Source organism: Hyperolius riggenbachi, chromosome 11, assembly GCF_040937935.1.
Source record: "Hyperolius riggenbachi isolate aHypRig1 chromosome 11, aHypRig1.pri, whole genome shotgun sequence".
In the NCBI taxonomy this organism is placed as follows: Eukaryota; Metazoa; Chordata; class Amphibia; order Anura; family Hyperoliidae; genus Hyperolius; species Hyperolius riggenbachi.
In genome coordinates this window covers 175,102,176-175,163,123 of record NC_090656.1, presented here as the reverse complement: position 1 = coordinate 175,163,123, position 60,948 = coordinate 175,102,176, and the positions used below count along the sequence as shown (strand labels likewise).

At 43.6% G+C, this 60,948-nt stretch overlaps 1 protein-coding gene across 2 annotated transcripts; it reads left to right on the top strand.

The window, feature by feature from the left end:
- Nucleotides 1–2,488: 2,488 nt before the first annotated feature.
- SLC38A8 (solute carrier family 38 member 8) lies at nt 2,489–55,765 on the top strand. 2 transcript variants are annotated; one of them, XM_068260162.1, is made up of 10 exons: nt 2,489–2,795; nt 12,353–12,551; nt 27,438–27,594; nt 39,036–39,137; nt 40,838–40,895; nt 44,846–44,960; nt 47,695–47,842; nt 50,948–51,147; nt 52,603–52,654; nt 55,107–55,765. In XM_068260162.1, the coding sequence occupies exons 1-10, from the start codon at nt 2,607–2,609 to the stop codon at nt 55,207–55,209; spliced, it is 1,323 nt and encodes a 440-aa protein (XP_068116263.1). In that variant the 5' UTR covers nt 2,489–2,606; the 3' UTR covers nt 55,210–55,765. The 2 variants fall into 2 exon arrangements, with proteins under 2 accessions (XP_068116263.1, XP_068116264.1); XM_068260163.1 differs by lacking the exon at nt 2,489–2,795 and adding an exon at nt 9,614–9,634.
- The last annotated feature ends 5,183 nt before the right edge of the window (nt 55,766–60,948 follow it).

Here is a 60,948-nt window from a genome sequence, read left to right as displayed (position 1 = left end):
CTAGGAATCGCTGCATACATCGCTGCATCGATTTTAAAGCCATCGATTTTAAATTCCTACTGGGTTCCAGGCCATAGGGTGTGTATACACATTCAGTTTTGATTGGCTAAGACTGGCCAATTTTACCACTTCCAAGTAGTATGAGGGCCAGTAGATTTTTGAATACTAGGCACCGATTGTGAAGGTAAGTTCTCATACTACATGTAATGCTGGAAATACACCATACAATTTTCTGTTAGATTCTTCTGTTAGATTTTTCTGTTATATTTTCTGTAATAATGCTAGGCATAGACGGTTAGTTTTTTACTTATCAATCGAGCCGCTGATGGCTCGATTGATAATATCCGACAGGTCCGATGACCCGCCGGATAGATTCCCCGCTCGATCCCCGCGGGTGGACAATAGCGGGGAATTGAGCGGCTGATAAAGAATCCCCGCGGGGACGGGCGGGAATCGATCAGCGCGCACGCGCAGACAAGCGGTGACGCGCCGGCATCGAGCTGCTGGCTCGATACCGGCGCATTCTCGAACTGTCTATGCCCAGTGCATAAGTAGATTATTTTCTGTAGAGAATGGTCATTGTCTTCTGTTTATCTCCTGCTGAGTAGAACAATGCCTAATTGCTCAGCAGATAGATAGTAAAATAGATAAATTTCCAACATGTTGAATTTTATCTATCTGGCAGGTAAATCTAACAGAAAATTGTATGGTGTATTCCCAGCATAAAGGGGCCCATATACCTAAAGCCTCATCTACACGCGTAGATGAGGCGGCGATCCGGCGGCTCGATTAGCCGCCGGATCGCCTCTTCCGCGTCCCCGCTCGCCCACGCGTGCGCCGGATTCGATACCCGCTCGGCCCCGCGCCGCGCCGCTTATCTTCCGCTCGATTCCCTGCCATTGTCCCCTTGCGGGGAACGAGCAGGGAATCGGCGGTAGCAAGATCCGACCTGTCGGAATCGATTGATAAGCCACATCCCCGCCTCATCTACGTGTGTAGATGAGGCTTAACAATTTTCCCGCCGATATACAGCAGATTCGATCACTGTGATCGAATCTGCTGTGAATTCGTTGCGCAAACGCTGACAGAACGATCAATTTCCGTCCTAAATCAATTGTTCCCGTCGATCCGTCCGTGCGGAAGATTTCGCTCGAACGTCGGCGGGTCGGGATTGCGTCGATAGCGGGAATGCCCGACGACGAAGCTAGCTACAATACATTACTTGCTCCGCCAGCGCGTGTCCCCACTCTCTCCGCGGTCACTTCTCCATGCTCCGCTCCTCCAGCTTCACTGAACTTCTTGTCCCGGCAGGAAGTTTAAACAGTAGAGCGCCCTAGTGGGATCACCACCATTGCAATACATTGGTAAAGCAACGCTGCCAAAATTGCTCTAGTGGGACTCAGGCCTAATGCAACGTACACACTGGCGACTACGGTAGTTTGAAACAGCTTATTAATGATCGTTCCGCCGGGGAAAAAAACTTTACCCAATGATCATTAATACGAATGACAAAAGAATGACATCGGGAAGATGGGAGATAGCCAACCTAACGGATCGTATCTAGCGACAATCGTTACAAAACTATATTGTGTACAGTTATCTGCCAAGAACGATCGCTACAAGGGCCAATGCGCCTGCGTTGGATTCTGCCCAGCTTCCGTACTTCCTGTGTATCGCGACCCGTAAAGATTGTTACATTACAAATTTCAAATAAACTTTTTTTTAAGTTAACTATCATATATTTTTATCTATTGTAACTCCATGTTAGTGTTTTTTTTAATTTTATATAAATATGTACGCAACATTTCCTTCTGATCGTTCTTTTCAGCGAGAACTATCGTTAAAATGTGTATGATAATCGCTGCATCCCATCGTTGCATTCAAATCGTTCAGATATTGTTTGTCTGGTAACTATCGTTCCTTGCAAACGATAGTTATCGCAAGTGTGTACATAGCATTACTCTGTACAGCACCACAGAAGATGATGAAATATTATACATTATTATTAACAACAACAAAACAACAACAATAATAATTGAAATAGTTGGCCCCTAATGCTAATTTAAAAACCCCTCTAATTAACACTTGAAATTCCCAAGTGAAGGTCAGCATATTACACTTGTCACCATTGCTTCAGACATGACTTCAGATAACTTCTAATGAGTTCACAAGTATCCATTCAATTCTGGAGGAATGCAATTTGAACAGAAAAGATATTGGCACATGGCAAATCCCTCTTTTTGTTTGCAGAGAGGTCAGGAGGAGCATCAAGGTCTAATCTCACACACACTGTTTAGTATCTCACACTGCCCTGTGAGGTAAAATCCTAACCCTGGAATGCTGCTAATTAAACTGGCAGCACTTGTATTGTTGATTAGAGACAATCCTAGATCCAGCCAGTCAGTGACTGGAAGGAGGAGACACAGGCTTCTATATGCCAAGGGGCGTGGTCTGTATTTCTGGCCTGGGAGATTAAAAAAAGTTAACTTTCTCAAGCCAAATAACAAGAGTCCAGGGAGAGGTGGAAGGACATCCTTATATGTGGTCTGCTCTACAGGTGCATTGAGTCTCTGTCCTCTGTCAGTCTTCAGCAAAGGACATTTGGCATGGAGGAACTAGCTAGAGAGAGCATCTGCTTGCTATCCAAATCTGGCACGGACTATGAAGGACCAAATCTTTCCTCAATTGGAGCCGTTTTTATTATGTTGAAATCTGCGCTAGGAGCTGGTCTCCTCAACTTCCCCTGGGCATTCAACAAAGCTGGCGGAACTCACACAGCTGTTCTGGTGGAACTGGTAAGTAGGCAGAACAATACTTGTGCCACTAGTACACTAGCACTAGGGTGCCTACACACATCCAAATTTCATTGGCCAGTGATTGGCCAATCTTACCACTTCCATGTAGCACGAAGGCTTACATGTAGCATGAGGGATTTTGAATATTATGGACAGATTTTATAAATAACTCTCATACTTTAGGCCTCGTTAACACTGAAAATCAAAATGCAATCTGCTTTCACTGTAAAAAAAAAATGCAGCATGCAAAATCAGATTGCTGCAAAATCACAGGTATTGTATAAGAGGCCACATGAAGGTGGTAAAATTAGCCAATCAAAATTGGATGTGTGTATGCACCCTACGTACACACTTTAGACTATAGTCATTTGAAACGGCTTTGAACTTTCACATAAGATCATTAAAACTAATTATGAACGACCAACATCAATAGAAAATGCGGATCTGTCAGGATGGATGTGATTGTGAACGATGTTCTCTTTTTTTTTTTTCTTTCTGAAAGTGTGTATGGATATCGTTAAATAACGATTGTTGCGTGCATGCGCAGAATTGTCACCCAACAATCTCTGATGCCACTTCTGTATGTGCACGCAATATTTATCACTGATCGATTGTTTGAACATATAGCCAGGCTGTATAAGTTGTATGAGTTCGTTCAGCTAGGAGATCGGCATTCCAATTATCTGTTGTTCCGAACTATAGTTATCTAAAGTGTGTACGTAGCTTAACTACCCAGTGACTCTATCACACTAAGGCGTTCATGTCTAAAATTGAAATTGATGACGCCAGTGTTTTTTGCACAATTTCATTTGCCCCCCAGGCGCTTACCAGTGCGCTTTGATTTTGTATAAAGCGCTTTTCTAAGCGCTTTTGCAGAGTGGTTCTGGTTGTTCACTTCCTGATGTCAGTCAGGAAGTGAACTCTTTCACCCGGAAATGAATAAATACAATGGGCTTGATTCACAAAGCGGTGCTAACAGTTAGCACGCTGGTGAAAAGCCCTTTATCACGCCTAAACTCAGTTTAGGCATGATAAGTTTAGGCGTGATAACTATAGCACCAACTGGGTTAGCACCGCATTGCACAGCTGTTTAAAAGTTTTGCGCTAGCAAAGTCTGGTGCGCGCGAAACGTCGCATAGAGTTCAATGGCGCTGCTTTGCGCGCTGGACTTTGCGCGCGATCTAAACTTATCTAAACTTATCACGCCTAAACCGAGTTTAGGCGTGATAAGGGGCTTTTCACCAGCGTGGTGCAATGGTTATAATTAGGTTATCACCGCTTTGTAAATCGAGCCCAATGTATTTATTCATGAAAGCGCTGGGGAAATCGCTATACAAAGCGCTTTTTCAAGCACTTTGTGATTTCCCTATACCTTCCATTGAGGCAAAGTGCATCAAAAATGGTACAGGCAGTGCTTTAGTGATCGGATCGGAATTGAACTGCTCAGATGTGAACACTCTCATAGGGAATCATTGCACAAGAGTTTTTAGGGCGATTTTGAAAATCGCCAGCGCTTACAAAAAGGTGAAAACGCCCTAGGTGTGAATAAGCCCTAACTGAATTCTCTGGCCTTTGCTTTCACCTAAATTTCCACTCTTTTCTCTACCCAAAGGTGGACACACACACACACACACACACACACACACACACACACACACACACACACACACACACACTTATTTTTATGTACTGTACACACACACTTATTTTTATGTACTGTACACACACACTTATTTGTATGTACTGTACACACACACACACTTATTTTTATGTACTGTACACACACACACTTATTTTTATGTACTACACACACACACACACACACACACACACACACACACACACACACACACACACACACACACACACTTATTTTTATGTACTGTACACACACACACACACACACACACACACACACTTATTTTTATGTACTGTACACACACACACACACACACTTATTTTTATGTACTGTATACACACACACACACACACACACACACACACACACTTATTTTTATGTACTGTACACACACACACACTTATTTTTATGTACTGTACACACACACACACACACACACACACACACACACTTATTTTTATGTACTGTACACACACACACACACACACACACACACTTATTTTTATGTACTGTACACACACACACACACTTATTTTTATGTACTGTACACACACACACACACACACACACACACACTTATTTTTATGTACTGTACACACACACACACACACACACACACACTTATTTTTATGTACTGTATATACACACACACACACTTATTTTTGTGTACTTTATATACACACACACACTTATTTTTATATACTGTACACACACACTTATTTTTGTGTACTTTATATACACACACACACTTATTTTTATGTACTGTATACACACACACACACACTTATTTTTGTGTACTTTATATACACACACACACTTATTTTTATATACTGTACACACACACTTATTTTTGTGTACTTTATATACACACACACACTTATTTTTATGTACTGTATACACACACACACACACACACACACTTATTTTTGTGTACTTTATATACACACACACACTTATTTTTATGTACTGTATACACACACACACACACACACACTTATTTTTGTGTACTTTATATACACACACACACTTATTTTTATATACTGTACACACACACTTATTTTTATGTATTGTATGCTCCACCGTATGCCAAATCCCAGTGCTCCAGGGTGTGCAATGCCAAGCCCCAGTGTAAAACTAGCCTACAGCTGAATACTTCCCTCACGCTGTAAGAAGATAGATCCAAGCGGTGAGCGTTCCTCGATTCATCTTCCCGACAGTAGGTATATGCGACGGCACATGACGGACGCAATCAAGAGTTCAAGCAATCGCGTTACATGGCGCGGGAGTCATTGGGGATCTCAAAGATCCTATCCCCCGTGACAGTCGTTGTTGTGGTGCATCGCCAAACATCATTTGCGTAATTGTGCGCCTGTAAAGATTGCGTTGTGGGATTGCGGAAACCTTTTTAAAAAGTTGCCAATCGTCAGAAAAGTCACATAGTGTGTAAGGGCTCTTTCACATTAGACAACGCGTTGAATAGGCTGCGGCATGTCGTGGGGATGTTGTGGTGCGGCGGTAGTAATTAATAAACGTGACGGGAAACCACCGATTCCCAAAGATGAAATGCTCCAGGGTGCATCGTACCGCAATGCATCGAAACGCAGCGTCGGGTGTGAAAGGTAAAATGATAGTCTATGGACTTTCATTTTACCTTTGTTAACGCAAAGTTTCGACTTTGCGTTGAAATGCCAAAAAAAGGGCTCTAGTGTGAAAGAGCCCTTAGAAGAAAATTAATGAAAACTCAGAAAAAATTGGTCAAGTCTGTAAATGGAAAAAATTACAATCTATCCTTCACCACTTTTCTGAAAAAATTAATCAGAAATTCCCACAATGGCCAATTGAAAAAAAAAAATGATATTTGAACACAGACACACTTTTCTAGACCATGATCATTTTTATCAGAAATTGGGATAATCAAACATTTTTATTATATAGTGTTTATGTGTGGCCACCTTGCTACCAACATGCTAAGGATAACTACTGCTCATCCTTCAATCAGTCTTTTAATACGGTTTTCCATGTCTTACAATATGTTTTTAAATACTGATGAAAAGTGCAGTTCTGCTTCTGAAAACACCATGTACCATAGAATAAATTTAAATGGGCTTTTTGAGCACTTTTCACCCAGGTTTGTGTTCAAGGTCACGTTCACAGTGGTGCAATGCACTACCTATGCGACGTTCACTGTGAGTCGGGAGCATATCGGTATAACGGGTTGCGGCATCATAACGCAGTGCATTACCGCTAAATATACACGTTGACAATAAAATTGAAGCATACATTTCATTAGTTGTATGCTTCACTGCACGTGACGCGAGCATGACATTCAGCACCGCTGTATAGATCTGTTGTGCTGCATTCTTGCTGTCACAGGAAAAGCAACGCAATGACGTGGCCTAAAACGAAACCCTTGCAGAGACACTTCCTGACCCATAAATTAACATCGTTAATGGCCATTTCCAATTCGGCTGCGGCTCACATTCTGCTGCATAGCCGCAGCCCAAATCGCTATGCCATACATGACTCTATTGATTCACCATCAAGATTTGCACTGAAATGCGATCTGGACAGAAAGTCATAGGAGAGAGACAGCGTTTCCCTGCCCCCCCCTCTCGTGGGGAAATGCTGCAGATCTGACCCAGATTTGGGCTTAGTGGAAATAGGCCCTAAGGTAAGTCTCATCTGCAAAGTTAGCGATTTTTTTTTTTTTAGCGATTTTTACATGTGCAGACTTGGGACAGCAGGAAAACGGGTGAAGGGGGGCGTACTTGTGCGCGGGCGAGCGCACTTCAGGGAGCGTATCGGGGAGCAAGGCCGTGCGTTGCGCAGCATTGCGTCAGTGTGGGCTTTGCGGGGGAGAAGGTGGTGAGGGGGGTCGCGGTAGAGCCCTGGCGCCCATTTTGAAATGGGCAGGCTTATTACTAGTGATGAAGTAAAAGCTTTGTTTGTTTTTGTTGTACAGTAAAAATCCTAGTTTAGCACATCATGGAGGCTCGGGATAGAGCAGGAGGGGTAAGGAGATAAACAGGGGATTCAACAAGTACTCAGCTGAGCTGATCCGACACTGTGGATCTCTTAGCAATGCATTGGGACTGATGTTCTCAGGCTAAATTTTTGGCATAGGCAACCTCAGGCGAGAACCATCTAGTATGTGTAAGAGGCTTCATCATATGTGAGGAAGCGTCCTGAATGCCAGGAGTGAAAGGCAAGTATAAATAAGAAAAGTCCCGACAATACAATTTTCAGTAAACGCATATTTTCGATCGGATTACTCAAATCATTTAATCATTTTGTATGAAATATGAGAAGCTGCTGGGCCTAATTAATCCTGAATGATTGTGGTATCGATTGTTCCTGCATAATTGGTATGGTTTGATTTTTTTTTTTTTCATAGATCTGATCACAAATAGTTTCACATCGAGCAAAGTTTGGACTCTTTAATGCTATCCAACGATTAAATATGTGTTTTTGTTTTTTTAAAAAAAAATCAAAATGAATTCTCATATTGAAAATGTTTGCTTAAAATTGCACTGTTAATTGTCAAACTCCGACCAAGAATTGAACTTTATCCAAATAAGTAGCTGATACCCCCTTTTACATGAGAAAACGATTCCTTTTCACAAACAGACCATCAGGGGGCGCTGTATGGCTGATATTGTGGTGAAACCCCTCCCACAAGAAACAAGAAAAGTACGTACTCTTGGCAGTTTCCTGTCTGTGAACCTTGCTGCATTGTGGGAAATAGCTGTTTACAGCTGTTTCCAACTGCCAAAAAAACATGCAGCAGCTACATTACCTGCCAACAGTAAAAATGTCACCATGTAATAAATGTCAAAATGTAAATCAGGGATTTAAAAGATTTTACAATGGGCAAACACTGACTAAATCATTTATACATAATTATTGTAAAAATGAAGCACTTTTTTTATTACATTATTTTCACTGGAGTTCCTCTAAGTTTTTTTTTGCGTGTCAACTATCATCTCTCATTTCATATCAGTGTTAAACCATTCAATTGCATACAGCCAAGAATGGCGCCGGGAAAAAATGGCACATGGAGCCGCCGCTAGTGTGTAAAACGCTATTTTGTGTTTTAATGTTAAAACATTAAATAGTGTTATGTTAAAAACGCTATTTAATGTTTTAACATTAAAATGCAAAATAGCGTTTTGAAATCTGCAGCGCCCAGAGAGCCATCCACCTATGTACAATTTTGTCCCCCAGCGTATGTCCTCTGTCCCCAGTGGTTCCCCCCCCCCCCCCATGTCCAATTTTTTTGCCATCCAATGTACCTCCTCTGCCCCGGCCTGGAGTACTACACAGGCAGATCATCTGAGCAGCTAGTGGAGGTATCTGCATGCTGGAGGCTTTCTGAAGCGATCCACCAATCAGGTGGGGGGCGCTGCCCCAGAACCACCTTGCAGGAGTATAAGTTTACAGTGACCTCGGGGGTGCTGGGGTTCTCATATGGTTACAGTCATATGTTATGCACATAGGGGTATGGATTACCACTTTTATAAGTCTGTGCAAATGTATATAAGCTACTATGAAAGGGTATTAGTGTAGCTTGGGGGTGAGGGGTTTATTTTATTTATGCTTGCTATGTATTTAGATTAATCTACGGTGGTTCGCTGTTATTTTATTGTTCTGCTCAGGCAGATATTAATAGCTGTTTCAACCTTGAGAGGGCGCTTGCACGAAGCTATAAGAGGGTGTCCAATAATGAGGGAATGAGTTGATATGGTTACGAGGATGTTGGTTAGTAGATCGATACATCCCTCGTAACGTGTGACGGGGAGGGGGAGTGTCTGGGAGATGGGCGGCGCTGACTTCATGGGAATTCCATTGGGCCTGCGCGGGTAGGGACAGAGGGATCCCGTGTTCACGCCCACACTTCTATGCGAACGGAAGTGACGTTATGGGAATTATGGGTAGTGTAGTTCCCATAGGGACACAGGGCGGAAGGGGATAAGCGAGGCGGGCTGGTTTTCTATGATGACAGCGCTGATAGGGCAATGTTCAGTGCACTATTTTACATACTACGTGTATTTAGCCTCCGGTGTGCCCTCCAATCACTAGCCCCTGATGAGTCCATATGACGAAACATGTTGGGCGGAGCTACAGGACGGCACACGGAGATGGCTGCTTTTCCAGGACGGTGGAAGTGTTTGATATGCAATTTTTACTTTGGAACATGAGTGTATTTCTACTACTTTTACTGGATATTGAAGTCTTTTATTGCGCTATGGAGGCGTTCTTTTAGTGTTTTTAAGGAGATTGCTGTCTGGCTGATAACTTCTAGCAACTGTATACTGACTATCTGCGCTTAAAGGGGAACTGAAGAGAGAGGTATATGGAGGCTATCATGTTTATTTCCTTTTAGACAATACCAGTTGCCTGGCAGCCCTGCTGATCCTCTGCCTCTAATACTATTAGCCATAGCCCCTGAACAAGCATGCAGCAGATCAGGTGTTTCAGTGGTTCAGACTTATAAGTCAGATCTGACAAGACTAGCTGCATGCTTGTTTCTGGTTTTAATCAGATACTGCAGAGAAATAGACCAGCAGGGCTGCCAGGCAACTGGTATTGATTAAAAGAAAATAAACATGACAGCCTCCATATAACTCTCTCTTCAGTTCCCCTTTAAAGCTGTTTGTGACTGAGCAGCATTCTGGTGAGTGCAATCTGTTGTGGCACGGGTGCTGGGTCACACAAAGTGTAGCTAAACCCCCGGTGAGGGGGTGGTGCAAACGTGCTATAAATGCTTCACTATAATTATTTCATCTGCTTGCATTGAGGACTACTGGAGTATAAAGACCCACAGCAGGATTACCTTAATCCTCTGGGCGATACAATTACATCGCCCAGGAGGGAGCGCAGCACTTTTTAAAAAAAAAATATATTTTTTAAATCATTTAGCGAGCCCTGGGCTCGCTACATGATAGCCGCTGTGCAGCAGCATCCCCCCACCCACTCCGATCGCCTTCGGCGATCAGAGTAAGCAGGAAATCCCCGTTCAGAACGGGATTTCCTGCTGGGCTTCCCCGGTCGCCATGGCGACGGGGCGGGATGACGTGACCGACGTCGTGACGTCAGAGGGAGTCCCGATCCACCCCTCAGCGCTGCCTGGCACTGATTGGCCAGGCTGCGCAAGGGGTCTGGGTGGGGGGGCTGCGCGGCACGGTGGGTAGCGGCGGATCGGCGGCGAGCGACGGCGATCGAAAGTTACACGCAGCTAGCAAAGTGCTAGCTGCGTGTAACAAAAAAAAATTATGCAAATCGGCCTACCAGGGCCTGAGAAATCCTCCTGCGCGACATACCCCGAGCTCAGCTCGGGATTATCGCCCAGGAGGTTAACAAGTGATCGGATGGTTAACAAGTGATCTATGCCTATTAGCTGTTTGTCAAAGAGCAGCAACAGTATCTGGTGAGCGCATTGCATATACGTTACCTGGGTGACATATAGCTAATTGCACTAGCAGGTGAAGGTGCACTGCAGTTCAAAGATACTACACTATTATTATCCCCCTTGTTTTTTCCTCTTTTTGTCTTATCTGAGGAACACTTCCTAGCAGTGTGGACTTTCCGATTGGTGGCCAACTGTCTTTTGAAGATTATCCCAACTTACCGTTAGAGCGCATACACCGTTTTGGATTATACATGGTGACTGTTGGGTGTCTGCGAACCGGTACTTCCTGCGGAGGAGCGCAATATCACTTTACGTATATATCTAATGCCTGAAGTACATTGCAAAAATCAAGCACCTTATCCCCCTAGAAGATCTGCCAACTTTTGTTCATGCCTTCATTACATCCCGACTAGACTATTGTAATGCTCTCTACACCGGCCTTACAAACAAGGACTTGTACCACCTACAGTTCATATAGAATACTGCTGCCAGACTGTTAAAGAGTAACTGTTAGCCCCCAAAGTGAAATTTAAATCTCTACAGCAATGTTGTATTTAGTATTAACCAACCAACCCCGTCACTGCCACATAACGCCAGTCCTGCACTCCCTTCATTGACTACCTATAAATTGGAGGATCCCATTCAAGATCAGCCTACTGACATTTAAATCCCTACATAATCTGGTCCCTGGATACAAGAAGGAATGTTGCAGCTGCGTAGCAATCCCTGCAATCTCAGATCCTCAGGTTCTAGTCATACCCAGAGTCCACCTTAAAACATTTGGTCCCAGAGCCTTCTGTCATGCCGCTCCTACGTTTTGGAACTCCTTACCTCAACAGATCAGGACAGCTCCATCCCTGGACGTGTTTAAATCCAGACTAAAAACCCACCTGTTCAGTTTGGCATTTGCAGAAATATAATTTTGTTGTGTTAATACTTCATCCTACTACCAACTACTGAATCTGAGAGAGCCTAAGCGCTTTGAGTCCTATGAGAGAAAAGCACTATAGAAATGTTGTTGTTGAGAGGGATATAGAGGCTGCCATATTTATTTCCTTTTAAACAATACCAGTTGTCTGGCTAGCCTCCTGATCATGTGTCTGTAATATTTTTTAGCCATAGACCCTGAACAAGCATGCAGCAGATCAGGTACTCTGACTCCAATTTTTCTGCATTAGCCATATGCTTGTTCCAGGGCTTTGTCTGACACTGCTTATGCCAAAAGATCAAATAGGCTGCCAGGAAACTGGTATTGTTTACATGGAAATAAATATGGCAGTCTCCAAATCCTTATCACCTCGGATTCCCTTTAATCGCAGAGCCCTGAAAATATGTTCACTGATTACCATATGACCCCAGTACAGAAGCAGGTACACAGTCGTGGAAAAAAAGCAGCTCTACCCATAATACATCTCTTTGCTTATTTTCCATCAGTGTTTTCAACATTGTACAATCTATTAAATGTCACATCGACTTTCGCATTTTAACTTGATTTCCTTTCCTTTTTAGGCTTCTCTAGTCTTTCTCATCAGTGGACTGGTAATTCTGGGATATGCTTCCTCCCTCAGTAACCATTCCACATATCAGGGAGTGGTGAGAGACATCTGTGGCTCAGCTATCGGGAAACTCTGTGAAATCTGCTTCGTATTCAACCTCTTCATGATATCTGTGGCATTCCTTCGGGTGGTGGAAGATCAAGTGGAGAAAGGTGAGAGGATTCTCATGTTTAATCATTTTCAAGACCATGCTGTTGGCTCTGTTTCTGCAATTCTGGATGTAATTCCTGCCAGGGATTCTAGCTGCATGGAGTTTGTATGCTCTCTATGGCCTAGTGCACACCAGAGGAGTTTTTCTGAGCGTTTTGAGTTTTTAAATCTGCTGCTAATGTTATCCTATGTGTCTGTGCACACTGGAGCAATGAGGTTTTGTAAAAAAACCCCATAGCATTACATTGGGAAGAGATTTTAAAACCTCTAGTGCCCAAACGCTAGAGGTTTCAAAATCTCTTCCCAATGTAGTGCTATGGGTTTTTTTTTTTTGCAAAACCTCATTGCTCCAGTGTGCACAGACACATAGGATAACATTAGCAGCAGATTTAAAAACTCAAAACGCTCAGAAAAACTCCTCTGGTGTGCATCAGGCCTACGTGGGGCTTTCACATTTCATCCCACAACCCAAAAACATTATTTTAGGGATGTTTGTCAATGCTGTCTGTATCTATATGATCGGAACATTATTTGGTTTTGTTGACCAAGACAGTAGTGAATAGTTGTGAGCACTCAGTAAAGCTCTACATTGTATGGTGGAACAATATAAATGCAGTCATTTAACAAAAATACGTTATTGGCAAATTGCACTAGTAGTAGTTAAGGAATAAGAATGCTTCTGTTTTGAAATAATGATGGTTGTTTGCAGGGATAGGTAATGCGGAGTACATGATTTCACCTGTCAGTACAACTATGTATGATAAAACCGTAAATGGAATAGCTTCTGCTCCTTAGTTCTTGGAGTTAATGGGAAGTACATGCAGTCTCTCAGTAACTGTTACATGGGAACGATCTTTGTACTGGCCCACTTCTTAGCAGCCTGTTCTGTTCTATAGAGAGGAGAGGATGAGTGAGAGGAGCCCTGAGGTCAGTTGTTAATGGTGCAACACAGGCGTAATTACGTAAAGGATACCAGAGCCCAAACACAGTTGAGTAAAGGGAGTAGCAGGCATGTATGTTGAGCTGTCCTGATGCTCACCGCTCCCCCCCCCCCCCCCCCATTCTCCTTCCTGCACACTCGTTTAGCAGCAAATGCTCTGTGGCCCCGTCTTCTGAACGGCTGGGAGCATTGCGGCTTTCTAGCCAGGCTGCACGCATGATATAGCGCGCAACCTCTGCCGGCACGCGGACATCAGTACTGAACCCCTGGCCGGAACCTGCTCTTACCTTGCGTGTGAAGACAGGGCCACGGGGCAATTGCTGAAAGGAAAACGGGGCGGGGGGGGAGGGGGGTTATGGGCTTTGAGCATCAAGACAGCTCACCATACATGCCGGCTCTCCAAACCCCCCCCCCCCCACACACACACACACACACACACACACCTTTTCTCAACTGTGTTTGGGCTCTGGTATCCTCTGGTAACCACTTGAGGACCGCAGTGTTAAACCCCTCCCCCCCAAAAAAACAGGCCATTTTTAAGCTGCAGGGCCGCACAACTCAGCACACAAGGGATTTCCCCCCCCCCCCCTTTTTTCTCCCCACAACAGAGCTCTCTGTTGGTGGGGTCTGATCGCTCCCCCCATGTTTATTTATTATTATTTTTTTATAAATATTTATTTTATTATTTTTATAATAAATTTTACTTACCTTGCTCCTGCCTCCGCCCCTGCCAGCCAATCAGCGGCTTCAGCCTATGACAGTGGATCACTTCCGCATAAACAGAGCGGACAGCCGTGTTACACGGCTGTCCCCAGTACGGCGCTGCCTTAGATTGCAACGCTGTACAGCCTAATTAGACGGCGGTTTCGCCATCTAACAATCTCTGAGTGGCGATCGCAACTGGGAGTCTGATGGCGGAGCAGAGCTCCGCCGCACAGCAGCACACGCGATCTCCTGCTGGCCCCATAGAGAGCCGATCACGCTAATCGGCATGGATTGGTCCTAGGGATGCCGCCACGTTCACGCCAATTCGCGTGGAGCGGTTAGCTAGTAGTTAAGGTGGCCATACATCAGGTGACTTGGCGGCCGATCAACCATATCGGGACGGCAATTAAACTCCTGGAGCTGCTCCTGCAATGTGTGTGTAAAGTGTAAATGCGCGTTTATACATTACCTGTCCTGTGTCGTGGTGCCCGTCCTTCTCCCGCCGCTCTTCTATTAGGCGCATTGCATGCTGGCACATGATGTCACGCGCCACGCCGGCAGCGTGTATGCAGCTAATAGAAGAGCTGCGGAAGACAGATGGGAATTACATCTTCTGGCATTAAATGATGCCGTTTAAACGAGATGAAGATCAAAAGTCACGCAGAAGCCCGTGTGACCACTACGCAAGTGACTCAGCTTTCCGTCCACATTTCCAATTTCTGAAAAGCAGTGAGGAGTGTGAAAATGCCAAGGAAAAAGGAGGGAATCCTCACCCTATAAACGAATATCAATTCTTAAAAGGGAAACTTAACTGAGAGGGATATGGATGTTTCCGTTTAAACAATACCAGTTGCCTGGCGACTCTGTTGATCTCTTTAGCTGCAGTATTGGCTGAATCACACACCTGAAACAAGCATGCAGCTAATCAAGTCTGACTTCAGTCAGAGCACCTGATCTGCATGCTTGTTCAGGGACTGTGGCTAAAAGTATTAGAGACCCCGCATCAGCAGGAGAGTTGGACAACTGAATCAGAATCAGAATGACTTTATTCGCCAAGTGCGATGGGCGCCGCACCCGGAATTATTTGTGGACCTAAGGCAGATTGGCAGTGCAAACAGTACAATTAACACTACACATAGTACAATTTATACAAAACATTACAACATAGCAAAAGACACATAGAACGATTGTCACTATATTATGCAAGTTCGTCCTCTAGTCTAGTGCACCCAGGTGCAGAAGGGGATTAGGAGATGGCATTGGGAGAGGATCTGAGTTTAGGAGAGTAATCGCTTGAGGGAAGAATGTGTTCCTACGCCTGGTGGTTTTGGTGTAGATAGATGGACCTATAGCAACGTCCCGAGCGGAGGGGACTGAAGAGATGGTTGCCAGGGTGGGAGGGATCCAGAGTGATTCTATTTGCCCTGGACCTCATTCTGGATGTGTGGAGAAGGTCCAAGGGTGGCAGGGACGACCCAATGATCCTCTCAGCCTCGTTGATGACTCTCTGGAGTTTGAGCCTATCCTGGTAACTGGTATTATTTTAATAGGAAAAATCCTTATCCTTCTCAGTTTAGGTTCCCTTTAAAGGACAACTGAAGTGAGTTATATGGAGGCTGCCATATTTATTTCCTTTTAGCTAGTTAAGCCTTTCGAGTCTGTATATCTTATCTACACCCCGCAGGATTAGATCTGAATTCCCAGGGACGTAGATATGAGTACCTTGCTGCAATCGACTGCCACATCTATGCACGCTCCCACGTGCGTTCTGGTTGCTGACTGTTGGTACACTGATAAGTAAATGGGAACTATGTTCAGTGATCAATGATCACTGGCATAAATGAGATGCTCGTGGTTATTGAAAAAATAAGTGAACACTTCACTACACTTGTGTTTGTTCACAGTACACAGAATTAAAGAGAGACATAGCATTTGATTAGTGTAAAGCACCTTACATACCTAAATCGCTGCTATCCCGCGGCAAAACGGGGGGTTTATACCCCCCAAATCCCCTCTTCTAGGTCCGGGGAGTGCTTCCTGCTTGAGGCAGAGCTAATGGCTGTAGCTCTGCCTCTCAGCGCTTCAATCCCAGCTGATCGCCGCCTCTCCCCACCCCTCTCAATCTGCCTTCACAGAGAGGGGCGGGGGAGAGACGGAGATCCACCGGCAGATTGACGTGCATGAAGGCAGAGCTGCAGCTCATAGTTCTGCCTCCATGAGCAGCAAAATTCACGACCAAGAAAGTTGTAGATTTTGCAGGGGGGATTTGGGGGGTAAAAACCCCTCGTTTTGCCGCGGGATATCGGCGGTTTAGCACTATGTAAGGTGCTTTACACTAATTAAATGCTATCTCACTCGCTTCAGAGTCTCTTTAAAGTGGGGGGAGAGCTAGTGGCCAAATAGTAAAATTACATCTACATACATAAAATTAAATAAAAATACATAAAACCCCTCATTAATTAACCCCCTATTTCTCAGGTCAAGTATCATATATTTTTTTTTTCCTCTCCTCAATTTCCCACAGGTTTGCTTTAATTCACATGTTTACACCCTTCCACTCACCACAGCTTTCAGTGACCACACAGTAAGGCTCAGTCCACACTACGTACGGTTGCAGAATGCAATCCGTGGTCCAGGCTCCTGTTTTCAAAAACCGGAACGCAAACAGATCCGTACTGCCCTTTTGCAGCATATGTTTCCAGGTACGTTTGCCTGGGTCCCTGACCCCCTTCCTGGCTGCTACCCCCTCAGGCTACCTACCTGGAGACACCTATGGGGGTGACGTTGAGGGGAGAAGCAAGCAGAAGGCAATCCGGATCTCCCTCTGTTTTGTGTGCATTTTTGTCTGTGTTGAGGGAGATCTGTTTTTGTATTGCCTTTCACTCCTCCTCCATGTATCCAGGGTCCGTGGAGGTACGTGAAGTCCCAACAAATCCGGGCTCTCCGTTCAGTTTTTCAAAACTGATCCCCGTTTCTGTTTAAGTTTGTGAAGACTGCCGCTATTTTAAACATTGGTATCCATGGCTCCGGTTTTGGTCCGGGCCCAAAAACGGAGCCACGGATAAGTTTTTAAAACTAGTGTGAACCGCCCCTAAATGTGAGCTGGCAGCATGAGTTTTTCAGGCTTGCAGATACCGGTAAGATAGGAAATACGGGGAAATGCACTCTGGTGCTTTTTGTCCACAATTCGTGCTTTGCTGATCACTGGCGATCAGCAAAGCGCTGCTGCACAAATAATTCTATGAGATTACTCAAATTGCAGCGATTGCGGTTCATTTGCGATTTCCAAACAATTGCAAACATGCTACATGTAGCATTTTCCTGGCAATTGAGGATGGAATGAGAAGCGCAAAACTTAATTGCCGAAACATTGTGGAACACTGCAATGCAAAATCCCAATCGCTATCAATTGCATTTTGTGTTGAATGGGTCCTAAAAGTGTACACATAAGATGTGGCACTATGACAAAGAGATCTGCGTATCAGAGCAACGTATACTGTTGCCATGGTAAAGAGAGCACAATGGGACAGCTTCCAGCAGGTAAGAGGGGAATCATGCACTTGGGGGTAATTGTCATATAAGGCTACAAAAATGCTTCATGTTCTGTGGTTGGGTCCAGGATTGGCACTCTATAAGCATCTCGAGATTCAGGCAAGTTTATAGCAGCTTTGCTGTATCCACACCAGCGCTTTGTCCATGCTGTTTGTTCCCGAATAGAGGACTGCAGCCTCTGAGTGGCTCTTTGGGGGACATTCTTGTGGCCTTTTTAGACGTTGTAGTGTCTATGTGTTTAATAGTTAATTATGTGTTTTGATGTGATTTTTGCATGCACCCAAGAGTCCGCCATTTTTCTGTGCTGCTGCTACTTGTTTTGCTGACATGGTGCATGCGAGAATCTATACGTATTGATACTATTTAGGGCCCATTTACACTTACTAAACGCAATATGCTAGCGCTTGTGTTAGGGTTTTGCTCAGGCTATTTTTTTTGCGATGTACGCGAAAAAAATCTGCATTCACACTTGGCGATTTTTATTTTATTTTATTTTTTTTAAACCTTTTTTTAATTGCTTTATTTTTTAGCGATCGCGTTTAGGGGCCTCTATATAGCACTGAAACGCGATCGGTGGGAAATCGCCTGAAAATGGTGCAGGCTACACGTTTGCATTTGGCGATTTGCGTTAATCGCCGGCGATTAACGCAAATCGCCCAAGTGAGAACAGGCCCAGAGGGTATTACTGCACTAGAGCTTTAAAAAGTGCTGGCGCTTGAGCGTTTTGCCGAAATTGCCGTCAAAACACTTTTTAGTGTGAATGGGCCCTAACTGTGAGATTTTAGTCTAATTTATTATTTTCTGCCTTAGTTCCCTATCCTTTTTGTCCATAATCATTATATGAATATATGGACAGAAATGTGCTGGATTTTGAAATAAACGCAGGTGACACTTGTACGCAGGCTGGATTTTTGGCTGAGACGGCTACAAATGGCTGAAATGCTGCTTTTGTAGCATTACTCTTTCATTGCTGGAATAGTTTGTAACAGGCTTGTAGGCACGTTGGAGTGATGTGGCTCTGTAAAATGTATAAGCTATAGGCTCACTCTACACCAGAGGTTCTGAATGTATGCCTGGCTTTAGGGGAATCCCTGGGTACCTTGAGTACTCTGCAGGGGTACCTTGGCATTTTTTACCCCATTGTGGATCTGATCTGCAGATCAGATCCACCAGTATGGATCTTCAAATCTGCAGATGATTGTCAGATATGCAGATGAATGTCTGTTATGGTGAATACACACGGTGCGTTCCCGCACTCGATTTGCCGCTCGATTCCCGTCAATTTGTTTATTTCCAACATGTCCAATTTTCATTTCGATGGATCGTTAGGTCGATTTGGCATACTTTACATGCGAATCGACCTAACGATCCATCGAAATGAAAATCGGACATGTTGGAAATAAACGAATCGAGCGGGAAATCGAGTGCGGGAACGCACTGTGTGTATTCAGCATTAAACAAGGTGTGTATGAGGATCTGCAGATATCATAGACTATAAATGCATTTTGCAGGAACAGATCTTTTGAATGCATACAGCATCTGTGTGTGCAGCATCTTGCAAAGATTTCTGTCTGATGAGGAGTTCAGCTCCATAGAATAGACTGTGTAGAGTATGGCTCTCATACTACATGGAAGGGGGTAAAATTGGTTTGTGATCTTTCATTAATATTTCAAGTGTGTACACACCATTAGGCTCAGGCTCTCTTTAACATGCAAAACGTATACAGTAATCTTCTCTGCTAAATTATTTTTGTTATTGTCCAGAATTCAATTCTAATGTACTTTTTTTTTCTTTATACATTTTAACAATAAAATAATAACATTGTTATAAAATATAAAAACTGTTAATCTATAATATTGTCCAAGTCATCAGCTCACTGAAGAGGAGGGCATGGAAACTGGGGGTGCACCTGTGCTCAAAACAGATGTTGATTAAAGAGGAACTCCAGTGAAAATAATGTAATAAAAAAAGTGCTTCATTTTTACAATAATTATGTATAAATGATTTAGTCAGTGTTTGCCCATTGTAAAATATTTTAAATCCCTGATTTATATTCTGACATTTATTACATGGTGACATTTTTACTGCTGGCAAGTGATGTAGCTGCTGCTTGCTGTTTTGGCAGTTGGAAACAGCTGTAAACAGCTATTTCCCACAATGTCACAGGGCTCACAGACAGGAAACTGCTAGAAGTACCTTGGTACTCAGAGCTTCTTGTGGGAGGGGTTTCACCACAATATCAGTCATACAGCGCCCCCTGATGGTCTGTTTGTGAAAAGGAATAGATTTCTCATGTAAAAGGGGGTATCAGCTACTGATTGGGATAAAGTTCAATTCTTGGTCGGAGTTTCTCTTTAAGAACGGTAATTTCAGTTGACGAAAATCCCGAGCAGTAAAGATCTGATGACACCACTGTGTACAGCAGATAACTTGGTTTAAAACGATATTTATATAAAATTAACAAAATTATATAAAGGGTAAAACATCAGTATAAATTCCCGGTAAGATAATGCAGTGTGTGATGTGCAGCTATTCATCACACCAGCCACATAGATTGTCTAAACTATTTAAAGCCACTTAGTGATTGATTACCCCAGAGGTAGAACATACACCTAGCTTTACTCTGAGCTGTCAGAGCATCTATTAATAGATATGCTAATTTGATATAAAAAAAAACCTTGCAGACTGCAGACAAAAGTGTTATTATTCTCACAAGATGACTGCGGCTGGGCATTTGCAGTCATCGGCTTGTATCTTCAGTTTCTGTGATCCAGAGGAGTTAAACTAGTACCCGCTGAGAGACTGTGTATGAGTAGCGATACAGCGCGGATCAGGCCATTTGGGCGCGGGGATTGGCAGGCGTCCAATAGATGTCTGTGTTAATTATCGGTAATCAGACACCCACCATCGGTAATTGGGCTACTACATAGGAATTAATAGTTGTAGCCAATCGGAGAGGGTTTATGTTAAAATGGGTGATGGGTAATGAAATATCAGGAATCTAAATTACAGATAATTCTTAGTAGCCTTTTGGTAGATATTGCTATGACCGTCTTCCCCAATGAAACTGTACATTTTCTTTTTTCTTTAACATTATTTATTGTAGGTATTTTTGCTTTAATCAAATAGTCACATTAGCGTCCAGAAGACCAAATATACATGAAATAAACATGTTTCCACCTTCAAGATATCTGGAGATGCAACTCCGCAAAGACAGACATAGTATAGCTGTAACAGAATTATCATGACATTAAAGAACATTCCAGTCAAGGCTAGTCAAACAGTACAGTATACAGTATGTGAACATAGAAGAAAAGTCAAATAAGTATAACTTAATCTCATTTAGAAACCTGTGTATTGTTATATATCCATTGCGTGACCGCGTCAGGTGTGGCATGTCATCTGTCTCCCCAACCACCACCTCCCCAGCCCACTGTGTAAGACCATTGTCAATTCCAGGTAACCCCTATCTCGTCACTCCAACTCTATCAGTTTTCTCCAATCCCCTCAGAATCTTATTAAAGTCTTATTAAGGACTCCCTAAACACGCCCCAGAACCACCAGGTCTTACAAAAAGCTTTTGTTCTATTTAGGGCAGTATGGGTGTTCCATAAAATACATGTGATCAAGTTCTGTCACTAGTTCAGGGGAACTAGGTTGGGCGCCATTTTCTTACCAACACACATTTAGTTGCGTTTAGTATATGCCGGACTACTGACTTTATATAAGCTTTCATCAACCAATCATTATGGTGTAGGAGGTAAAACTCCAGTGTAAATGGTGGGTCTCGCTGTTTTACAAAAATCCCTCAGAAGTGGGCAAGCCCACAGAAGGTGTAACAACGATCCCGTATCTCTACCACATCTCCAGGATTTATCGTTTGTATCTGGAAAGAGACGGTGTAGCTTAAGAGGTGTATAATATCAATGTGACAGAATTTTATAATTGGTCTCTTGCGTTGTAGCTGACAAAGAAGTCTTATGTGCATAGATACACATTCTCTCTTGTTGTGCTGGGGTAAAAGTTTTCCCAAGCTCTCTTTCCCATTTATCAAAGATGGGTATGTTTTGATCTTTTTGCGTTTTCAAAAGAAGATAAATCTTGGAGAGAGTTTTTTTTCTTTCACTCGGTTCTGTTCCAGAACACAAATCCTCAAACTCTGTTTTCTGTCTCACCTGAGAAGGCTTTACTCCTAGGTGACTTAACAGGTGTTTATTTGAAAGTAACTCCATCAGTCCAAACCTCCATGTACAGTATTCGTTTAAGGTCCGACAAGGTCAGCCATACCCTCCCATTCACAAAGTTGGTGAGGTTCAGCTGTTTAAGCTCTCTCCATTCCCTCTGTGCAGAGGAAGGAAACTGTACATTTCTAATAGATGTTAAACATTTCTCCAATCTAAAGTATGACCAGGCTTTGAGTATAGGCTGGTTCTTCTCCTTGGCTTACTTTTCTTTCCATCTCTCCCTCTCCCCCCGCCCCCCTTTCCTCCCCTGAAAATCTGATTGAAAAGGAAGGTGTGTTGCCCCAATAGCTGTATAGTTTTGAAGTGCTTCGGTGTGTTGGTTTTTTATTTTTTTTTTTAATATTATCTGCTAAATATTGCATTTTTGATCTTTGTGTGGTTAGCTTTTAGAAATGTAGTCTGTATTTTGTTTTTTTTTAATTCTGGCCTAGTGCTACAGTGTCATATGTTAACCAGTTCACCACTGAGGGTTTTTTTCCCCTTGAGCACCAAAGAAATATCCACATTTCAGCGCTCTTCCCATTCATTCGCCAATAACTTTATCACTACTTATCACAACGAAATGATCTATATCTTGTTTTTTTCGCCACCAATTAGGCTTTCATTGGGTGGTACATTATGCTAAGAATTAGGTTATTCTAAATGCATTTTAACGGAAATAAAAAGAAAAAAATGGAATAGAAATGTGGCCATTATAGCTTTAAAATAAAACATTCTACTGTGGATAAAACCAGCACATTTTATTTGCCCATTTGTCCCGGTTATTACAATGGTTAAAATATTTTATTAATTATGTAGGTGTAATTTTACGAATTGGCCACAAGATGTCCTCACTCATTATTTTCCTGTTAGTGTACTAACAGGAAATAATGCTTGGATGTGTAACTTTTTTCTTCACAATGATCGCGGCATCTCATTGATGCTGGCGATCATTGCAACGAGGTATTTAGAATTGGTATAACAGATGGTATAACTATAACATAACCCTAATCTTGATGGCAAATCTAAGGGTGTCTCGAATGGTATTCATAAAAACCTGAATTTAACCTATATCAATAAACTCAAAGACAATCAGGGTAGGTTTCTTTTCATAAACGTTCAAATTGGAAAATCTAAATACACATTAGCGAATATTTTACCAAAATCAAACATAATAACTCACCTCATATCTTAACAAACTAGTAACATTCGCTGAAGGTCATATTATTCTATAAAGGGATTTTAACTTTTGCTTTGACCCCACTATAGATTCCTCCTCCCAGAAATTGTCTATTTCCAAGACTGCATTGTTACATATTAAACAGAAGCTTCAGTCCCTATCATTATTAGAATGGAATATTCTCCATATATCTACTGAGTGCAACTATACATATTACTCTTCACTCCATTGCAACGGGGATCAATGAATGGGAATTCACTGATCTCCCTACTAACAGGCGGCAACACGAAAGTGTGCGGGGGTGCACACGCGAGCGGGAGCCCAGACAGAGGTGGTCGCGGCGGATATGCACCTTAGGCATGCTCTAATTGAAATCTACGCCCTGTTTTGATGGCTACCTGGCTGCCAGGGTGTAGATTTCAATACACAGACGCCGTGCATTCTCGCCGCTTTCATCGCTCCAGACTATCTCGCCGCTGTCTCCCCAACGCAGCTCACTCGCTTTGCCGTCTCTATAACGGCAGAGCTCTGTGAGCGGGTCAGGAGCTGATTTCATTGGCTCCTGACCCTGTCTATCAACGTAAGCAGCTCCCATTGGCTTACATTGATAGGCAGGGTCAGGAGCCAATGAAAGCAGCTCCTGACCAGCTCACAGGAACTCTGCCGTCATAGAGACGGCAGAGGTGATGGCTGAGGTTCCCGGCGTGGACCGCGATTGTGGTGGGTATGTGCGTTGATTCGTCGTCATTCTGCCTCTTCTTGTACCAGCGGTTTCTGGTCCTTAAGGTGGCAGAGACCACTGGTACTTAAGTGGTTAAAAAGAGATTGTCGGACACAAAATCAAATTCCATTTACTCACTATTCTGTGCTTAATATGAAGCCTGCAACCTTACCCTGCATCGCAAACACTCAAATCTATTCAGAAATGTTTCTGCGGTTTTACATTTTATCTCAGACTGGCTCTATTTGGTACATTGCCGGCGAGAAGGAAGCTTGTCATCACCCCTCCCGCATTCCTGCTCCTCACTGATTGGCTGAGGGCAGTTCAGTGTGAAGCTGAAATTATGATCTATGCTGTACTCTCATGTGTTTACAAAGCAAGCTAGCTATGCCAGTGCTGTTTCTAGGAGAAAAAAGTAAGGGGGGAAATGACATCAGGATTGGCTTCAGTCATAGGGAATCAAGATGACAAATGCCAGGAACAGAATTCTCTTTATTTACTATATAAAATTAACTGAAATCAAACGGACAGTACAATACATCTGTTATATAAGTAGAACAGGTAGTTATCTATTTATGTATGTGTTTTTTTTTTTCCTGGCATAGTATGGCTAACCCAGCTGCTTAAACCACTACTCCATTATTGATGTGCTATTGCCCCATGTATGGCTGGTTTTAGAAACTTGTATGGTCCTTTGTTTTTCCATTTTAATCTGGTTAGTGATTGACTTCGATGCGACATACATACGCTATACTGGATTCAACCGTGGCAACGGGAATTGAACAGGTGTACAGGTGACCACTGACCTCGTTTAAGGAAATGGAATGTTGGATCTTTAAATGAGTGACCCTCGAGCATTGTTCCTAGGGCCGGTCCTGAACTGTTAGCCATCTATCTTACACACACACACCACACACACACCACACACACACCACACACACATCACACACACACCACACACACACCACACACACACCACACACACACCACACACACCACACACACACACCACACACACCACACACACACACACCACACACACACACACCACACACACACCACACACACATCACACACACACCACACACACATCACACACACCACACACACACCACACACACACCACACACACACCACACACACCACACACACACACACACACCACACACACACACACACACACACACACACACACACACACACACACACACACACACACACACACACACACACACACACACACACACCACACACACCCCACACATACACCACCCACAGCCACCCTTGGAGGTGATATATTGATATTGAGATCTTGAATATATTGTTCATTGCATTCCCCAAATCCAAACAAATAAAATATTTTTAACTAAAGCCAGAACGATTATCTGCCACACACACCTACAAAGAAGTGTTGACAGATTATGTATCCCACACCATCACTTCCTGGCCCAGTTACCTGGTCCATTCCGGGTACTCTTGTCTATCCCCAAGCTCCTGATGTCACATGACATGCATGCATCCTTCTCTCTCTCACTCTCACTCCCTTTCCTGTTTTACATTCATAAGATATGAGATTAAAAAAAGGACATTTAGTGAAAATCCACACAGGAAGTGCTTCATATACAGTCTAAGTCTCAACCATTTACTTTTTAATACAAATTCTTCCCTATGTAACACTGTTGATTTGCCCTTGTCCTATATATTGGCCTTGTTATACGTTTTTTTTTTTTAATTCTAAAGTTCTATATATTAACTTTTAGATATTTTTATACATTATTATTAAATCGCCTCTAGGCGGCTAAATCGTGCATTGCCCATTCACTGCGCAACACGGAAACCTTGACCTACTTACAAAGAGTTAAACTATCCGTGGTGAAAAATGTACCAAAATGTGTTTAAAGAAGCCACTGTGGAAAATTAATAAGAGAGAGAAACGGCTTCTGCTAGACCAATCAATAGCCAGAGAGCTGCATGTGATTTTTGTACACATTGTGGGTTGCTGAGTGGCTAAAGAGACTGCAGTAACATTGGACACTTTGATACAATGGCCTCAACTCGCAGAGCTTTTATCAAACACTTTATCAAACGTTTGATAATTTTCCTCATGGGTAAAATCTAATTTTGAATTCATGAAGGTGTTATATATTTATTGATCATTTCATCTATTAAAACATTAGATAAATCTTTAACACCTTAGTGAATTCAAAATTAGATTTTACCCATGAGGAAAATTATCAAACGTTTGATAAAGTGTTTGATAAAGCTCCGTGAATTGAGGCCAATGTAATCAGTGTACATCTTGCATAACTGTGTATGTAAGACCTCCTTCAGACTTCAGCGCAATTAGGGTGCAAATTAAATGCAGACAAATTGCAGCGGTTGGAACACTGGGCGTGTCAAGCACTGACACACAGCGGCGTTACCCGGCGACATGTTGCGTCTGAGCACAGCTGGGGCTGCACTCAGATGTGAATCCATGGGGGGGCTTGTCTAGCGTCGGTACGGATCACTAATGGATTTGCACTTTGCCGGCAACAAAAGTGAATACAACCCTAAGGGCACATTTCGACAGTCACAGAATTCCCCCACATGTGATTCAGAAGGGGAAATGCAGCATATTGAAATCAATAGGCTGCTGTCCTAATCACACAAGGAGTGGAGGGGGGGGGGCGGGGGGGCAGAGGACACACTGCAGTTTTCAGCATCCTGCATGTAAATCCCTCTAGGCTTGCGGCTGATCTATGGGCCATCGATCTGCTCGCTGTTATCACCCCACCCCTGATCAATACCAAAATTTCCATCTGATCAGTTTTGTTACATTTTGGCCACACATCAGTTGACGTTACAATCAGGCGACCAAATTGGGGCATCTATTTCCAACAGATTTAATCATAGTAATTAAATCTGACGGGAATCGATAGAATAAATATACACTATATACATAGTAATATAAACTATATACATAGAGAATAAAACAAAAAAGTATTGTATTGTATTGTACCTCTAACTCGGGTGTGGAACTCAAATATAAAGTGGGTCGATACTGAACACTGGGACCAAGTCGAGGGCCAACCTCATTGTCTATTGGACCTTCCTCCCTTATAAAGTTCACTGATGTCTAATAGCACCCCCTCCAACCCCTATACAATTCCCTGGTGACCTGGTAGTCCTCCTCCCTCCCTCTATCCCCTATACAGTTCCCTGGTTTCTAGTGATCCTCCCTCCCCTATGCAGTTCACTGGTGTCTTGCGGCCCTCATCCCTCCGCTATACAGTTCCCTAGTGTTTAGTGCTTTCCCCCTCCCTCCCCCATATGGCTTCCCTGGTGATCTAGGGCTTCACCTCTAATATAGCTTCTCTGGTGGTCCAAACATAATGCAAAGTGGGGAAACCACTTGGGGGCCAAATTTAATGGCTCTGAGGGCCAGATTTGGCCCATGGGCCAGAGTTTGACATGTATGCTCTAACACATTTTCCTGTATCTGCATAATAATGGGGGGTGGGCTGACTGGACTTTATTTGAAGTTAGTAATCTTCATGCCTGTTTGTGATTTGTATCTTGTGCAGTGTGCGACTCAATGCGTGGAAACATGACCAGAGATGGAACGGATGAAAACTTTCAGCCATGGTACCTGAATCCAAGACTGGCCAATAGCATCATGTGTCTCATATTTATCCTCCCTCTCTCCATTCCCAAAGAGATCAGCTTCCAGAAATACACAAGGTGAGACCCCATATACTAAATCTACCGTACTTACTGTCTGCTGTCTCATGCTAGGTACACACCATACAATTTTCTGGCAGAGTTACCTGTCAGATCGATTATTTCCAACATGTCCGATCTAAATTTCCATTGATTTTTTTTTCAATTTTCCAATTGTTTTTTTAATAGTTTTTCCGATCGATTTTTCCAATTGATTTTCATTCAGTCCTATGAAAATCGATCAAAAAAATGATTAGGAAAAGATTGAAAAATCGATCAAAATTTAGATCGGACATGTTGGAAATAATCGATCTGGCAGTTAAATCTGCCAGAAAATTGTATGGTGTGCCTAGCATTGCCGCATAAAGATAAGCTCTCTTAGGCCCGGTTCACACTTGCGGTTCTCTGCCAAATGGACCGGATGACCTGACCGGATCCGGACCGGATCGGAACCGTACGGTTCTGATCCGGATCCGATCCGGATCCGGTCAGGTTGCATCAGGTGTTCATCAGGATGCGATCCGGATCCGTTTGGCAAAAGATAGTAGAAATAGAATAAAAATGTTGGGGTCTGGGAGGTCAGCAGAAGGTGGACCTGTGGAATCAGGCCCTACGCTGTTTAGCACTCACCTCCACCTCCGACATACTGCCAACATCTCCAGCACGTTTAAAATCACTGCTGCTCCACTCCAAAATGCTTGCCCATGTGTCCCCATCCAAAATCGCCGCTACAATACGCATAGGAAGTGGGTTAGAACATCCGGATTTTTAGCCAGTGTGTTGTGCGCTCTCCGGTTCTCATTGGTTTGTATTGGCCGGATGGTGCAGTCCGGCTCCGCTCCGGATACGGCTGCCGGAGGAGCCAGACCAAAAAATAGCGCATGTTGGGTCTTATGCCGGAGTCTGGATCCGGTCCGGATCCGGTCCGGACGAAACGGACGCATGTGAACGGACACATAGGCTTTCATTGCTATGCCGTGCGTCCGTTCCGTCCGTTCTGCATGCGGTCCGGCTCCGGCACGGCGATTCCGGACGGCGACCGCTAATGTGAACCGGGCCTTATAGAAAGTAGTGGGTAATGTTAACCTGCTTCAGTCACTTCAAGCACAAACTTACTTTTGTGTCAAAAAAAAAAATTAAATAAAATTAAAGTGCTATACAATATTCCAGTGATGCATAAATCGTACACAATTACGTTATAAAATGATCTTACATTCTCACTGTATAGCCAGTTATGTCTCTGTGGCCAAGAAATTCCAATTTCTTTGCAGCCATAGCAAGAGCACACTGGTTGGTGCACAGGAGACCCACTAGCTCTCATATTCCTGCATAAGCAGTGACCTGCACAGAGCAGAAACTGAACTAGTGATATTCATTAAGTGATTGCAGCAGGGCGATTCTGCCATTTAGCTTTTTTTTTTGTAAGAATTCTTTGCAGTTGCTAGTGAGTGTATCTACACAAATACAAAGCAATGATGTAAGAAGTGTAATATTTGCAAAATATACAATACAGTTTGTAAAGAATCCTTTACGGGCCTGTATTTAGGGTCTGGGCTGCCCATAAATATCACAATATAGAGCAAGAGTAACTGAGCCCTACACTGTATAGAAGATATTTTGTTGCCTCAAAATGTGCTGTCAAATCACAATTACTGTACATGGTCTCCGCAGGAAGAAAACTCTTGAGTTGACGCTAGCGGTGCACTGCTTGTACTGTAATTCCTATAATTGTTTGTTGCCTTTCTAGATCCAGGCCAGCCACTAATGTCAGATCACAGATCACACAGCAGGTAGCAATGCTGGCTGTAATTTCCTTCATGCTCTCGCACAGGAAGCTCAGCAAAAAACACAACTATTACATTCATTAGCATAAACTGTGGCACTCTGATCCTGCTTTTACTTGTTACAGTGGACAGCTGGATAGCTTACTGGTAAGGCATTTGCCTTTGATGTGGGATTTGAGCCCTTTGACAATCTTTGCTCAAGCCAGTACGTAAAGCATTAAGGAGTCTTTGGGCAAGGTTCCCTAATGATCCTGGTCGCCGGTAGAGCGTTCCCTCGTGGCTGCAGCCCTGGTGGGTTGAGTCTGCCAAGAGAAAAGCATGATATAAATGTTCTGTGTCTTGCCTCGTCTTGTCTACAGTGTGCATTTCAGCCTCTAGAGAGCAATGTCAATGGGTAATATTTAGGAATCAGCAGAAAAGCATCCTAATCTTATATCAGCCTGAAGCTATGCTAGCAAATAAATTACTAGCAGCAGATATATTTAAAATATCTTACATCAGGCGACTTGGCGGATGATCAACAATCTGATTTGATTATTATGGGCGGATAAAAATCGGTGTACGCCAAGGGCATGCCTGATCGACAATGCAACCAATTTCAGAATGAAATTGGCTGCATGTATGGATCAAACATGCACGGTGTAGGGCCAACTTGCTTGATCGGGTCTGTGGCGGTAACTGTGTGCCATGTTGGGACAAGTGACGAACACGACGGAACTCCTAAGCACTACAGTATACTTTACCTGTCCATCGCTGACTCCGGTCTTGGTCCCCATACACGTTTGCAGGCATAACGTAGGTGACGCGGCAGGTGCAGCGCCATAAAGCCAATTCTCAGGAGATTTCATGCTGAAATTGGCCAAAAGTCGGCCTGTGGTGTATGGGCAGATAACAGATCTCTCTCCCATCAGATTCGATCAGAGAGAGGTCTGTCTCTTGGTCAGTCTGTCCATACTACATCTTCTGATGTATGGGCACCTTTACAACCACTAGGTGATCAATAGGCAACATATGACGTTAGTTTGCTTGGACTTCCACTTTTTGGGTTAGAGATCTGCTTGTTCTGAGAATTTCCCCTTCAGCCCTACTATACTGCATGCTAAATTTTAAGTTTTGTGTTTTGTAATTTGTGTTTAACTTTGGCAGTGATTGCAAGTGGAGGTAGTTAAGAGCAATGTGTTTAATCTCTGCAGCGTCTCTGGCTGAGTCTCTGGTTCTGCTGAGGACACACGGACAGTCTGTGTGAGAGAAAGGAGGGGCAGACTCAGCCAGAGACGCTACAGTGATTAAACACATCGCAAGCAGCGTGGTTAATGAGCTCTTCTGAACTCCGTCGCTAACTCCGTCGCTTATGTGTATTCCCATCCTCCCCCAGCTGCAGCAATGTGTCCTGTCAGACACCACTTAACTTTTCACTAGATACTTACTTTTTTTTATAACTTGTACCTCTTGTGCACATTATTTACTTTATTAACTAAAATCAACAATATTAGCCATAATGCCCCTTTAAGGTTAGGCAAGGGGGAGGGGTTGGTTAGGGTTACGTGTCAGGTAGGGTGACTGTGTGTGTGTGTGGGGGGGGGGGAGGGGGGGTTAGGGTTAGACAGTGGTAAAACTAAGAAGCTTAGTGCCCCAGTGCGAGTTTTACATGGGGCCCCAAGCGCTCTATTGATATGGGGCCCCAAAACCTACCAAGGACAGCTGCAGTGTCAGAGTAAGGAAACAGTTTAAGGAATACTACTATGCAATGCACATACAGAGGTGTTCATTACCAGCATAGCACCAATGCATAGCTAATAAGATGGACGAAGGACCCCTAGTGGGCCTCTCTGGTCCAGGGACCCTGGTGCTGACACAACCTCTGCATCTCCTATTGCTACGCCATTGGGGTTAAGCATCAGGTATGATGTGTGTGTGTGTGTGTGTGTGTGTGTGTGTGTGTGTGGGGGGGGGGGGGTTAGGGTTAGGTGTCAGGTAGGGTGTCTGTGCAGGGGAGGGGGTAGGGTTAGGTGTTTGTGCAGTGGGGGGGGGGGGGGCGTAGGGTTACCAATATTCTCCTAAGAGCTTTCCTGGGTGCCCAGATTTCCAGGCACCTTTTTATTCCATATGCATCATGGGAGACCTCTTTCATTCACTTGAATATGATGTAGTGCTCCAGTATAATCATTGTCCAGTATAATATGCAGAGGCTGTATGCTCTGCAGACTCTTCCCCATTCATACTGTACTGGTTTTCCATACAAACTACCCAGCTGTCTGATGCTAGGCCTATGCAGGTGCCAATTGTAGCCATTCATTTGGCAGAGTGCTTTTATAAGCTGTGACAGAAAACCTTCTGCAAAGGCATCTGGCCAGCAAGCCTGTAAAATGCTATAGTGCAATTATAAACATCTCAGCAAAATATGGAGCTAAATAGGCAAGCCAAGCATTGCCTAAGCAAACTGTTTGTGTAATGGCATTTATTATCCTAGCATTTCCCATTGTTTTTAACGAACAAATCAGTATTAGAACATCATTATAGTTACTCATGTTGTTAAAAAATACTTCTGTTGCCAATGGCAGGTAATCTTTCAAATGAATCCATAAATGAATAACATAATAAGGTCATAGCCCGCTTGTTTTGGAGGCGCAAGCACAGGGCACATCGCAGTGTGAGTGACGAAGCTCCCAGCTGGGGTCAATGGCTTAAATTGTATTATATTCTTTGATAAAGGGGTCCTCTGCATGCCCAAAATGTTGGATCATTAGAATCAGAATAATTTTATTATCGCCAAGTACTACTGGGTTGTGCCCAGATTTTGGCTTGCCACAATGCAGGGCTTAGGTATAGGAAAGGAGATAACAGAGGTAGCAGGGTAGCATACTCCAAAACGAATACAAATATAGCAATTACATAACAAAAAAAGTGTTCACAAAATGTATAGAGTTCTGCAGTGCAGACGTGCTTAAGATGATTTTAGCTAGTAGAGGAAGAATGACCTGAGGGGGATTGGGCGGGGGAGGGGGGGTAGTGAGTCAAGGAGTTCAGTGAGTTGACCGCTGAGGGGGAGAAGCTGTTCCCGTGCCTTGAGGTCCCTGTGGAGATGGGCTGATACCTCTGGCCTGAAGGGAGCCGACTGAAAAAGCAGGATCCTGGGTGTGAGGGATCGTTGGTGATCCGCAATGCTCATTAAAAGCTCTTTTGAAGAGGAGTGCAGGCTATGACCTTATTAGGTCCTTAATGGTGATGTCCCTCATCCATAGCCCTTGCACCCACACTAGACAAACACTAACCTATAGACACCCACACAATACTATTTTCTACCTCTTCTGTTTAGCATGTGTCATCCATTACTTTATGCTGGGTAGCAGTCTGTAGCAATCTTTCTCTTCTGAAAAAAATGTTGTTACATACTTGCTTTTCTTCAAATACTGATACTACTGGCAGGAGTGTAGCTAAAAAAACTTGGTATCTTTTCTCCTCCTGTGTACCTCACTCTAGCCATTCTCCTTGCATTCACATCCACCTCCCAATGGCTGCACTCGCGTGATGTGACGGGAGCTAACAGAAGATAAATGTGAAAAGAGTCTGAAGGCAAGGCAGGTGGACATACAGGAACAGGTCTATGTGCTGAGATGGTTAACTATAAAACCCCACCTGGTTTCCTGCACCACTTTGAGTGGCAGGGGGCATTGATGGGGGAGGGGCCTGTACCAGAAAGAAGGAATGTAAAAGTAAAGTCCACCCTGGTAGGAGGTTGCAAATTTATTTAAATTAGACTCCACCAAAAATCTGGTCGACTAGCTATCAAACTGCCACCACTGCTAGCTTTGTACCAAACGATGCAGCAAAAAGCAATGCGGGCATCGATACCCCAGCATTTTCCCCCATGTCTAATCAACAAAATTGATTGACCTTTCCTGATTGAGCTTAAAGCGTGTACACACTTCCAATTTTGATTGGCCAATATTACCACAACCATGTAGTATGAGGGCCAACAGACTTTGAAAACTATAAACAGATTGTGCAAGCTCTCATACTACTGTACAAGGAAGTGCTAAAATGGGCCAAGCCTTTGACCAATCAAAATCGGATGTGCGCTCCAGGCTTTTGATTGATATTACAATCCCTATAAGGGTCAATCGTGTCACAGCCGGCAGTGGGGGAGGTTTTTTTTTCAATGGTGTGACTCTCATAATCTGCAAATGTAAGCGAGTCATCGCTGGGGACAAGAAAGACCAGGCTTGGTCACAACTGCCACTATATCATTCTAAATAAAGGCGTTTAAGGGCATTTTGATCTGTGAAACATAACTTCTATTACTAGAGGAAAGGGTAGGGAAAGGTTAAAGTGAACCTCCAGACTAAAAATCGACTCAGCAGCACTGAAGAGGCTTGGTGTTTCTTTAACAGTTTCACAGCATCAGAACTTTGTTTCTCTTATACAAGCCTCATTTTTAGCTGCACAGAAGAAAACTGCCCGGGCTTTTTTTCCCTGATGCTGTGCAAAGCATGATGGGATTGCTGATGTTGTTGCTCTCGTTCTGCTGTTTTGGTGCACTTTTTTTTTTTTTTTTTTACATTTTGAATTTGACATTTGAAGCCTAGCGTGTGCAGCTGGGAGGGGTTATCAGAACACAGGACAGTTGGAACTGTGTCTCCTGCTCCTTGTCACCTCCTTTCAACCAAAAAGATGGCTGCCCCCATGACAAAGATGGCAGCCCCCATGAATCACAAACATTTGCCTGTTCTTTTAAAACAGGGTGGGTAAAAAATGATATTACCTATCTATTCTAATTAACATAACTAATGTAACTTAATGACAGTGTGTTTGTTTAGGCTGAAGTTCCCCTTTAAAGATTAGTCTTGATAGTCTTGGATGGAGTAAGGAGACATTAGAGGTTTAATGGTTGCTTTGGTCGCTGTTGGAGAGGAGATTGTTGTCTTTTGCTGTCACTGCTCTGGCCACTGGAAGTAAAGGGTAATCATCCCTATGGGGAAGAGCACAGCGCTACAAAATAACTGGCAGATGTCCTCGCCCTTTCCTACTCGTTCCCCAGCTGGAAACAGAAGCTTTGTTTGAGCTGAACTATTAAGTGGTTCGTAGTATAGTTCACGGATTACATTTGCAGAAAATGCCTCTTAATGCAGACTTTGTATGGATAGTTTTTTTCTTATTTCCACTCTTTCCTTTTTAAACCATTCTGCGGTTTTGGCCCTGATATCTGCACAGAAAAATGTAGCAATGAAGAGAAGCAGAAGAAATGCTGTCAGGGGACATGGCAGAGGCAGCGTGGTCAGATGGCTTTAGGGTATGATCATTGGCTGTATGAGCCACTTTCTTTTAGTATAGAGAATCTAGGTCACTTCTACCTCTTCTGAATTCCCTATATTTCTTCAAGCATCGCTTTGTCCCAAATACAAGTGGAAGCCCAGAGATGTGACCCATTTTCCCTGCAATGTATGTCTGTGGCGTCATATGGCACAGCTTGGAATTTGCTTTATACTGCTCTGTGGCCACAGTTCTGTATTAGTGCTTTATTTCTTCCACTACTGGAATGTGACTGCGGGGAGTGCTAGAGCAAGCCGTATTCAACAACAATGTGAGCTGAGGGGAAAATGGAAAATACCATTGCTTACCTTTTTGTTAAAAAAGCTTCTTACCTGTCTGTTGTGCTGATCCTCTGCACAGGATTGGTTTTAGGCGAAATCAGGTCCTGAACTAAAAGAACTTTGTGGACCCCCATCCACCAGATGGCAGCATTAGGTGGACTTTGTCCCTCTACCCCCCAGTTAGCAGTATTAGGTGGTCTTTGACCTCCTCCTATGACAATGGTAAAGAGTGGAGGTGCCGTGGCAGTATCAGCGCCACCAGAGGCGCCCATGTTAATAGCTGCGATTAGCAGCTATAAGAGGAAATGTGGGTGCGGAAGCACCTGAGAACATTGCAGGGCCTCCCACTCTACAAATAGGGGCACCCAAATTTACATGTATAGCCGCTAGCCGCTGCTATCAACATTGGTGCCTGCAGTGGTGCTGAAACTACTGCGGCACTTATTTGCATGTTTTTATAGGTGAATTGCAGGAATGGCGAGGGGGGGGGGGGGGGGGCATTAAGAGTTAGGCATTTTGCTGTGGGGGATTGGTTAAGGTTAGGCATTGGTGTGGAGGTTGGTTAGGGTTAGGCATTTTGCAGCATTGCAGCATTTTGGCCAATAAACCTCTAGTATGTGTGGAGTAATTCTTTCAGTCTTAAAGAGAATCTGTATTGTTAAAATCGCACAAAAGTAAACATACCAGTGCGTTAGGGGACATCTCCTATTACCCTCTGTCACAATTTCGCCGCTCCCCGCCGTATTAAAAGTGGTTAAAAACAGTTTTAAAAAGTTTGTTTATAAACAAACAAAATGGCCACCAAAACAGGAAGTAGGTTGATGTACAGTATGTCCACACATAGAAAATACATCCATACATAAGCAGGCTGTATACAGCCTTCCTTTTGAATCTCAAGAGATCATTTGTGTGTTTCTTTCCCCCTGCAGCTATCTTCCACTAAAGTGTCAGGCTGTTTCTTCCTGCAGAGTGCAGACAGCTCTGCCTGTATTTAATTCTTCAGTATGTGAAAGCCCAGCCAGCTCAGAGGAGGATTTATCCAGCTTGTAAAAGATAAGAGAGAAGAGAGAAGCTGCTCTAATCCTAAATAATACACAGGCAGTGTGCAGAGAGGGGCCTGGAAGGGGGAGATGCATCACAGAACCACAACACTGAAGAACTTGGCAGCCTTCCAGACACAGGCTGACAAGTCTGACAAGAGAGAGGTAAGTTGATTTATTACAGAGATGGTGATAGTAGAACGTGCTGCAGTTAGCCAGAACACATTAGAAAAGCTTTTGGAACTTGTAGGATGATAAAAAACTGGATTGTTACGGAGTCTCTTTAAGGGTCTGAGCACACATTTGTGTAGTAAAACACACAGCTCCTGCATTGCTCTCCATAAAAGCTCTGACCCCATTGAACTACACTGAATGGGATAGTGCTGCTAGTGGGTCATTGCACTCACAAATGCAAGCAAAAGTGCACACACTACTGCACAGCGCATCCATTTACCAACACAACATTGTCCCTGGACCCTGAATGGTTTGCTAGCATTCACTGTATTTATATAGCTCTACAAATTTACTCTATGAAAGGCTTTACTATGAGGGCCCGTTTCCACTATCGCGAATCCGCATGCGGTGCCCGCATGCGGATTCGCACAGTCAGTACAAGTGGATGGGACTGTTTCCACTTGTGCGTTTCCCCGCACGTTTTTCTGTGCAGAAAAAATCTGCAGGGTAGTGCCCTCAGAATTCGCCTGCGTGTGGAATGCAGGCGAATCGCACGCAATGTATTTAATAGGGAAATCGCATGCGTTTTCCCCATGCGTTTTTTGCCGCGATTTCGCATGCGATTTCGCATAGGTACCCATGTTAATTCACACAGGCAGTGACATGGTTAAAATCGCATACAGCCTTACCTATGCGAAATCGCATGCGAAATCGCGGCAAAAAACGCATGCGGAATCGCACCCGCATGCGATTTGCCTGCTGTGATTCGCCGGCGATTTCGTAACGCTATAGTGGAAACGGGCCCTAAAGCGATATGCTTTGCAATTTTTCATTAAAAGCCACCATTCAACCTGGCGGAACAATTCAATTGATTCTTTATGGAGGTCTACTCTTAAAGTTCCAAGGTGCATATTTGCCATACATTCCCCCTGTTCCTTTACTCGCATTTACTGGCATACCTAAAGTTTTCTTGTACAGACTTGTCAGTAGGATCCATTTCCACTAAGTACAGATTTGCAATGCAAATTTTCACGTTAAAAATTTAACCAATGAATGTCAATGGAGTCATTTCCATTAAAAGCAAATTTTCACGTTTTGATGCAGAAAAAAATTGATTGCATGCTGCAGATTTCTGTATCACACTTCCGTTTCTCATGTAATAATTGTTAGAGGCATTAAAATTCACATAAAAACATGAAAATTTGCAAGAAAGGAAAAATGTATGCGAAATGTAATATCCTAGTGGAAATAGACCCTAACACAAAGCTGGGGTATTTGTAGCAATGGCTTTAAAAGGTGGTCTTTTAGTCTATCTTGCATCACTTTATTTTTTTTATACATGGATGCAAGCCTGCTATTGACTTTAGTTGTGTATAATGCATAGGACTGCTGCATCAGCTTTTAGCTCCCGTAATATTGACAACAGATAATTCAGCGTAATGTAGCCGGGCTGTTGATTGGATTTCTGTCTGCTGCAAACAAATCTGCATTGTGATTTTAAGTTATTTCAGCAATTAGTCTTTGTTCAGCACTCTGAGAAGTTTAATCACTTGAAACCATAAGCTGTAAAATGGCAATACTGCACAGAGAAAAGAATGGCTACGGAGCATTTTCCAAAGGCAGTTAAAACCCAACCAAACCAAACCAAAGAATAAAACAAAGCTAATTCTAACAGCAATCAGGTGGATATGTCCACGTAAATGGTGTATGGCAGCAAAACTGCAATGCAGCTCTTTTCCTGTTCCTTGGATTCTGCGGGTTGGTGGGACACTCAGTTTTGAGACCATTGTAATAATAGTTTTTATTTACATAGCACCAACATATTCCGTATTACTGTACATAGTACAAAAACATACGATTATGAGGAGCATAGATACATGAGCAATCAGGACATCCAGCAACACAAATACAAATAGAAATCACCAGAAATCCGCTCACACTTCCCTGGGACAGTGCTGGAACCGGGACAGGCCAATCCAACGAGACAAGAGCAAAGAAACAAATACAAATACATATAACTGATGTGTAGTTTGAAAATATCACCGATACTGGTACATGTTCATTTTGGTAACCTGCAACAGAAGAGATGGATTGTAATGTAACGGGGCCCTAGGCAAGGTAGTAGATTTTGGGCCTCCTTGTGATCCTTTTGGTAAACTGAAGTGGACAGAGGTCAAAGAAGGTGGTAGGTGTGCCCCTTGACACCCAATAGGGCACAAGCACCTGCCTAGGTAGGGGGGGGGGGGTAATTTCTTACCTAAGCAGTTCTACTCCTTTGGCCATGGAAACCGACATCTTCTCCAAGGATGCATTATGAACTTCCCAGGAATTGGCTGACTGGCATTTCTGACAGTTGGGGGGTAAAGTGCATGTATTTTGAGCAGAAGGGGAGGCAGAACAACAGCTGTGAAAAAGATACTAAACAGTTTGCCTTGAAAGTAAGTGCTGCCCTGTTGCTTAATGCAGAAATTAGCTGTTTTGCTCCATTGGGTGAAAAAGACATGGAACTGTCATGGTGATTATCAATTTTGGCTGTTTTTCACTTTGGAATTTTACAATTTCGGTCTACTTTAAATAATATGCCCATACAGGAAGAAAAGGGCTCAGAAGGTGTCAGTTTGTGCCTTGCTGGGCCCGAAGAAAGCTTTAAAGTAAATAATGTATGTTAATGGATGCTAGTGCTTTCAGCTTCTTCTATACTTCAGACTTACTTTTGACACTACAGGCCAGGGAGGTAATTAACTTTAATAAATGCAAGAATAATTGTCTAATACTGAATGGGATGTATTGTGTGAAATACAGAACAATGGGTTTTTACTGTTGGGTCAATGTGATGATTTGTAACTGTCCCTTCTGCCCTCTTGTCGCTTCAGTATTCTTGGGACCTTGGCTGCCTGCTACCTGACAGTGGTGATCATTGTAAAGTATTACCTCACGGAAAACATCACATTCCACAAGCTAGAAAATACCTCTAGGTAAGTATGACTGGTCTGTTTCTGTCTTCTTCACTACCTCTGTAGGTGAGGAAAGAGCCACTTCCTGTTTATACTAGCAGCAAATGACATTATGAAGGTGCTGGTTATTGGTCTATGAGCTCCGCTCATTCATGTAAAGCCTACTGGTTTAACTTTCAGAGAGTACAATAAGACACAGTGCAGGTGGTGGCAGATTTGGACAGAGGAGGGTCCACCAGGCAATGCTTACACAATGTCTGTTTTGCTATCACTATGCTGCATGAGCCCCAGCTATTTCCTCCACGGAGGAACAGAACAAGTCTTCTGTCCAGAAAATGCCATTTCAGTGGAGATAGGGGAGTTCAGGGTGATGCCATGCCAATTCAAGGATATAGTGTATATTTCATTTTAAATATGACTGGACATTTTTTTTTGTACTACTACTGTAAACACTGGATAAATATATATATATTTATTATTTTAATTTTTTAATTTTTTTGGGGGGGGGTATCCAAAGTGAATGTAAGGATTGGGCAGTAGCTTCTCTAGAGCAGGCATGTCCAAAGTCAGTCCATCAAACTCATCTACAGTAGAGATGTCGCGAACCTCCGATTTTCGGTTCACGAAAAAGTTTGCGAACCGCAATAGACTTCAATGGGGAGGCGAACTTTGAAAAATAGAAAAAATTCTAACGCCTAGAGAAATGATAGAAAACATGTTTCAAAGTCTCTAATACCTGGAGGCAGACATGATTGACTGAAATACACATCAAATGTCCCAGGCTAACATCTAGGTTTCACACAAACCCCTATTTTAAGCCTTCCACCCTCCTACCCTTTTACCTATTCCCTCCTCCCTCCTACCGGAGGGAGGAGGGTCTCATCTGCCAGAGAATTATATTATTTGAAAAGCCAGTTTACATACCATAGCTGAGAATTGAACCCAGGTCTCACTGTGTGGTGGGCAAGTACCTTAATCACTGTACCACAACAGTACTAACTGAAGCTGGCCTAGCATTTACCATTTATGCTCAATCCAACAGAAAAATTAGACAAGATAGCAGCATTAGGAAGACTTGCCTAAGGTCTCCTACTGAATAGGTGCTGGCTTACTGAACAGACAGAGACGAGATTTGAACTCTGGTCTCCTGTGTCAGAGGCAGAACCCTTACTGAACATGTTCACGTTGCGTTGTGGTGCAATCATATTGTCCATTTCAACACAACACAAAAGATGCAATATGAAAGTACACTAATGCGGCTATTCTGAGATGGCTGCACTGTTCCAGATGCTATATTGTTGTTTAGTGACTCATTACTCCTATATACAGCTTAAGATGGTTTTTACAATTTAACATATTTAATATTGACTCGGGGCATTTGGGATTTTGTACAGTTAATATTAACCAGTTGCAAGTAGAGGCAATTGATGAACTGCAGATTTTCCAACTTCATTCAAATTTTATTGAAATTTATACCTAGCATGGAATTGGGCCAATCCAAATCTGCAGCAACTGCATTTGATTGGTCCAGCGTCAAACTGCATACAAATTACAACAACATTAGCATCAGTATGAGAAAATTGTCATCTCATTGCTCATCCTTAATTGCAAGTAGTTACTGCACTCTGAACATTGCTCTTGGCTTTACTGAATTATTACTCGGGCTTTAGGGGCTGTTAAATGCTGTAGCTATAATGTGTCTCTAATGTCTCCATCTGCAGTGCTTCCTCATTGGCTTCAATGTTCAGCGTCATCCCCACCATTTGCTTTGGCTTTCAGGTAATTAGTTGCTCTCCTCCTCTTTGTTTCAAACTTCACAGGATTAAAATATATATTACTCTCCTTATGCATGAATTTTCTCCTGCTCTAAAAGATAAGCAACAGCATAATAACCTTTAAAGAAAAATATTTCTTTGTTACAAAAGAAAAACATTTCTTTGTTACAGCTGATACAAATCCTGCAATACATTTGCAGTGTGACTACTTCCTGCTTTCATGGAAGCAGAAATATTGTTAACATTCTGTGCTTTCAAATGAGCTTATCTGCAGTGGCAGTCAGCTTACACAGGGAAGATCAAGATCAAATACAGCTTACACAGGGAAGATCAAGATCAAATACAACTTGTGATTAGACACAGATGAGGGGGAATTGTACAGGACAGAACGAAAACAGAGAAAGGCACCCTATGTGTATTTAGAGAGTTTAGCCTGTCTAAGAGTTCAGGTCCACATTAAAGAGAAACTAAAGTGAAAATAAACAGATGAGAATAACAGTAATATCTGTAGTCCTACCCCTATGGCCTGGGATGCACTGGGAGGGGTTTTTCAGTGCTTGCTGTTTGCCGGGTACCAGCAAAGCTTTACACCAATGGAACCCTATGGGGATGGGTCTACTCTCAGCGTTTTGGGAGCGATCCTGAAGCGATCACATCGATGGATGCATGGCAAATTGTGATCGCATCTGAAATCCTGGTCAAAATCGCAGACCTTCGTGATTTTGGAAAGCAATCCCTCACAAAGTGCCACCAGTAGGTCCCAGGCCTTAATAGCACTTTCCGTAATTCACCTGGTCTAATTTTGGTTTAAAAAAATGTGACTGCCTAATGAATGGCAATGTTTATTCATCTTTCATAAAGATAAATGAATGAGTGAACCTTTTATCTGTTCCCTGCTCTCACAAGTATGTTTCTCAGCCACATGAGGCTGATCAGTGAGAGTTGCATATCTAGAGAAATACACTGGAGTCCAGGGACCATCTCAGAACAGACTTTTTTGATCCATCAGAACATACAGCATACAAATGGTGGTCAGTGGATGTGAAGCAAATGGGTGGGTGCTAGATAAGGCAGACTGGCACTATGGCCATTTTGCATCCCTCAGGGCTCTTGCTCCTGTGCTTGTCTTGTTCTAGAGAAACTGTCATTTACAGCTTTAGATTCTTATGCTGGGAATACACGTTTCGTTTTTGCCTTCGTTTAAACCTTCGTTTCGATTGTGCCTTTTGTCCTTTTCGATCCCGAAATAATCGACCGTACGGTTAATATCACCACCCACGGTTTTGTTTTTTTTTCCGATTCTGATGGTTTCATTTTTCCAATGATCGAAGGCTGCAAAGAAACGAAACGTAGTACAGGGACGGACGGCATAAACTAATATATAATCGATCTGAACAGCCATCAAGCCTACAAATGGCTCGATTAGATGGATAAAGAGAGATAATATCAAACATGTTCGATCACTAGTCGTTCGTTTTTGGGGTCTATTAATCGAAACTATAATGAGATTATGACTATTTTCACATACGTTTTCAACACTCGATTCGTTTACCGAACGAATCGAAGGCTAAAACGAAGGCTAAAACGAAACGTGTATTCCCAGCATTAAAGGGCAACTGAAGTGAGAGGGATATGGAGACTGCATATTTATTTACTTTTAACCAATACCAGTTCCCAGGCAGCCCTGCCGATCTACTGCCTCTTATACTTTTATCCATAGCCCCTGAACAAGCATGCAGCAGATCAGGTGTTTCTGACATTGTCAGATCTGACAAGATTAGCTGCATGCTTGTTTCTGGTGTGTGATTCAGACACTACTGCAACCAAATTGACCAGCAGGGCTGCCCAGCAACTGGTATTGTTTACAAGGAAATTAATATGGCAGCCTCCATAGCCCTCTAACTTCAGTTGTCCTTTATAGCAAACCTTAATTCCACACTCACTCTAAAGTTAAAGGACAACTGAAGTGAGAGGGATAGGGAGGCTGCCATATGTATTTCCTGCAGAGAGAATTGAGTCTCCTGCCCTTGCCAGGAAGACAGAGAGGAGACGAGGGTGCATAGCTGCGCTGCTCCTTCATCTGTAATGAGAGATCCAGGGCACTTGACATAAGTTTTGAAGACACAGATTTATACTGCGAAGGAAGAAGACGACCTACCGGGTGTGCTGCTTATCATCATGTAGGGCTCCTCCCGTACTTCTGTAATTACACTTTCTGCAGCCAAGTTCATGGGACACCCCTCCTTCAAAACCCCATAACTTGAGAACTGAGCATCATACCGACTTTCCAAAAATGGTCAGATCTTCCTGAGGGAGCAAACTGAACTTTAACATAAAAGCTGCCAAACCTTCCAAACGGGATAATACATTAGTACCGTATTTCCTTTTAAAGAGAACCCGAGGTGGGATTTTATTATGCTAGTGGGGCACAGAGGCTGGTTGTGCACACTAACACCAGCCTCTGTTGCCCCATGGTGTGCCTCCAAGACCCCCCTGCGCGCCGCTATACCCCCCGCAGTGCTGGCGACACGCCTAAGCCTGTCTGTTACCGCCGCTCTCCTGCCTCCTCCGTATCGGCGCTACCCGCCCGCGTCACTTCCCTCCAATCAGCGGGAGGGAAGGGACACAAGCGGGTAGCACTGATACGGAGGAGGCGGGGGAGCGCCGCTGACAGACAGCGCTCAGGTAAACATTGTGCTGGCGACACGCTGCGTGTCGCCAGCACTGCGGGGGTATAGCGGCGCGCAGGGGGGTCTTGGAGGCACACCATGGGGCAACGGAGGCTGGTCTTAGTGTGCACAACCAGCCTCTGTGCCCCAATAGCATAATAAAATCCCACATCGGGTTCTCTTTAAGAAATACTAGTCGCCTGGCTATCCTGTTGATCCTCTGCCTCTATTACTTTGAGCCATAGACCCTGAACAGGCATATGCAGAGCAGGTGTTTCTGACATTATTGTCAGAGCTGAGAAGATTAGCTGCATGCTTGTTTCTGATGTTATTCAGACTACTGGAGCCAAATAGACCAGCAGGGCTGCCAGGCAACTGGTATTGTTTGAAAAGAAATGCATATGGCAGCCTCCATATCCCTCCCACTACAGTTGTCCTTTAAGTAATGTTTTTGCAAGTACTTAGTAATCTCCAGTGTCCCTCCCAGCTCTTATGCTGCTGCAATGGAAGTGCTTGCGGTTGTGAACAAACACATTGCTACTCCGCATGCATGAGTTTATGAACTGCGCATGCCCAGCAATAGGAATCACTTGAGCAAGTGATTCCTTTTACAGGGCATGTGCGGTTTGGGAATTTGCACATGCCCAGTGCAAATGCGCTCTTTCATGTGCTCTGGGTATACGCGGTTCATGAATACACTCATGCCCAGTGCATATGTGCTCATTGAAAGCCTCGGGTAGCAGTCAAATAATAAAAGACAAACAGGAAATGAGAGAGACTCTGGATGAAAGAACTGGAGAGACTCTGGATGAAAGAACTGGAAGTACTAGGAGCAACCATATTGATTTCATCTTAAATACATTTTTGGTTTAGGTACCCTTTAAACCTTTGAGGGGGAAAAATAACCGCAGGCTACGACTGTACATGTACATGTTTATTTCATCATGGGCCTGATGCAGTCAGTAAAGTTTCCATGCACAGGCAGTGTATGGCAATTTCAGCAGTATGAATGTCGAGGGAGTATAGCGTATTATATAACTTGCGTTATGTGGGTAAAGAAAGGTTGCGCTAATTGCGCAATGCTCTCTAAACTTTACCAACCGTTTATGCATCAGGGTGCATGTCACACATGTAACATTTTAAACTTGACATGGGCTTTATATGAATAAAATGAGTGACTTTTCATTAAGCTGCTATGTATAGCTGGCAGCTGCCTGTTCACTATGTCCTCAGACAGTGACATATCCATCAATGTGAAATAAGTGTGACTGTTTCTGTCTTCCAGTGCCATGAAGCCTGTATCACCATTTACAGCAGCATGAAGAACAAGTGTCTGTCTAACTGGGTTGCCGTGTCTGTGGTGTCGATGCTCATATGTCTGCTCATCTATTCTCTGACAGGTAGATATGTATTGCTTTCTCTGTCGTTCTTGTTACTGGTACACTGTGAAAAGCTGTAATTCATAGCAAACCTAACCATGACATTCACCTCACTGAAGTAATAATAATTATACATGCTAGGAGCTGCTACATGTAGAACATATTCATACATAACTGGAACTCCAGGGTCTAGATACTAATGATGAGAAAAACTCTCTGCTAATATTCTAATGAGCCCCACCCAACGGGTCAGAGACTGGCATTAGCAAATCAAAGCTTGCAGTTACTCATCCACTTAAAGCAGGGGTCTCAAACTCAATTTACCTGGGGGCCGCAGGAGGAAAAGTCAGGATGAGGCTGAGCCGCACAGAGGCGGGACATGGTCCTCCAGCACCCAAGGCTGAAACACCAAAGTGCGCCCCTCCATCCCTGCCACCCCAGCCGTCACACACTGATTGCTATTAGACTAAGAGGTGCCACAGGGCCCACAACCTCCCCAACACCTTAATATCTAGTTATCTGGCTTGCAGTCACTGCTATGTATCCCCTATTCTTATTTCTTTCTGCTTCAAACACAATTAGGAATGACAGTTGAGTGAATTGTGCGCCCCCTCCTACACTGCGCCCTGAGGCTGGAGCCTCTCCAGCCTATGCCTCGGCCCGGCCCTGGGGCCGCATAAGGGATTTCACGAAAAAAGTGAACTATTTTGCCTATTGTACCTTATAGTTTGCTTCAGTGCTCCCATTACAAGTAATCCGCTGTGCCCCCGCCGCAAAATGAGGGCTGCAGAGCCCCCAAATCGCCCGGGGGGCAATCCGCCGGCATTTCCTGGAAGGGGCAGAGCTTTCAGCTTCAGCTCTACCCCTCCTGACGTCAATCGCAGCGGATCGCCCCCTCTGCCCGCCCCTCTCACTCTTCCTTCACAGAGAGGGGTGGGGAGAGGCGGCGATCCGTGCGGTGATTGACGTCAGGAGGGGCAGAGCTACAGCTGGAAGCTCTGCCCCTCAGCGCAGTCGTGGATGTTTGCCAGGGGGATTTGGGGGCTCTGCAGCACTCGTTTAGCGGTGGGGATGCGGCGGATTACTTGGGAGCACTGAAGCGAACTATAAGGTAAAATAGTTCGCTTCCGTGTCTCTTTTGCTTTTGCCGGCGTGGGCCACAAAATATTGTACCGAGGGCCGCAAATGGCCCGCGGGCCGCGAGTTTGAGACCCCTGACTTAAAGGGACCCTGCCCACCCCTTGCCACATACTTTTAGTCGTTTTGCCAGAACCTCACATTAGAAATGTGCTTTTCACACAGAAAAAAGCGATGTTTGATGACTGCTAAGCTATTAAATGGCATTTTTGGATCTATGCCTGGATACGGAAATCAATTATCCAAATAACACTGTTATTTGGCAAAGAAGTCTGGATAGTAAATACCCTTTTCTGAGAGCTATGCATTAAGCTGTATCTACAGCTTCATATAGTTTTCCAACCTCTGCTTTCCTTATCTTGTAGAAATTAAAAATTTGGTATGGTTTCCAAGTACCTATTTGAAGGTGAATATTTTGCATTACGTAATAGCAGAACTCGGCAAAACTCTTGATTTCAAAGGGTGACTTAATCGCCCCCTCCCCCAGAGTGCCCCAGTATCTCCTATATTGTGCACTGAGCTTTGCCCTTTTCTGGCAGCCCTATTCAGAAGGGAGTGCATGAAAAAAGGGGCGCCAGGAAAAAAGGATTTTGTTAACAAAAATATCGGTAATGTCCATTTCATAGAAACAAAAAAATGTGTTCATATCTACCAATATTCTTCACTTTTAAAGTGTAGATGGTGTATATATCGTAATAATATTGAGGAATGAAAATTGTTAATGAGAATAAAATCGTAGAAAATCTTACCGATATTTTACTACAGCTTAACATAACCCTACTCTCATGCAGAATCTTCCACTACTGATGCCTAACCCGAAGACCCTCCTGGTGGTGCCTAACACTAAGACCCCCCCCACCCTCCCGTGGGTGCCTAACCCTAACATGACATTGTCACCCCCCCCCCCCACACACACACACACAAACACCCTTCTTGAAACCTAACCCTAACTGTTTCCTCCCCCACAAACACCCTTACAAACGTACAATTTGTACATACAAAGAATCCACAAGAAAGGCTGGCACCACAAAAGTAAAGATCAGCTCTTTAGTAGTTTGTCATTAAAATGACACAAATGTCAGCAAAAAGATCAAAAATGGCGATAGCAGCTGCTGGCGACCAAATTTTTGCTTTGGACGCCGTATTAATGGGAAACTGTAGTGAGAGCTATGTGGAGGCTGCCATATTTGTTTCCTTTTAAGCAATACAAGTTATCTGGCTATCCTGCGGAACTTCTGCCTCTAATACTTTCAGCCATAGACCCTGAACAAGCACGCAGCAGATCAGGTGTGTCTGACATTGTCAGATCTGATAAGATTAGCTGCATGCTTGTTTCTGGCATGATTCAGACACTCTTGCAGCCAAATAGATCAGCAGGGCTGCTAGGCAACTGGTATTGCTGAAAAGGAAACAAATATGGCAGCTTCTATATACCTCTCACTACTGTTGTCCTTTAATGATATTTGCATGAATGCCTATGCGGCGCCAAAATTGTCCATGAGCCGCGGGTGTCCAAATTTCCTGCTACCTTATAAGATCATTATATACAGGTGGATAAACAGACTGAGCTGCAAATAGAGAGGATGTTCCGCTGACGTGCAGAGTTTCCTCCCCCCAGGTATTTATGGATCCCTCACGTTTGGAGAAGCTGTTGCAGCTGATATTCTGATGTCCTATCCTGGAAATGACGTTGTTGTCTTGATTGCCAGGCTGCTCTTTACTGTCTCAATCATCACCATCTATCCCATCATCCTGTTACTGGGGAGGTAAGTGCCCTAAAGCAGCTCCAAGCAACCAGTACATCAGTTGTGTGAAGGCTTTGCTGGGAACTTTGATCCCATTTTTTATGAGAAGATTACAGAGTTACCGTATTTTTCGGACTATAAGACGCTCCGGACTATAAGACGCACCCAGGTTTATGGGGTAAAAACCAGGGAAAAAAAAAAAAACTAATCCTAGGTGAGTCCATGGTCCAGGAGTGTCTTATGGACCTTTCCTCCCCCCCAAAGATGTCTCTGTCTAAATTACACTTACAAGCTACACCCCTGCTGCCCCCATAGCTACACTGCACTACACAACAGCCCCCATCCTCCCCATCTACATTAATCAATCACTACAATTACATTTCAGGTTCTCACCAGCCCCATGGTGGCAGTAGCTGGGTCCGGTCTGGGTGTCCAGGATGCAAATCATTCAATTGTGGTGAGCAGAGGGGAGGCAGCAGTGTGATCCATAGTAGCAGCTGTAATTACCTGCAGTACATCACCTTTGATCTTAATCTTTAATTATGCCCCGCAGCAGCCTGATCCCTGAAGTAGCCGCTGTTATTACCCGCAGTGCTTTACCATAATCTTAATCTTTAATTGTGCCCCGCTGCGCTTTACCATTGATCTTTAATTGTGCCCCGCTGCGCTTTACCTTTGATCATTAATTGTGCCTCGCTGCGCTACCTTTGATCTTTAATTGTGCCCCGCAGCGCTTTACCTTTGATCTTTCATTGTGCCCCGCAGCAGCGCGATCCGTCGTCCCCGCAGCAGTGAGATCCACAGCGCTTCCAAGCGGCATTGGAGCAGCCGCTGTAATGATTTGCAGGGACTGTCACGTTGTACGGCTGCCTCTATCTTCATGCCCAGCATCAGCGCAATCCCAGCTGACAGGCACATCTTCAGCCGCTTTAGTGGCAGAGTCCTCAGAGGCTTCCGTACTGCCCTGTGTACTGGCGCCCTCTCATGACCACGTGCGCCGCAGGTCATGAGAGGGCGCCCCAGTACGGAAGCCTCTGAGGACTCTGCCACTAAAGCGGCTGAAGATGTGCCTGTCAGCTGGGATTGCGCTGATGCTGGGCATGAAGATAGAGGCAGCCGTACAACGTGACAGTCCCTGCAAATCATTACAGCGGCTGCTCCAATGCCGCTTGGAAGCGCTGTGGATCTCACTGCTGCGGGGACGACGGATCGCGCTGCTGCGGGGCACAATGAAAGATCAAAGGTAAAGCGCTGCGGGGCACAATTAAAGATCAAAGGTAGCTCAGCGAGGCACAATTAATGATCAAAGGTAAAGCGCAGCGGGGCACAATTAAAGATCAATGGTAAAGCGCAGCGGGGCACAATTAAAGATTAAGATTATGGTAAACACTGCGGGTAATAACAGCGGCTACTTCAAGGATCGGGCTGCCGCGGGGCATAATTAAAGTTTAAGATCAAAGGTGAAGTACTGCAGGTAATTACAACGGAGTGGAAACACTATGGATAGCGCTGCTGCCTCCCCTCTACTCACTTCAATAGAATGGAAACAAGTGCCAGGATAGGTAGGTTTGTGCTACATTCGGACTATAAGACGCAGTAACTTTTTCTCCCCACTTTTGGGGGAGAAAAAGTGCGTCTTATAGTCCGAAAAATACGGTATGTGCAATACCGGTGTATTTAGGACCTCTTAGAAACTACAAACATTAGGTATTAAAGGAATAGGGATCTGCATAAGTGGAATTTTAGGGTAGTAAAGCTGTTGCTAATCATCTTCACTCTTCAGCAGCACTTCTGCTGCCTCAGAGGTCCAAGCATGCTAGCACCTGCCCCTCACATAACAAGTGCAGCTGTTATGTAGCCCCAACTACAAACCCGCCCTTCCTCTGATACAGGGGACTATACATCAGATCAGGAGGTTTTGTGGCTACACTTGTTATGGGTGTGAAGATCATGAGGGCCACACTTGTTTTTTGACCCTTGTGAGATGGACCCCAACATTAGGGAAGGGGGGGCCAAGGTCTCGTATGGGGGCCCCATGAATGGTAGTGCAGACATGTCTTCCAACATAAGAGCAGATATCATGTGCCCCACAGAGCAATAGTAGATAACTCAGCATAATTAGGAACTAACCCCCCCCCCCCCCCTTTCCTAAAATCATTAGAACTGCAACTGAAATGTAATTTATCTCCTGGGTGGGGAAGGAAGCATTGTGGGGTTATCAGGCAGTTACTCTGGTTCTGGGACTGCAGCTCCAATATACATTCCTTCCAAATTCCCAGCTTCAAACACCAGGCGGCCTCTGTGTCCTTGGCAGAGTCCCTTGGCATGCAGCCACTCAGGGCCGGTTCTAGTGTCAATAGGGCCCCCAGGAAAAATTAACTTGTGGGGCCTCCAACAGACACCCCCTTGACCACAAAAACAGCTATGGGGATCTTTGCTGCAGCCAAATTTCCCCCCAGGGACCCTGAGCCGGCATCCTCACCCCTTCAGAACACCCCGGGCCCCTGCAATTCGCGTGCCAGGTGAGGTGAGGTGATACAGTACTTCAATGACTAAGCCCCAAGAGATACAAAGTGCATTGGTTGTCACACGATTCAATACAGAGTTGCTGCAGCATCTCAAGACTGTAGGCTTTGACTTTTCTAAATTCCCTGCAGTGGATGTGGAGAAGCAGATGTATGTTGTTTAAACTGCTTGTTGATCTTGCTTGCAAGTAAATAATGCCTGGTTCAAATTGGTCTTAAAAACGGTCCATTTTCTAATGGCATTGAACTGATCCTATGTTAATCAATAGGATCCGTTTACTTTGCTCCATTAGAATGGATCTGTTTGTCCCATTCCGCCGAACAGACTGCAAGTTTGGGTCTGCAGTGACCTTTTTACAGATCGATGCATCCGCCAGAATGGAGTGTCTCCGATCAAAAACTGATGCCAATTATAAACTGTGTTCTACAGGTCCGTTTTTAGTTGGATCAGCTTTTTGATTTGTCTAGTGTGAACCGGGCCTAAGGATCGAAATCATACCCATGTGGATCTAGAGGGCAGGGACCAGGGTGTTGGCAATGATTTTTCTCCTCTTTATCCATGCTAGTTTTACTCCTGTTGTCTGTTTTTCTCTACGTCTAGGTCCGTCCTGCAAGAACTTTGGTTGAACCACAAGCACATGACTGTATATGTTACACCTTCTTATGAGCGTTTTGTGCGGATTACACTTACAGTACTATGGATTCTGGTCACTCTCATAATTGCCCTCTTTGTTCCGGACATCAGTGAAGTCATCTCCATTATAGGAGGAATCAGTGCTTTCTTTATCTTCATATTCCCAGGTCAGCTGCTCTCCGCTTCCTCTGTTTAAAAACATTGTGTTGTCCTTGGCATATTTAAAACTGCTGATATTCTAGAACAGATTTACATAATATTTTTAGTTTTATGGCTTTTCATAGTGACAGTGGAGTTCGACGTAAGTTGGCTTGCTGAGGTCATTAAAGGGAACCTAAAGCAACACTATGTTCCCCAGCTTAACGTACCTTGGATTTTTTCCAGCACGCTGGAGTCTTCCTGGGCCCTCACTATCTTTCTGCTCTTCTCCCATCAGCTGATGTGCCCATCCGAGAGCTGTAGGCAAGAGCCCGGTCCATGCATGCCTCAATCGCTCTCCCTTGGTCTGGAAAGTTCTGTGCTTCTGCAGTTAAAATTATTGTAACTAGGCATGTGCAAGAGCGCTCTCAGCCATGGGAGTGCGATTGAGGCATGCATGGCCTGGGGCTGCACATGCGCAGTCGTCTGCGTCTGGCTGATTCGGCCAGATTTCAGAGGGGGCAGTGGCTGAATGGAGTGGTGCGGAAGGACAGGGAGGGACCAGGATGACTACAGGGGGCTGGAAGAAGCCTAGGGTAAGTTAAACTGGGGACCATAATGTCGCTTTAGGTACCCTTTAAGAGCAACCCTGCTGTTCCTTATTCTAATGCTATTGGTGCATAACTGAAGTCCTTAAAGTGGGATAAAATGCTATATTAACTGAAAATACAAACAATCATCCAATAAGAAATTACTCATTTAGCTTACCTATCCTGTTTTTAGTGTTCACTGTCAGATTTGGGATAAAAGTAATATGAAAAAAAATAAAATATCTCTGTTGGTTTGCATTTTTACTGTTTCTCTGCAACGGCAAATCTTACATCTGTCATTTTTTTTTCCGTGCAATGCAGCGCAGCATTAATTTTTCCTCCCTACTGCCACAGCTTACTGTTCCACAGCAAACCTCATCTAGACAACAGCCTTACATCATTGTATAAACTCTTTGGGGGGGGGGATTCAATTACCACCTGGTCATAGTGTCCTTATCTTATCCAAAATGGGAAGCTTTTTGTTATGTTAATGCTGAGCTAAGCATGTTACTAGGTAAACAAAATTCCCACCATCCCACTGGCACTTCATAGTTCCTGCAGTTAAAGTAAACATGTGAGATAGAAAAGTGCCCCTAAGGGCTTTTCACCTCAGGAGGGGGAAACCTCTGGATCCTAAGGAGGCTTCACTTGTCCTCCTCCGCAGGCTTGTTCTATTATTGGGATACCAAAGAGTGGTCTCCCTGCACATGCGCGCTAGGCGGAAATAGCTAAGCCCAATCACTTCCGTGCTTCCCTCTCCCGATAGGAGTACCCTGTAAAAGGTGCTTTTCTTCCGTAACCTCAGATTTGTTTTAAGTACTCTTGATAATACTGGATATGTGGATGTAGATATTTTTGAAGGCACCATTTCATCTTTTTTGTATGTTTTTGCAGGGCTGTGTTTGATATGTGCAGTGGAATCTGGATCTATGGTTTCATGGAAAAGGTGAGTAAGGGAAGTGTAGAATTCAATTCTTTATTTGTAATTTGCAGTATTGCACACATATGTATGCTTCTCTTAGCAAGTGTACCTACCACATGGCTGCAGGGTCTCACAGCACCGGGTGTTGCCATGGCTGGGGGTGCCACTGGGGTGCTCAGCCACGGTGTTCTTCCAGCTTTTCCATAGGTCGGGCAACATTCTGTAAAATAGCAGCAGGCAGTGCATGGGACTACTACTTCCTGTACTAGATGTAGCACCCATCCCCCTTCCTGTCCCGTGGGCAATGTGTTTCCTTGCTCTGCCTGCAGTGAGTGAATGTGCAGAGGAGCTGGGTCAGTAGAAAAAATGATTGACAGGGATATGTTTAGTGCTTCAGAAGTTGCCTGTCATTAGTAGCCATGTCCACTGGCTGCTGTAATACCAGAGTGCCCTGGACTATTGATTATTTAACCTGATCAAAGTAATTAATCAATAATGCAAGGCAGTCTGCTGTTGCAGAAGCCAGTGATACAGGTGCTGACAGCCAACTTCTGTAGTGAGCAGAGAAGCAAGCTCTAGGCAATTTAGATTAGCTTGATTGCAGGTAATCTTATCTCTTTTCCCAGCTCCCCCTCCTACCCTGTTGCCTTCCCCCATGACCCTTTCCTCTTTTCAGATTTCAGTTGCTTCTTTTAACAGCATGTCCCTGCCAAACAGCACTGGTGATGTCTGTAGTCCTGATGATCCATGAAAAGAAAACCGTACAACAGGGTGTGATTGGATGCTGGTGCAGGACTCCAAGGCTGCTCAGAACATAAAAAAGGAAAGAGGAGTCCGCACACAGACTTGCTGGAACACTGTATGACGATTTATTGTCCCATCACACACACATGCAATTGTGATCTGACCGATAGGCCGACAATCGTTTCAGGGCCTGCAAGAGGTCCCCTTTGTCAAGGCATAGGCAGAAAAACCTGTACCTATGTACATTTACCATGTACATGTTTTTCTGCCGATGCCTTGACAAAGGGGACCTCTTGCAGGCCCCGAAACGATGGCGGCCTATCGGTCAGATCACAGATGGGACAATAAATCGTTACACCGTGTTCCAGCAAGTGTGTGTGTGTGTGTGTGTGCGGACTCCTCTTTCCTTTTTTATGCAGTCCTGAGGAGTCCTGCCTGCCATTTCTCCTCTCCCACCAGGCTCTCTGTCTTGTGCCTCTACTTCTTTATCTCCCCCCCCCCCCCCCGCTCCTCCTCCTCCCGAATCACCCTCTTTCATATGTCCCCCCTTTTCTGACTGTCTCAGAGGAGCTCACAATCTAATCATACCATAGTCATAGTATAATATCCTACCATATTATTATTGTGGTTATATGGCACTGACATCTTCTGCAGCACTGTATAGAGTACAGAGTTTGATAACAGTTAGCTCCATCCACATCCTGATGACTCCTTTTCCCCCAAAATAACCCCACATTTTCAGCAATACTCTTGGCATCCCAACCTGTCCACCCTCCCATAAAAAGTTTGTTTTTCTTGGGGTGGGGGAGTGTGTCTGTAAATAATCAGCACCCGGGTGTCAAATTCCCTAGGTACACCACAGCCAGGGGTACAAGTATGGGAGGAACTGCATGAGGGGAGGGGGAGGCAGAGGTTAGAGGATTTGGCATGGATGGGGGATCATGATGGCCATACTTGCTATATGACTTGGCAGAAGGGCCCCGACTGTTGGTGACACCAAGAGGAGACTGGGAAAGGGCTGTGAATGTTGGGGGTCTCTGTCAAAGTATTACTGGTGGATCCATGATTTGCAGTTATGCTCCTGCTCTTAACCCCAGCAGAGAGTTTATATTAGGGCTGGGGCCCACTAGAAATCACAAAACGCAATTGGTAAGCGCCCTTTATAACAAATTTAACAGCATTCTCCGGAGCAATTTCGAGTGATTTTTAAAGCACTTTTGAATTTAATTCTAGCAATTCATACAGTACAGCAGCCGGACTTTCCTTCCTTCCTGCTAGCGATTTGTACAGTGATTTTGCAGCAACCCTATACTTTTTATTGAAACCCAAACACTTCAAAAATTTGGGAGGACCCACAACTGTGATTTGAGTAAATCGCTCCTGTGGAATCAATATTTATTGTTCATTATTTACAGTATTTTATAGTGAGCATGATATTAATGTAAACAGAGTAAATGTAGGTTAGAAAACTGGCTATTTCATTGTTTTCCCTTAATGATGACTTTAGGACATGCAAGGAAAATAGGCTGCTCATAGGAGACCTTTTCTAAAATAGGGAGAGCACACAAACTACATGCAAATATAGTTCCTGGTGGGAATGGAATCCAGTATTCTGCAACCCCAAGGCTAGAAGGCGTGGCATATGTGAAATATAGTGATGTTCATGCAGTATTTCTATTGCCAATAGTTGACAGTGATGTGGGCCTGACCAATTATTATTGTTGTTTTGCAGATCATGCTTACTCATCTGGGGGATCATTTCTGTTCTCTGTGGGGCTTTCATTTTCGGCCAGAGCACGACAATCGCAGTTATGGAACTCATGCACAAGTTCTGAGATGTCAGATTTTAATATGTATTAATATTATTTTTTATTTCTAGTGGCTCTGCTGGCACATGAAGAAAAGCAAGCTCCAGAGAGCATAAGATACTGAGTTTTAATAATGTTTAAGGTAGTTTAGGAGGTTGGGTAGAAATTGGTATCAGTTGAAGGGCTAGGTGAAAAGCTAGGTTAGGGTTGAGCATTTGTGAAGGAATAGTGAAGTGTGTTAAAGCTGTTGGTGGCTCTGTGGTCAGTAAGGGGTTATGGGTAGGTATAGAAGAGGTTAGCCCACAAAAAAAAGCACAAGACACAGCAGTACATTTTTAATTAAGTGAACAGCAGCAGAACAAGGTTTGACGTCACATGCATGTTTGTATGGCATTGGTTGTATGGAACAATTACACTGAGAATGGCATGGAATCTGCCCGGCAATGGGTACACTGGTACAGGGCATTCACTGTAAACCAGCCCTTATTCTCTTTGCAGTTTGTTTCTCTTCATGTGCATAAAGTGTCCCTTTTTTTAAGTTAATTTTTTTTATCCTTTTAAAATTAAATGTTCTTTCAAAAAATACCTTGGTGAATGTCTCATTGTGTACAGTATGGATCTATGCGTGGAATAGCTCATATCAGTGTTAACTTGGCAGCAGCTGGCTGCAGTACTGGCCTTGTTTATACTATGTAGGAGGACAAAGAAGAGGCTGTTCCTAGAATAGAAAGCAGACACACCTGAATGTTTACTGAGGTCAATACTACTGATTTGTTTCTTTTTTTTAATTAAGCATCTTTTTACAAACTGCTACTAGATTAGAGATGCGTAGATTAGAGGACATTACAAAGTGTGCCCTTAAAGAGAATCTGTATTGTTAAAATCGCACAAAAGTAAACATACCAGTGCGTTAGGGGACATCTCCTATTACCCTCTGTCACAATTTCGCCGCTCCCCGCCGCATTAAAAGTGGTTAAAAACAGTTTTTAAAAGTTTGTTTATAAACAAACAAAATGGCCACCAAAACAGGAAGTAGGTTGATGTACAGTATGTCCACACATAGAAAATACATCCATACACAAGCAGGCTGTATACACCCTTCCTTTTGAATCTCAAGAGATCATTTGTGTGTTTCTTTCCCCCTGCATCTCTCATGCACTGAAGTTTCAGGCTGCTCTTTTCTTCCTGCAAACAGCTTTGCCCTTGTCTGTAATTCCTCACTATGTGAAAGCCCAGCCAGCTCAGAGGACGATTTATCCAGCTTGTAAAAGATATGAGAGAAGAGAGAAGCTGCTCTAATCTAAATAACAAACAGGCAGTGTGCATAGAGGGGCCTGGAAGGCGGAGTTCATAGCAGAACCACAACACTGAAGAACTTGGCAGCCTTCCAGACACAGGCTGACAAGTCTGACAAGAGATAGATAAGTTGATTTATTACAGAGACTGTGCAAGTACAAAGTGCTGCAGTAAGCCAGAACACATTAGAATAGCTTTTGGAACTTGTAGGATGATAAAAAACAGGATGCAATTTTTGTTACGGAGTCTCTTTAAGGTGTGATGTGTTTTTGGTGGAGAGGATCCAGCACTCAGTGGAAATCCATGATTTTGTGGATGATCTGCATTGTAAACCTTGTGCCAGAATGGTTGCCCATAGTCCTTGCATAGCAGGTGGTCTTGACTTGGGGCCTGCAAAATGATTCTTCTTGGTGCCTGTTCCACTTAGTTCAGAGGATGAAGTGCAGGAACAGACAGGTAATTAGAACCTAGCTTTAGATGTTCTCTTGGGACAAGCCTGGGCAAACTTTAAACGTCCCCCCCCCCATTGGGTCTCCATGTCAATATTGGCGTCATGAGACACGCCATCAGTAGTTTGCATGGCTGCTGATGGGTTAAGGCCCTTCTATGGCCCTTCTCAGCTCTCATCGTGTAACTGCCTGTCTCCTGGAATCTCCTCTATGACTTTAATACTGTGCTGTGGCACACCGCAAACCTTCTGGCAATGGTATGTATGGATGTACCATCATGGAGGAGTTAGACTACCTGTGTAACCTATATAATATACAGGTATTGCCCCGTGCTACCAGTAATGACACGGACTACAATTTAATGCAAAACAAAGGAAATGAGAAAAGATGAGTTAAAAACATCAGTGATCTCAACCTGTTAAACCACTCTTGTTTTGGTGGTCATCTTGGGATTCTTTCACACTGCATCCGTTGTGTCCCATCGCAACGGACAATATATTCGTATCCTAATGGATGTAATTTTATATCTAGGACATGTTTACATTGAGTTCAGTGGATTCTGTCGGATAAATTAACGTGCGCATTTACAGTGGCAGTGAAGCATACTTTTAATTGCATTGCACTTCTAATGTATATAGTGTAGCAGACACCCCACCTGCTACTTAACTGACCAGATCGATATCCGAGAAGTTTTATTGACTTGATGCCATACTCTGGATTAAAAAAATAAATGAAAGGAACACTTTTTAATCAATTTATTTATACACTTTAAACTTACTATATTGAAAGCTTTTTTGGCAGTGTTCAGTGGACAAAACAAGGTAATTCTCTTCTGTTTAGCATATTGAACAATATCTACAGCTCTAATAATGTGGTGTCAAGCTTCACTTTCCTCTATAAGCCCAGCCTGGTCATAATAGATTGGGTCTGGTACATAAGTGTTAATTCTATTGGCAAAAATACTACCAAATAGGTTTCATTTTGTTCTCTTACGGCAGATTTTAAACTATCTAAAGGCGTGTGGGGTGAGGGCGAAAGGATACAAGGATCCAACCAGGGCCTCAAAATCAGCTAAGAAATTGCATCTCCTCTTTACCAACAATCGGTCAAGTGTAGGTTCAGGTTAGCACACCAGCTTCAATATCCAAATGATTCTGTTTATTGCTTCATCAGCACATATACATTATGTATGATAAAGCAATAAAAAGAATCATTTGGATATTGAAGATGGTGTGCTAACCTGAACCTACACTTGACCGTTTGCTTGCTGGGTGCTTTGTCTTAGCACCTGCAGGGTATGCACCCACCTTTTGGGTAAGGTGTGCCATCTCTACAATCTTTTTGCTCTCTTAACCATTGATGGGATCTCCAGCAGTGGCACACGCGACTTCATGGGGAGCATGCATAGTATGTCGAAATTAAAGAAATTATGAACAATAAAGAATTCTTGACTGAAGAGCTTCTACAATTTTTTTAAAGTCAGTCCCTGATCTGTCAGTAAGGATGATACAATGAATGAGAGCTTTCCCCCTTTTACATATCAGCCAATTTCTTCAGTTGCATTTGAAGCAATAATGAAGAAAGCTGCAAAAAGAGTTACTCACTTATGTAGAGGGAGAGCTCTACATTTCATAGATCCTTCCCAGCCCTCTCTAGGTCTCCTCGTTCCACCGCCTGGCCCCAGTGAAGTTCTTTGACCAGTTTGATCAAATACCTCTTCAGCCCTCCACGGCAGCCTTCAGAAGTACTCAAGTCCCTGAGTACTTCTAAAAATGTGCAAATCCGTACTGCATGCACATGAGTTCAGGCTCGCACATATGCCCATCTTCTGGGGTAGGTTGGCTACCCAAGCCAGCTGAGTCGTCCTGAAGGTGCAGACTGGGATCTAAAGCCTTCACTCTCTGTAAAAGAGTATATTTTTTTGCAGCGCACAGCATTGCTTTAATGGCAATATCTTCTGTGTTCCTTAAAGAGAATCTGTACTCTAATATTCTTACAATAAAAAGCATACCATTCTATTCATTATTTTCTCCTGTGCCCCTCTGTGCTGTTTCTGCCACTCTCTGCTGCAATCCTGGCTTGTAATTAACAGTTTTAGGCAGTGTTTACAAACAAACTAACCAGCTTCTTCTCAGCACACAGACCCAAATTCTTGAGTAATCAGTTACATGGGGCATTAGCAATTTCTTTTCTTGCCATACCCCTAAACTGAGATGTGTGATCATCATCGTTTATTCATCATAGATTGGTAAGAGCTAAATAAGCATAGCTGTAACTTTCTTCACCATTAAACTCTTTTTCCTCACAATTATATGACTGTTGCTGAGACAGATATCTATTTATCCTTCTCATATCACAATCCTATACATTTGCCCCGTCAACATCTTGTATATACTCCTCTCATCTCTCCATCCTCTCTTTTGAAGGGTATCTGTATCCTGTAGAATCATCCAACAAACATAGGCGTCCCAAACGTACCACTCACAGTCACCCCATCATCCACTCCTTCCCAGGGGCCCATCATCACACTCTAATACCGACCATCACCGCCCCCCTCCAGCCCCAACAACGCTCGCCAGCGACTCCCAATTTTCAACTCAGTCCCTCCCCGAGTAAACCTAACCGAGATTAGCTATAAGGCTTCTCCATGTTTCTTCTACTTTATTCGTAGTTCCCAGATCCTTGTTCTTACACAGTTCATCCATCCTAACAAACCATTCTCCTATATCTAACCTAGACGGATTTTTCCAGTTATTAGCGATCATACTTTTGGCAACTATCGTGCCGTATTCTTTAATCAGAGAGCATCCAAGGTTTTCTTTTTTAGCTGTATAACTAAGGATTGCTTCCTTCGGTGTAAGTTCAAATTTTTCTTTTAGCAATCTCTCGGCCTCTTGGGTGATATCATCCCAAAATTTTCTAACTATCGGGCACTGCCACCACATATGTAAAGTACCTCCGTCCCCCTGTCCACATCTCCAGCACCTCACCTTGCGGTTCGCAAACTTACCAACACGGGATGGTGTCATGTACCATCTACCAATTGTTTTAAATTGAATCAACTGTAGCCTTGGATCTTGGATTTTAAAAGTATTTACCCATATTTGTGGCCATAACCCTTCCAGACTGGACCCCAGGTCAGTTTCCTATTTCCTGCAATATGCAGGAAAGTCCTGGTCATATTCTGCTGCGCAGATATCTGAATATAAGCTAGAAATAGATTTATTCATTTTTTTTCCCAAATAGAAATGTCTCTCAAAATTATTCAGATCCCTCTTCTGAACCACCCTCGAGGCAAACTTATAAAAGAAACTATGTATCTGGGAGAAACCCCATGAACCAATCTGGTCACTACACTCAAGGATCGGTCTAATTCCCAGCGTGGGGTTTCCCCCAATATTAACAATACGTGTTTCGCGACTTATATTATGTTTACCAAACCAAGCTGGTTTAAGACCTGGGGGAAAGTCTGGATTATCTCGTAGGGTTATCAAGGGGGAAAACCCTGGTTTTTTTTGCCATTTTTCAATTATCCAGAGCAGTGATTTCAGAGTTGGTTTAATCAATGGATGGGACGATAAATTATATACTTTATTGATATTTTTAATGATCCAAGTAAAGACAAGATCAAAGTCTGATTCTTCCTCCTCTAGCCGCGGCCATATCTTATTTTCTGCAACAGTGGTGGCCTCTATTTTCCATTCCAGAATTCTTGTCAGATGTACACTTTTATAATAATTATATAAATTTGGAGCGGCAAGTCCACCCTGGTCTTTTCTTTTCATAACTAGTTTATAATTTATTCTGTGCTTAGCATTGTTCCAGATAAAATTCTGGAATATCTTGTGCCAGTTCTGGAACCATATATTAGGGATGGCTATTGGTAGGCTCTGCAACAAAAAAATAAGTTTAGGGAGGATCAACATCTTAATGATGTTAATCCTACCAATTAGATTGAAACACGGACGGTCCCAGGATCTCAGCTTTTTTTTACATTCACCTACTATTTTCAAAAAGTTAT

Coding starts and splice junctions, on each gene's coding strand:
- SLC38A8 (XM_068260162.1), top strand. CDS start 2,607: ATGGAGGAACTAGCTAGAGAGAGCATCTGCTTGCTATCCAAATCTGGC. Junction 27,595..39,035: donor AGCTTCCAGAAATACACAAG/GTGAGACCCCAT, acceptor TTGTCGCTTCAG/TATTCTTGGGACCTTGGCTG. Junction 40,896..44,845: donor CCATTTGCTTTGGCTTTCAG/GTAATTAGTTGC, acceptor TCTGTCTTCCAG/TGCCATGAAGCCTGTATCAC.